Genomic DNA, 72,089 nt, shown 5'->3' with positions numbered 1-72,089 from the left:
AATTCCCCCCAGACTTTACTGAGACATTGCATTCATGAGAATGAGACGGACAGAAAACCTGGAAATATTACAAAATGAATGAATGTAGTTTGCATTCATTGTTAATTTTCAACTTATTCAGTGAACGTTTTTAAATAAAACATGTGAAAATATTGTGTCATGCAGCCCGTTGACGTGTAGTAGCATCTATGTTATTCAGAGTTAACATTAAATATAAAGAAATAATGTTTTTAGAATGATAAAGAAACTTTTAAAGACCCCTAAATCAAAATTGCTCCCCCGAAAGCTATGCGTACCGTGTATGAATGGGTATGAAAAAAAAAAGTAGAATGAATAATGAATCATTCGTTAGAGTCCTGATGGGCAGGTGGCACCTTGTTTTGTGGCCCCTGCCAGCAATGTATTATAATTATTTATATTAACTCATATAGTTATATTTAATTCTTCTTTGGCTTCATCTTTGATTTCACTCCTTTCTTTTCACTATACGTACACAACAGTAATTACCTTTTGCGTGCTGCTGAATTCAGAGGGTGAAGATAATAACATACTTTTACTTTAACTTATTAACTAATTTAGCTGTCAAATTATTTGTATACAATTGTTCATTTCAAAAACTGGACCAAAGTTATGAAATAATTGTACTAAATCTAAAATACAAATGTCTTTTGGGTGATTTGTTGAACTCAATGATGTGAAGTGTTTTACAAATTTGGAGGTCCATGTTTTTTTTTTTTTACCATAATTACATAATTCATAGGCTAATTATGAACATTTTACACAAATGTCTAAATGGATAAAATGTTGAAGTGATGACTTTTTGGGCCGTGAGGTGGTACATCTAGTTCTTAATCAGAATCAGAATCAGAAACTGTTTATTGCCAGGAATGTTTACACAAACGAGGAATTTTGTGAGGCGGAAGGTGCGTACATTAGACGAGACAAACAACAGTCAACAGCCAACGACAGCAACAGTGCAATGATATTTAAATCAATTATAGATGAAGATAAAGTGCTCAGAAAACAGATAACATATAAAAATATAAAGAGAGCGAATAGATGACATCATTAGCCTTTTCATTGCCATTAACAAATACATAAACAATAAATGTATACATGGAGAACAGCTGTTTTGTAAATGTATTACCACGTTACATTTCGGGGTACATTATTGAAGACAAATAAATAGCTGCAGGATTTTGATAAAACATACCTGCAGTTTTAACATAGTCCCAAACTCTCAGGTCACAGTTTAAAAAGCTCTGATTCACAGCCACAGAGATTCTGTTCTTCAAGAGATATCAAGTGTAATAATCCTTATTGCTACCTCATTTTATTTGGGCGGAGGCAGCAATGTCAGAAACCTCTCGAAACCTCAAAAATTACATACAAAAAGGTTTTTGTTTCGCCGAAACAATATATTTGGTCTACGCATCACCATTGACAGGTTTAAACGCTGCAATGTTTGAGGCCTGTGTTTGAGAGATTTATGACTGTCACATGACCACGTAGCGCTGTCAACACTACTCACTGTGCAGGTCCACACAAGCTATATTTAATGGAGCCATTTTTACCAAATTAAGTTATTTGCAGTGTAAATCCTTAAAAAAAAAGTGGAGAAAGATTTTTTATGATTTAGATCCACAACCCTTTTGAGGGGTTGCAGCCCCCGGAAACCAAACGTCGACGTTACCCCGTTGAAGCGGAGGTGGTGCAATGTAGAAACAAAACCAGAAATCCACATCCACATAATGTGTTTCTGCAGCTGATGCTTTCATGTATCACTGTACAAATAAACAGCCGCTTCACGGCCACCGTGCCTCATTAGCCGGTTGCTGTTTACATAATGCGCTGCTTAATGTATTGGCTGGCCACCCAGATGGAACAGACACACATCCCTGCTTGCTCAGCAGACTGGAACTACACTGCAGAGCAGAGATCGCATCTGAGAGCGCGGCCCTGATTTGGCGCGCTGATGCGGCTACCAGCTCTGTGTATGTGTGCCACGAGTAAGGATCTAGAAATACTCTGACATTTAATGCGAATAAATCAACAATAGCATGGGGCCTTGCTCCAGAAACCGGGTAAAATAAACGGTGACCCAACGCTAACCTCTGAGGTGACCGACCCCGACAACAGAAACTCAAGGTTTCGGTTCCATTGCCGCGCATCAGAGTCGGTTCAATCGCCTCGGACTGTGAGGTGCGTGCTCGGTGACTCAAAATGAAATGCCGTCATCGAGGATGAGCCGTGACTCATCGTGGCAACGGATAAATAAAAGGCAGAGCCTCCGTTTTTACGAGGGCCGTTTGAATATTACTGTAATTATCTCTGTGTATATATCCATAAACTAGACTGAGAGTCTCCGCTGGAAGCGTGACGTGTCATGACGTCAGTCGCCCAATCAGCACCGGCTTTGCCTTCCATGCCTGTTAGTCAGCAACAGCTCCATGGGGGCCGCTGAGTGAACAGCGGCCGGTTGACCCGCCTTCACCTGGCTGACCCACCTTCACCTGGCTGACCCACCTTCACCTGGTTGACCCACCTTCACCTGGTTGACCCGCCTTCACCTGGCTGACCCGCCTTCACCTGGTTGACCTGCCTTCACCTGGCTGACCCACCTTCACCTGGCTGACCCGCCTTCACCTGGTTGACCTGCCTTCACCTGGCTGACCCACCTTCACCTGGCTGACCCGCCTTCACCTGGTTGACCTGCCTTCACCTGGCTGACCCGCCTTCACCTGGCTGACCCACCTTCACCTGGCTGACCCGCCTTCACCTGGCTGACCCGCCTGGCTGAAGGTTGAGGACGGCTGGTCTAAAGACATGCTAGAAGCTGAAGCTACATTTTAACGTAGCCAACATTTAACTCACATGGCGTCGGCTCTGATATAAGATTGCCTTTGTCTCAGCACTGGCTGGCATGAAAAGAACAATGAAAACATACACAATGGAAACAAATTACTGACCTCGCCTTGACAAGATATCTAGTAGATTATTTGCTGGCATGGCTAGACAACCCAGAGCCGGCATCAAAAGAACCTGAGAGTACTTTTTTTTTTCAAACCAAATATATATAATATTGCTTGAGGCCAAAGTTGATATCTCAATGAGCTGTATGATTATGGCCTAAAAGTCAGCTCATTCACATCTTTCATTGGTTACGTTGCCTACGAGCCGATGAAGTGGGAGAACCACTTGGTTGGGTTGAGCAAAATATTGTGCTTTGAGAAACATGCTTTGCATAACTTAAAATAAGTTGACGTGGACTTTTGGGACAGAAACATTTGTCTCCTGGGTTAAAGTCGTGTTTGCTTCACCTCTTGACAGTCCAGTGCGTTTCAAACAGACGCTAAAATGTGCCTTGTGCGACAGAAATTAAAACATTTTAATAACACAAATAACGTCAGAGCTGCCCTTGGTGTTGCCAACACAGATGTTTTAATCTGCAGCGTTAGAAAATATGTCAAACATCTCTCATTTTGCTTAAGTCTTGCATCAGTTTCCTTTCTTTCTGGGTGATCGGAACATCCTCAGGGTGCCGTCACGGGCCAGAGGAGAGAGGAAGTCAGGGAGCTTAAGTTTTTTTTCTGGTTCTGGAACAGGCCCCGGGACTTCAGACTTTGCCTAACTTGTCATCTTCGAGGGCCCCGATGAGCGGCGTAAACCAAGGAATGAAGAAATAAAAGTAGACGGACAAAAAAGCCAATGGGTTCGTATTCGCTCAGCGGTATAGCAAACAAAGCGGAGCTGTTAAGTATATTTGCGTGACGCAAAGTTTCATACCGACTACCCTCACACACACACACACACACACACACATACACACACACACACACACACACGCTGGCACACTTGCGTGCAGCAGCAGACACATTGGCTGCTCCGACCTCCATCCCCTCCTCACCGCCTTCGCAAACAACTGTTTGACTTGACTTTTTGTTTTCCAGTGTCTGAATATTGTTCTCCAGCAGCTCTTAACAGGCCTGGTGTGTGTGTGTGTGTGTGTGTGTGTGTGTCTGTGCTGGTTCTTAACGCAGCGTGTCAGCAGTGGAAAGAGCTGGGGGGAGATTTTGACACCTCTTCTGACCATAAAAAGAGGCCGTGAAACCTGGAAGCCTGTGCCTCCCTCCCGAGGTTACGAGGAGTGTGTCTGTCGTCCCCTGAAGGGGTCGCTTCGCCCAATTGACCAAAAAACACATTCTCACCTACCTCTGGTGGAGTGGAGCCAATGCAGACGGTCACATCAGGTCTCCGAGACTCAAGAGTGGAGCTCGCTTTTTTTTCTTTTCTCCCTTCGCCAGCCACCATCATGTCTGAGCTTGAATGTGTTTTTATTCTTCTCCGCTCGTGTTACCTTTGATTCAGGAACTGTTCTCCTCGCACGGCGAACACAGAATCCCCAAAAGCTGTTCACTCTACCGTAGTTATCTTTCAGCCGGGTGGATGAGACTTTGATGATGATGATGTTGTGTGAGAGTCTGTCAACAGATGTTTGGATACAGCGCCCCTTTATATAATATTATATTTGGCGAGACTTTTTCAACTTTTTCAACTTTGGCGGGGTTTCTCCGTTGGCCGCATGTGAGAAGAAAAAAATACAGCTTTGTTCAAGAATTCAAAGCGCCACGGGGCGAGTAACTGATCATTTTGGTGGGTCCTTTTTAAAAAGAACACTTGATTTGATCCACCACTGCACCGTGCCCTTCATCATCCTCATCACCGTGGAGGAAGAGTACTCTAAAACAGAAACTCCAAACTCTAGATACTGAACCTTGAACCCCCCCCCCACACACACACACACACACTCAAAATTGTATTAATTTATTTAACACTTTCTCCCATACTCCCTTACAGACAGACGTATAATGCATTATAATCTGCTTGTAGCCCTGTAATGTCTATTAATGTAATAATGTATTACAAAGTGAACTACCGTCATTTATTTATTACGATAGTCATTCTAAGAAAAGCTTTCTAATGTGTTCCGATTATTGTGATAGAGCATGGATATTTATGAGTGTCCATAACTTTAATTACACAGCGCTATGAGCAGATTTTACTGCATTATAATTATTTTTTATTATGTATTATAGATAGTGTGTGTGTGTGTGTGGGTGTGTGTGTGTGTGGGTGTGTGTGTATGTGTGTGTGTGTGTGTTATTTCTCCTGCTGCTCTCCGGTCTCGCTCACAACAAAGTAGATGTGGATCTAAATAAAATTATTTCAATAAAGGTTTTGAAACTCAACAAAATAATAAAAAATGGATATAACATCACAACTTATTTTTCAAATTTTTACACAAAACCTGAAAAGAAAAGTAAAAATATGCTGCAGTGATTTTTCAATTAGTTTTTTGTCATAAAAAACACAGATTGTTTTTTATAAATACATCTGAATAGAGTTAAACCAGCCCTTACTGAAATAAAGGCTGCGTACATTTTCCTCCTTTTCCCGGAAGAGGACAGAATCAGCGTGATCTGTATTTGTAATGCAGCGCCACCTGTCGGAAGTAATTAAAAAAACTGCCGGTCGCTTTGTTTTCATCGCACATCTAGAAACGTTCTGCTGCTCTCCGTATGTTGCAGACCAGGATCCTGCCGAGGCTGAGAATAGTTTGCATGTGTGACGTTCGCCTGAGAAATCCCACGTTTTGAGTGTGACAAAATAATTTCTCATCGACGCATCAGAGCCAACTTAAAGTTGTCCCGCAGATTCATTATCGCCGACGGAGTCAATAGTTCAACAGCTGGCGCGGCCGTTAGCCGGAGCGTCCGCGCCGTGCAGCTGCACGTCTGTTAGCAGAAGCAGAACCTAAAACTCTATCGCTCCCCCAGAGAACCGCCATTAAGGCCGCGCTCGACACAGTGATTAGTCTGGGACAGGAAGGATAATCTGCAACTATTTTAATCATAGACGAAGCATTCGAGTCATGTTGTCCAGCAAAAAACGCCAAATATGTTGTTTTTTGTTGTTGCAGCTTTTCAATTACATGGATTTACTGTTCATTTTTTATCGATAGATTTCATAGTCAATTGAATATTTCTAGGTTTTAAAATCAAATCAGGCGAGTTGATGACGTCATCTGGGGGATTTGGAAATGTATTAATTAATCATGAAAATACCCGTCATTTACAGCCGTAAAAAAAAGAAGCACGACGAGCTCATAAAATACGATTCATTTAAAGTTAAAACTAAAGGTTTACAACTTGTTCTTTGCAGCGCTAACATCTAAAACTTGAATTCAAATAACTATCATTCCCCTACACGTATTGCGCGAATAGAAAATGATTAGAAATTGTGTGTGTAGAAATGATTGCAAAATTGTAACTTAGTTTTTGACGTTTTAGAGTGCACGGTTTTGACTTCTGTGATGTAGCGGCCCTGCGTTGGCGTAACGGAACTGTTGGTTCATCCGAGCGTATCAGCCGCCGCGAGACGAGTCGAGCGTCGACTCCCATCCTCCGCTTCGTGCCCCAAGGTTGCATCTTTCTGCTCCGCTACCTTCGACAACACTCCTCTCCAGCCAGAACCTTTGTTTATCACCGTGGAGCCTCTGAAGCGTAACGAGCGCTCACCGCACAGCCCAATAATAATTCCTCGCTCGCTGCCTCATCGCAGCTAAACAATTAGCCGACTACTTATGTCATGGAAAGAAACAGCGGTCGTTACCTCCGAGGCGCGGCTGCGTGATCTAACAGGCACGTTGCGTTTGGAAAGGGTAAGGTATATGTTAAAGGGCAGGCTCCCACAGTTTGATGCGACTTGGCAACGCCGTGCAAATAAAAGTTCCTGAGCTGTAGCCTGTACTTACGCACTGTTTCATTTATCTAATGAGTTGGGGGGGAGGGGCCGAGGTTTAGAAAAATGTGGGTTCTTATTCCTATTCTGATATTGAAATTTAATTTAATTTAGTTTTTTTGCTCAGTGAGTTCATGTTTGATTTATCGTTGCAAACTTAGTTTTAATTTAATTAATTATTGCATTATTTATTTCCTTTATTGTTTAGATTTTATACTTTTTTTTTTATACTGTCCAAAACAATTCTGTATTTTTAAAAATATTTATTTATATATTTTTTTCATATATGTGAATGCACATGGACGTGGTTGGTTTGTATAAATGCAAATGAGCATCGACACGGCTGTGCATTACATGTAAATCTTTGGAGCAATGAAAACATGTAATTGAAACACTTATTTACATGCTATAAATAAATCAATATATATAAAACAAGAGTTGTTTTTCTCCACCTCTACTTCAAACCAAATGAATATAATTTTACTTGAGGCTGAAGTTGATAGCTCAATTATGTAAATTAGCTAAAGTCAAACTACGGCTGTATGATTATGGCCTAAAAGATCAATATTGACGTCACGATTATGCGTACATTTTCGGGAACAAAATTGCGTTTCATTGCACTTCCACATTTTGATCAACGCAGCACTGCTTTCACTTCCGTGTTGTGAAACCTTCCTGCTTCTGCACACACCAAAATAAGACTGGTCCGTATTCACAGTGTACATAAGCAGCATATACAGAAATATAGTACCAAAATGTTTTACCCACAATTAAATCCACGGCGCACTCCGCTCATCTTCACGTTGAGCTAACTGCAACTCTTTGCTCAATGAAAAGGACGGTGCCTTATTGAGTCCAGTGTGTGTTCTGCTGGGTTGGAGGGAAGCTTCTCCCGCGCTGCAGCCAGCTCCTTAAAAAAGAAACCCAAACATCTGGTGGCCGGCGCTAGTTGGTGGCTAGTTGGCCGCCCCCTGGTGGCCGGCCACTAGTTCAGGAAGCGCTTGATTTGATATTCGGCAGTTTATTTTTGTATGTTATGAGCGTAGCATTTTAAAAGTCATACATCACATCATGTTCGCTTAGTTGTGGGAACCCTTCAAACCATGATTACAGTTTGAATATTCAATTAATTGTGCAGCCCTAAGCCAAACATACATACAAACAACCAAAACAAAAAAGGTTCATCCTGGGTGAACACAATTCTCGACTGAATTCTTCTCCTTTTGCTCCTGATAGTTGTGTTTTTGTTTTGTCCTCAGGAGTAGCAGCCGTCTGGGCCGCCGGCAGCCAGCTGCAGCGGCTCATGGGAGAGCGCTGTGGGGAAGAAGAGGAAGGGCACCCGAAACGGTTTCTTCACATTTGTTCTGCGATTTGTTCACCTGCTAATACATTTGTTGGATTGCAATTATAGAATTCTTTATAGTACACTTTCTGTAATGGAGAATAGCCTCGTGCGTCATCCCTTTCAGGACTGTTGAGACAAACAGGAAATGCATTTATGTTTACTTACACTCTTTATATTTATATAAAATGTAATTGCGGACAAAGAACGAGAAAAAACGTGACAAATAAAAAACTGCTCCGGAAATATTTCCTTTCTTTGGGATATTCTACTGAAAACTGTAGCCTTCCTAATATCTTATAATGAGTAATAAAACATGGAATTGGTCTTCAGTCTCGCAGTCTTTCCTGTCTTGCATCAACAGAGCAGCTTCCTTGCAATATTATGTTTTGCATTTAGAAAGAAAGGATTTTTTGTGTGTAAATGTCCTAAATTGTCTAGTTAGAATGAACTTGTTTTTCACACTCCATGAATGTAACTGTGGACAGAGTTCAAAACAAATGCCATTATTGTTTTTGAATTACAAGGTATTGCATCAGAAAAAAAATTGTCTTTAAAAAGTGTGTCAGCATGTTCGACAAAAAAATAAAATAAAGACATTCTCAGATAAATGATGGCTAAATTAAATATTATTTAAACAACGTACTTTGGTTAAAATTCTGCATACTGCAATACACCCTTATTTCATATGATTTAAATACAAGTGACTTACAAATGTATTAGAATGAAAATATAATGAAATATTCACCTTTTCCTCAAGCATTTGCCTCGGGTTCTGAGCTTTTCAAATACAGTATTATCACTAAAAGACCCGACGAAGACGAAGACAGCAAATGTGTTCACAGTTTGATCCGCTCCTCCACCGAGTGCAGGTGGTGAGAGGCGGCGGGAGGACCGGAGTATGTGCTAATGGGCCGCTCTCAGCACAGACAATAATAATAACAACAACAAAGTGCAGCGCTGACCGGGCCCCTTCAACCGTTTCCAAATGTCATTCCAGGCCTGGATGTAATGAGCCTCGGTGCAGAGTTGAATGCTGGGTAATTGCTGAACAGGGGAAATGGTTTGTCACCATAGCTTCCTTTAGTTTCTCAGCTTCCTCTGTCTGTGTGTGTGTGTGTGTGTGTGTGTGTGTGTGTGTGTGTGTGTGTGTGTGTGTGTGTGTGTGTGTGTGTGTGTAGACGTCTCGGCTTTAGTGCGTCAGAGTCGTGTCCCCAAACTCCAGGCCCCCATGACCTGGTAGTCTGCACGCTGCAGGGAATTGAACCCCCGAGGTGAACCCCCCCCCCCCCCCAAAAAAAAGAAATCTACTGATCGCTCAGGAGATCAGTCCCTTAGATGTCTGAGTCTGGCTGAAGGTGGCACTCAGATATCGTCTTGGATAAGAGGAAGAGGAAGTATGGGAGCTGTGTTTGTGTGCTTATTATATTTGTCAGTGTAATAACTTACAAGTGGGAAACCAAACATATGCCTAATCTCTATTGGGTCGGCTTGACTTAGATGACTTTTGGTTCCACTGCTTTTCTCTGCTTCGTTTTCGCTGCAGATGGTACCCCTTCAGTGTAGGCGGGATTTTAAGCAGATTCTCATAGCGACCAACATTCACGGAACCCTTTTCGTCTGGAACCAAACCGAGGAACGTCTTCGCTTCGCCAATCACGCGTCGTCGTCCAGCAGTGTACGTTGTAGTTTTTGCGAGATGAAAGTTTTTAGAATCTGGGTCGAGTGAATGGAAGAAATCAGGATGTAACTGCTGTTGACGATAGTTTGTGCAGATTTCTCTCTGACCAATCAGTGGTGAGCAGCGTATTTAACTCCAACTCCACCTTTAGTTTCGGCTAGGCTCGCTTGGAACCTTGGGGTGGTACCAAAAAACTAAAGTACTCGTTAACAGGTTCTATCCAAAGCTTTTGCGAACGGAAAACCCCAAAAAGAACCTCCAGGTAAGTGCTAGCGTCAGCATGCTAACATTTGCACTAAACACAAAGCATACACCAAAATTTTGGGCACATTTTGCATGTGACTTAAGAAAACTTAAGGAACACCAAATTTGTAAAAATGTATCTCAAGGGGAACATGTTTCATTCATACAACAATTGTCGATACATTTTGCTCAAAATGAGAGGCAAAGTCGGTATGAACATCATCTGGGAACCATGAATACACGTACTACATTTGGTGCTAATGCTCTGAATAGATGTTGAGATTTCCCAGGACCTGCAGGTGGAGCTACATGATACGTAAGGGGATCACCAAAGTCTGTAGGATTCATCCTCTGGGAACATGAATGTCTCCATAGATTTTATTCGGAAGTTGTAGAGATTTTAGTCCGAAACAAAGGGGGGGACCAACCGACAGACAAACATTGCCCTTGTTAGAGCGACACACTACACACATAAAACTCGTCATGCATTGTGTCTCCATAAAAAAACACCTTCTGATGCTTCAATAGTGCTGCATGAATTATACACACACACACACACACACACACACACACACACACACACACACACACACACACACACACACTGAGGCTGTAAAAGCAGACCAGTTGGCAGGATGACATTTATTTCGCCGGAGAACACGTGTCGTCTCGACAAGCCACTTGTTAGCAAACTAACAAGTCTTTTTGAAGACAAGTAAAAAGCTTCAAAATTCACGAGAAGGTAACATAAAACGTTAAAATCTCTCAAACCCGCGTTAACCACAAACCATATTTCAACCAAAAACCCATTTACTTTGAGACTACAGAGCTGAAAGGGCAGAAATGCTGACTCAGCCCCGGATTTTAGGCCCCTTCCTGCAGCACTCTCTAATGTTGCAGATTAAACTGCACCTACCTTCTTCCCTGTCCTGAGCATCGCAGTCGGTGCCTTATGCAAAGATTAGAAGCTTTAGCAAAAATGCCAACGATATGGTCGAAAGCTCCGGTACAAGCTAGTAAGTGAACCTTGACCTCGAAAACAGAAATCTTCAATTTTCTTGCTTATGTAAACCAAAAAAAGTTATTACAAGTTAATCATAAGGTATTACGCTGCAATATGTTATTACGTTAATGGTTTCATATTCTCTGGAGAAGTTATTTCGTAGAATCTACAGCACAGATGTAAACGTACGTGTGTGTGTGTGTGTGTGTGTGTGTGTGTGGTTATGTGAAATAAGAGATGGGTTTGCAAAGACGAGCAAAGAAGGAAAGAAGAGAAATATTTAACCTCAGAACAGAGTTGCGGTATTGTAATGGACCCCTTGCCCAGGCGGCGATTTTGTAAAGAGCAATTTCCACGTCATATCTGATCAAATGTGACATTGTTGAAAGAGCACATTACCCCACACTCCCTTCTCCGGTGTCCGGGCTGCTTTACATTCAGGGTAACGGTTTCCCCAAAGAAACTCAAACCGATTAGGCACATGCCAAACATATCAATGCAAAGAACGTATTTGTAAAAAAAAAAGAAGAAGTGTTTGGTTTACTGCCCAGGGGATATGCCGGTCGAAGCTCCCCCCGTATACCCACACAGAAAGGACCTCCACATCTCTGCAGCACTGCTACACATATCATGTTGCTCTTACCTATCGGACATTTAAAAAATAAATAGCGTCTGATCATTTTCCTGCTGTCGCTGCTCTGGTCGATCGAGTGCTGCAGCGGTGACGTTCTTTTGTAGGCCAACCTGGAATCGAGCGCTGCATGTCCATCTTCATTTGGGCCAGTTGAAAAGGACCAGTTTCAGTACATGAAAGGAGCACACAGTATGTACATTACATCTGTGTACTGCAGGCATTGTACCAGACCGCCGGGGTGAAGAAGGAGTGGACCAGAAGGTTCTTTGGATCATATACGGTCACGGGTGTTTTGGGTAGTGACCCAAAGAATGAGATGATGGTGGATACAGTCGGCCGAACTGAGTTTGCCCCCGTAGGGGTGTGTTGGGGGTATGGGGGTATGGCGGCTACGGCTAACAGTGGTGGCCCCTGAAGAGGTTCGGGTCGATGCTGCAATAGCAATAATCAGTCCAATCAGAACCGGAGAGTGCTTTATCATTGAAAGAAGAAGAATTTCACAATCGACAGAAGAGATGTTTACGCTCGTCTCCTGGCCAGTACGAGTAAGAGTTTGATTGACAGGTGGTAGCGATTCACCTGCCAAGTATTTTTGGATGGAGGAGCCTGCAGCGGTGCTGTGTAACCTGCTCACCAGGTTAGCTTAGAGATAAGATCCCTTGCGTTTGAAAGGGAGCCAGTTGAAGAAGTATACCCACAACATTATATGGATGGATTGCAAGGATGAAGAGGAAAGGAGCAAGCTTGAAGTGAAGCACAACTAACTGGTTTGCCAGCACTGTTTAAATGATTATAGCCTCACTAATCATTATCTTTATTGTATAGCAATCAATCAAACAACGACGTTTAACGTCTTTCTCGTGGTGACAAACCCACAGAGGATCATCAACCAGCCCTGCAGCGGGGTCTCGCTCGAAAAAACATATGATTAGATCTTTATGACGTTTTCTTTCTTTTTTTCCCACAACCTGCACTCTCATCAGCCTCGTTTCCACGCAGCTGTTCGGAGTTGAATCCACTGTACACTTCTTGACCAGCCCCACACGGCAGGCGGACAAAGTTGGCAACCAGCTGGCGAAAGTAGTGGAGCGTTATAGCGGCTAAAGAGCTTTCAGAGAAGGCAAAGAGGAACAAAACGCACCTCCATCTTGGCAGGGAACAGGAAGAAGACTCCCGAGTACATGCTAATGTAGTTTCAGTGTTTAAGCACTGCTGGTCACAAAAGAATGAGGAAAGAGGATTAGACCGTCCAGTTCAGAACGAAATGCGACAACTTGACAACCCCTCTGGCGTAAAATGAGCTGTGGATCTCCGTGCTTTCATTCGTGAATCTGTCAGATTTCCTGTCATCAACTGCCTGAGTCAGTGCATTTAAATGAGCTTAAGTGCTTTCAAGCTTCACTGGAGGGTTTTATCCGAACCAATCCAAATACAGGCTGTAAACACATTCTGAGATTAAGTCTAGATGAAAGATCAGGGCCTTGAATGCAGCGGTGCCGCGGTCGGAGTGCCTGACAAGCTGTCCTCATGCCAAACGGTTTGAATCCGTCATTTACCGCCAGCTGTGGTTAACGCCCAAAACGGGCAACGTGGCTCTGCTGTTCACGCATGCGGCCATTTCACCAGCAAGTCTCCATTGCATCAGATAGTTACGCTTTTTTAAAGCTCACTGATTCTGCCCTGTTGACAACAAGGATATGTTTTTACAGAGCAAACATTTCCAGAATAATGACATGTAAAAAAATACAATATATATTTAACTAGAAATAATAAAGTTCCAAAAAATCTGTGAAATTGCATAATTACATTTTTCTTGGGGGAGGATCCCCAAACCCAAGCGAGACTACACCAACACCAGATTCATTACGAATCCCTTGCACAAAGAATTGAATAAAAACAGAGGTATGAGCTTGACGGGCTTGGGGTTGACGCCTGTTGATTGGCCGAAAGACTGCCCGCATCACATTAACTTATTTCTGATTAATGTCTGAATGACACACACATCCTCCACCTAATACATGTGAGAGAGAGAGAGTTGTGCCACCACATCTGGCCTGGTGTGTTATTGCACAGGTCAGGGGTCAGCGGGGTCTCTGCAGCCGCTGCTTGTGTGTGTGAGTGTGTGTGTGTGTGTGTGTGTGTGTGTGTGTGTGTGTGTGTGTGTGTGTGTGTGTGTGTGTGTGGAGCTGCAGGTGAACGCCATAGGCATCATAATCACAGGTCAGGGTCATTAACTCTTTTCTGCGTGTGTGGGTGAGACTCGGAGAGGGAGGGCGTTCTGAGGGCGAGCAGGTGGTGATTTAGGGGGAAGGAGGAGGGGGGTGGGGTGGCTTCAGTGCGATGGGGAGGCACTTCATCTTTTCAAACTTTTACTCTTTTAGAAAGTGAATTTTAAATGTTTCCATCATGGAAAGTAGCGCCCTAAAGCCTCCTAAAGCTTTCTAAACAAATGCAATTCTACATAAATCGTTTCACGCTTGTCTGCCAAATACAAAAGTTGTGGATTAGCTTTGGTAGCCAACTGCACGTGGGATCTGTTCTGCACTAATAACAAACATTTACACATTGTTGTGTATAAAGCGTGACTCTACTTCATCACAACAGGACGGTCCTCGCGCTGCCTTGTCTTTCCATTCAGCTCACCGCATGTCTACTCAGTTTCACATCTCAAATAAAGGAAGCCGAGCTATGCATTTAGCCTCACCAGCTAATACAGTGGGCACAGCTCTGTCTTTACTTTTCCGTTGGATTCAGCAACAAGTGTTTGAAATGATTTGCGTGAAGTCAAAGTAAAGCTCCAAACGCCGCTTAATATAGCGATGACAGCCCGCCTCTTCAGGCCACCCACCCCAAATGATCATTCTGTACGTAAACAACAAACATGGCTGTGGTCGGTACTCACAGCTGTCAAGCTAGCAGTTGGTGGAAGACTCCGGTGTCGCGCAATGAATGCACGGGCATCAGAGAGTTTGATTTTATGATTCCTGTCTGGATGTAAAATAGTATTTCAACAAATAAATACATACAGACCAAAGCTGGAAGAGAATGTGTTGCAAAATGACCAACATGTTCCTCTACTTCAAGCGCTGACAGAGTTTTTGTTCTTGTATTGTGTTTTTAGTTCATCTGTAAGAGGAGGTGACACTGAAATGACTGATTGCTCCTTTTTGGGATAAAAAGCAAAAGCGAGAGAACTTTTCTTTTCTTTTTTCCCCCTCAGGTTCAAGGGTGAAGTGAGGTCCGCCCGCTATTTTTAGCGCCAAGTCCATGACGGTCGACCTTTGTCCTTTACGGCTCCGGGGTTTGGGTGTCAGGGGTCAAATGTCAGCGGGCTGAAATGACAGTTTATTTTTAGTGCAAATAAGACTGCTATTTAAAGCTACATAAAGAGGCTGGTCAGATAATTATACCACCGGTTGGTCGGCTGCCATTTATCCACCTACCCTGCCGGTCAATTGCAGCCATATGTGGACAGACTAGGGGGTCTGCCCTGCTGCCACCATCTGCGTGTGTGTGTCTGCATTAATTTTCTCCTGCGTAAATGTCAGCATCTTTCCTTTCCTGTGTTGTAAATGTACACCACTTCATATCTTCCCGTGGACGTGCGTATCTGGCTTGTCTGTGTAAATGTAACCGTTTCTCCAACGCAACCGCGTAACCCAGTATCTGTGTGTGTGTGTGTGTGTGTGTTTGTGTTTGTGTGTGTGTGTGGTTTCTCTACATAAATGTTAGTGTCTCTCAGTTGCACTGTTGTTGGCGCGGCTTCTGCTAACCCGCTCTTCAATTTGGCTTTCGGAACCCGACACACGCTGTCCACCCATGTGCAGACGTCCTCCCAAATGTGGAGGGGATCGGATCCAACAGGAGCATTGTTTACGCCGCACCCCTCCTGAAGCCACCCAGACGGAGGACGACAGTTTACAGCATGTTGCACCACGGTAGCGTGGACGAAAAGATTAAAGTCTCAACAGGCACGTGACGGAGAAGAACCACTTTTTGTCATTTCACTGGTCGAACAAAACAGGACGGCAGTGAAACAGTGTGTAGGATATGTGTAGAGTTATTATTTAATTGCGGAATTAACTGAAATATATATGTTATAGTAAAACTGTTGTTGAGGGTTACAGGCGTGAACTTCATAGACATAGAAAATATGGTCAATAAAGTCAAAAGAAATTGCAGAGGCGAAGACTTATTCAAAGTAGTATTTCAAAGAAGATGTATTTCTATTGTAGGAGTTCAGTTATGGAACAACGCTAAAATGGTCAATTCATTTTTGGTTTTCAAAAGGATTATTTATAAAACAATTGTTGAAGGTTAAAAGTGTGAATGAAATTTATGTATATGGACGTTTTTTCTTCTTTATTTCGAATAAATGATCTGATTATCTTTTCAGTCTTTCTGTTTTGTATATTATATAGAATATTGTATTGTATTGGAATGATTGACTGAAAACACACCAACAAATAAAGTCACTGATTCCCTGCAGAGAAGTAGAAGCGCTCGATACAAAAGAGATTAATTCGGTCCTTCGTGCACGCTCCTCAGCAAATAATATTTTGTATATATTTTTTTCACTTTCATTTGTGCACGGTGTTAAGAGACATCTGTATCAGTGTTTCTTTGCTAGTACGAGCGTCAATGGTTATCTTTGTCTCTTTATGCCGTGTTCACATCAAAAGAGTTGCGAAATATTCGCGCAAGTAGATTACATGTTAAATCAATTCACAGACGCGAATGGTTGCGAAAAATTCACTTTTTCACCGGGCGGCGCGATAGAGGCCAAAAAGCGTTGCGAATATTTGCTTTTCCGCTTTTTTGCCGTAGTTGAAATATTTCAACTCTAGTGAAGAATTTGTCCAACGCTGCTGCTGGTCCGCTGAAGGAGCGCTGGAAGCGGCTTCATTCAGACACTCGTCCTGGAGGAGTCGGAGCTGTGTGCGACTACGGATAATATTATGAACCAAGACACGGGGGACGTTTGATGTTCCGACGTTTGTGGGACTTCCTCAACAAGTATAAAGCAGAACTAGTGGTTATTTACATGCTGAATGTTGGAAATGGTAAATGTGTTCACGGAGTTAAGCCACGGAGATAAGCCCCGCCCCCTTTCCGGAGCGAATGGTTACAAAAAAGCAAATTAACCACATAAAGTTGAGCGAGTAAACTCAGGCGAAAAAGCGTTGCGAAAATTCACAACTCTTTTGGTGTGAACACGGCATTAGAAACCCGCCTACTGGGTTCTAAAGTTGGGTTTGTTTGGTGCACAGCGCAGCAGGACGAGTGTTTTCGGAAAGTCCAGTTCATTTGATAAGTTTGAGCAATACTTTGGCGCAGTTCGTCATTCCATGCACATGAAAAGATGGTCTCAAGTACAGTTCATGTGTACTCGGGTAGGGTTTCCAATCAGGAAATCGATTGTACCAAAGCACAAAAGTGGACTGCTAATTAACTCGTGTTGCAGTCGGGCTCCTCCGAACTCTGCATATGCGTTCTGATTTGGTAGCCCGATTCTTCACTTTAGCGGCACCATAAACAAATGTGACATAGATGATGGTGGAAGTGCACCACGAAAAACATTAGTCGAATCAGTCGTAGCTATGTATGAAAATGCACTTCGTCTTGGGAGGTGTTGGAACTTTGAACAAGCCTCTGCGACTTAAACTGTCCGACACTGGGGAGTACCTCGAATACCGCCGATTGGTCTTCATTGGAAGTCAATGGGGGGGAAAAAAGTAAATCTTCCTTTCAAAATGTACATTTATATATAAAAAGAAACATTGGGAAATACCTAAGGAACACACACACTCACAAAAAACTCCCTAGAATACCAGAATGCGATGCATAGAGCTGAGTCACTACTAGTTTCACTTCAGCATCAACAGTTTGCTCACGATTTAGCTCCTTTCTTCTTCTCTCTGTCCTCTCTCTCAGACTTTCTTCTGGTCGTCTCTCCTCCCTCTGGTTTCTTGTTTCTCTCTTTCACTCCCTGCCTTCTTCACTCTCTTCGCTCTAACGAGAGTTTAACGAGCCTCAGAGCTAAAACTCTCGTTTGGCTCTAGATATGAATCATCAGCCAGTTGTATTTTAACTTGTGTATGTGTTACACCAACATGTACGGTGGTGCAACATATAAACACGCAGGTTGCAAATACAGGGGATTCCTACTTTTTTCAATTTCTAAAACAATCTTTGTCACATCCCATCTCTGGCGTTTAATTAATCAACCGGAGAACGGTCCAAGGCAAATTAATTTAATCGAATTAAGTCACACTGTATCTCACTAACTGACTGTAACTATGTGAGGAGGCGGCTGAAGACGGAGCATTTGCCAACACATCCAGTGATCACTGTTTCAGCTTGAAGGAGCTGGCAGTCCTAGTGGCATGAAGTCATCACTGTGTGGTGCAGTGGATGTAATGTTGGGGTTTGTTATTAATATAATTTTCATGCATTTGGAGTAATCCCATTAAAATAGAAAAATAAATATTGTGGTAATTGCACCGTTGATATATATCAGATCTAAAGGTTATGGGGGTCCGAACTTTGTACTTTAAAGCACGTCGTTGTGCGTACACCCTGACTGTGTCCTACGAGGAGCACGGGATCTAGATCCCCCGCGCAGGCCACTGAAGAAGATCTGAACAGATGGCTGATGGGTGGAGGCAGGGAAACTTTGTTTCAGTAAGTTGCACACCGGAAGAAAATCAGTGTAGTTTGCATAGTCAGCACTACTGTGGACCAGAGTGCAACCCTTGAAAGAGAGGAAAAAAAATAATGCCTCCTCTCATCAATAGCTAAATCGACTCGCTCGATGTTCATCAGCACAGTGCTGCTGGGAGCCAGGTGCTAGCATCGACGGGCTAACACGCTCACAGTTACAATGCTAAAGTGCTGGTGTTAGGCAGGTTCATTGTGTTAGTTTAGCCTGTTAGCATGCTAGCTAATTTGGTGTGGCTGGTGCTGATGGGAAAGTCATTGGCTTGGCAGTGCAGTTGCGTGGGTGCCAAACAATCAGAGGAAAGGGAAGTGATACCAAGGAAATGAAAGAGAGAGAGAGAGAGAGAGAGATGTCTGTTGCTAGCTAGCTTGCGGCGCGCGACTGGCCAGCAGCCAATTTCTCGCTCACGATCCGATGTGGAACATTTGCCTCTCTTTCCGTCTGAACACACCTTTAACAAGCAGACTGTCAAGCCTCTGTAACCAGTAGGCAAGGGGAGATCTTCCAGACACAGGTAATGGAAGTTCCAGAGAAATGAACGGTGGAAAACTATGTTGTGCTTTTAAGTTTTGAGAAGAGTTCTGCTTTGGACTCTGTAGACTCCTCACTTCTTTGGCCACTGATCTCTATCAACCAAACAGACGGCTGGCGCTCAGTAGCTCGGCTTCCGCAGCAATTACCCAGTCCCTCGAGACAGCGGGAGAGACTGAGAGCACAGGCAGCTTCTCTGTGTGTGTGTGTGTGTGTGTGTGTGTGTGTGGATGAGATGTGTGCGCATGCTTTACAGCAGCGTTCCCCAACCTTATTTGAGCCACGGACCCGTTTTGTGACAGACAATATTTTCACGGACCGGCCTTCACGGTGTGGGCGAAAAATATGACGTAATAAATATGACGTAATAAATATGACGTAAATGATACAACCGGCATGAAGACAATAATAAAGTGCATAAAGATACAACTCACCATTATGCCGAATTAGTGGAGCCCTGAGCTTGTTTCTCTGCTACGAGTCGGTCACACCGATGTGTGTTTATGACTATTGTTTCCAAAAAAATGCACTTCATGTAGATATTTTTCTGTTAAAAACCGTTGAGTTTTTATGCAGACCTGAAACTATTCTATCACTGACTCTGCTCTGTAACTTAAACCTTTATGTGCACTCTGTAACTTCAGTAAAACCTGCTTCACAAAGACAGGATGTTAAAATGGAGGCAGGGTTTCAGAGCTTTTTTGGCGATCTCAGCAACTCTGCCTTGATTTTAATCCAGAAACTGAATTGTAACGGACTTTTAAGTTTCATTTTTGGGGTAACGTATCACGTAACATCTTGACATGTGTCAAGATGTTACGTTTGAGGCTACGCACAGATGGATGTATCTTGTCTTTTTTAGAAATAAAACATTATTTTTTCTCTATAAAGTCTTACTCAGCGGTCCCCAATTCTTTCTCAACGGCTTTATAGTATGCATTTGTGAGTGTGTTTGTGTATATAAAACGCCTTCCTGCCCTGAATCAAAACCCCAAAGCTATACCATACCCATATAATACCCATACAATACCCATAATCCCTCTGTGTGCCTACATGAGGTTTCTGGTCCCCTGTTTAACAACGGTCCCCAGATCCCCGCTATTTGAGGACTGAAAGCTGATGCACTCCGAGGTTAAGCCAGGGAGACAGCGACCGATGTCAGGAAATTTTGATTTGTCATAATCAGACTTTTCTCCCGTCAGTCTTGCACAGTGAGCCGAGCAAACCCTGCGATTGGTGGATTATGGCTCAAGTTGCCCGTAGAGTGGATCTGTCATTGGCTCGGCTCTTTTTCATAACCCTGGCGGTTCAAATTCAAAGTGTTTTAGCATGGGATGCACACACACCTGTATGTATGCACATGTCTGTAAAAGTAGCACGTTTTAGTTCAATACATTTTAGTCCTTTGGATATAAAAGTAAGAGAGTAAAAGAAGAGTAACGTAATATGTATTTGATTTGCCCTCTCGATGTCTTGCAAGACAGATATGATTGATACTGCTCTCATGTTCGTACATCAAATTAAATTAAATTCAGTTCATTTTGTATAGCCCAGAATCACAAATTACAAATGTGCATGGGCTTCACAATCTGTCCACATACGACGTCCCTGTCCCGGGACAGAAAACAAACCTTTATGTCACAAATGTGAAGCTACAACCAGTAGCAGGTTAGCTTAGCTTACCTGCTGCTTCCCAATTAGGATTGGGAAGGGAAGGCCGGAAAACTATTTCTTGGCGACTCCGAGACGTTATTGCTTAAATAAGATAAAACATGATGCACTATTGAGTCCCAAAAAAAAATCCCTTTAATCTCGTCGTTTTAGTTTCTTTTTTAAGCTACTTTTTAAGAACTTTGATTTTGTGTCGCTTTTGGTGCTTCCTGTGGACAAAAGCAGTGTAGAAGACCTCTTATTTTACTGCCAGAGGTTTCAGTGAACCTGCATGACTTCGTCTGGCTTTGTGTGGAATCAAACCCGGTGGCACCGCTGACGGTCTCGTTCACTCACGTGGGTCACATAGAGGCATCAGTTATTAATTAAGACTTTTTCATAACCAGTTAAAAGTCCCTTGTAGTAACTTTAAGTGAAAAAACCCCACCATATTATTAAAAGAATTCTCAATCGTGTTTTCATTACACATCAACTACATTTTTATAATTATAGTTCCACAACCAGTCTTATTCATTCTTGCTTAGAAGTCTAAATACACCTCTTGTTAATAAACAGGTTGAATTATTTCACTGCACAGTACGGCCTTTAGAACTCACTTTTAAAAATGTCTTTAAACGACTGAGGTTTTTGCAGATTAGACTCTACTTTATTGAATTTTATATATATATATATATATATATATATATATATATATATATATATATATATATATATATATACAAACATACATTTAACTCTATATATTTGTATAAATAAATCAGCTCCAACTTGCATCACTGTTAACAATCCTATAATATTCATATTCTCTCTGAATGTGGCCATTTTGCATTATGAATACTTTTACTTTGATATTTTAAGGACAAATCTTGCTTAAATAAATAAAATAATGTTTACTCTCAGTATTGTTTTAGCCGTGGACTAATGACACAGTAAATTGTGAGCGATTAACTTGTATTGTGTGAGTGAAAAATGGTCTTTTCTGCATGTGTGTGTGTGCACTTCATAAAAAGTACAAATAAATGCACCACTTGTCCAGACATGAATGTGCGTATATATGTGCGTCCATTCACATGCAGAACTGTGTGTGAAGAGCATGTGTGTGTGTGTGTGTGTGTGTGTGTGTGTGTGTGTGTGTGTGTGTGTGTGTGTGTGTGTGCGTGCAAGTGTGTTTTTCTTAAACTAATTGGAGAGAGCTCAGAGTCAAGGCTCAAGGATGAGATAAGATTGCAGAAACCAAACGCTGCTGTCTGGAAATAACCGTGCAACTGCGATTTTTTTTATGTGTGTGTGTTTTTCTTCCACACAATGTTTCGCTGCTGTTTGTTGAGCAGAATGAGCCTCATCAACCCCGAGGTATTTTGCGAAAAATCCATTGTGAGAATTTCAAAACTGCATTGCCATGAAAAAAAAAAAAAAAAAAGCATTTCCGTTTTCCCCGATCCTGAAAGACAAGACTGACTTTGTGCAGATACGTGGTTTTTTTCGGTCCGACAATGGCGAGAGGCATCTGGTAACACTTCTGTGTAATTGCTGCTGAGAAACCCTGAAGATCTGAGAGGAGGAAAAAAAAAATTCCAACATGTTTTTCCTTCGTCCTTCTCCTGCCCTGTTCGCCTCGTGTTGGAATTTCACCAGAGTTTAGGCAAAAACAAAAGAGACGGGTGTTCTGAGTGTAAGAAGAAAAAAAGAAACACTTGGATGAAATACAAGGAGGGCGTTTTTCAGTGACTGCATGTGTGTGTGTGTGTGTGTGTGTGTGTGTGTGTGTGTGTGTGTGTGTGTGTGTGTGTGTGTCTAAAAGGTGTTTTCTAGTAGCTGTGCTGGGATCCAAAGTTAAGTCGTGAGGGGAATTAAATGGGTACCAATTTCTTCTGGAGCAATCACTGCTCCTACTAAAAGACGTAGAGCGCTAACCGAAAACAAATGATTTTTAATCAATAATTGCCGCAGCTCGTAGCGGTGTTCCACGAGCGCCATGTCTTTTTACTATTTTGGCAACTATTTTGTCGATAAGCGGACATGGCTGCGGAGTTTCTGCACTTCAATTCCCAGAGATCACCTGTCATTCAAAATAAGGGGGGTGGAAGTCTGATGGTTTTTTTGTGGAGATAATTACGACACTGATATTAAAGTTACCGTGAGGAACTTTTAACTGGTTATTTAATACCGATGCCTCTTCATGACCTACATAAAGCAACGCAAAGACCATCAGCGGGAAGACTGGTTATTTCTACATGGTTATTCTTAACGCCTGTCGAAACCGCGTTAATAAGGCCGGGTGGTGGAGCTCCGAGCCACGCCGCTGGAGGCCCAGGGCGTATCTCTGGGCCCGCTGGAAGAGGACCAGAACCAGGACTGTGAGAGGGAGTCTGGTGCTCTGAAACTCTGCCACTGTTACCTACAGGGACTGCCAACGTCAAAACAAAATAGGAGTTTATCATAGTAACTTTAAATCAGATATTTGTCATGTAAAAAAATATATATGATCATTGCACGTTAATGAACATTTTAAGTCATCGTTGCAAAAAGTAGATTTTACAATTTTAAACTTTCTATATTGACACCTGAAGGAAAGTCAACAGATGTTTATCCCGCACACCCCCATGACAATGTGGAGTGCTCACAGACCAGCCATGTCCATCTTTGCCGTTGGATTTTGGCAGAATAAAGAGAAAACCTTTTCTGAATTATTATTTTATATATTTTTTTTATAACAGGTCACAGGGACGTACACATGACTCACCTTTCGGACTATTTTTTCACCCCTAGGACTATTTTTTTCATTCTTTTCTTTCCTCTTCGTTTCTTTCTTCTTACCGGTCACTCCCCTGCACACTTCATATTTAATCACTCATGCCACTTAACACATGTCACTTTAACATACACTTACGTTAAAATTATCTGTTTGTCTGAGCACTTTATCTTACACTTGATTTAATATCACTGCCCTGTTGTTGTCGTTGATTGTCGATTGTTGTTTGTCTCGTGTCTGTATGCATCTTCCGCCTAGAAAAATTCCTCGTTTGTGTAAACATTCCTGGCAAATAAACGGTTTCTGATTCTGATTTCTTATAGAATGTCTTCATTCTGAAGATGAGGCACAACAAAATGTGCCTCATCTTGTTTGTTCCCCACAAAGTGATCAATTAGGTTTCACACTTACTTCAATTGGAAATGATATATCCGGATGCATCAACTGAAAAATAATAAAATAATGTCCAGCTGGAATGCTGGAAGCTCCTCCCAGATGTGGGAACCAAGTAGTCAGCACATAGTTTGGTGTCCTCACTGTAAATCAAGAACAAGAGAAGTCAAGTTAGAGCACCGGCCTTGCAGCTCTAGTACGGATACTAGGATAGGATCCCAATTTTGGGTTGGGAAGGGAAACATTATTCAATTGATAAGGTTGTTTAAAAGGCAAAATTAGAATTGGGATATCATGTTTTTGTGATACTGTGTTGACTCACAAAAGCAATTTTGATTTCATTGAACGCTTTTACGTGCAAAGATTCGTAGCACAGATTTCCCAAAATAAGTAGTGCTTTGATGTTGGATGTTACAGCGCAAATTTCAATCCCACTGTTGTGATTGATTTCATGCACATGGCGATTTATGGCGATTAATGGCGATTTACAGTTTTTCTAAAAACAAGATAAGAAAAATCGCTATAAATCGCCCCGCTTACGTATCGCGATATATTGAGTTGTAACCCCCCGCATCGCGTGGCCTGCCCTCCATCTCACCCGGCTGCCACACGTCAAACAGAGTGGGGCGACACGGGGGTTTGTTTACCCCGGAGAAAAATATACTGCGACTGGATCTGAAGCTCTGTTTAGTTCACAATCTGCTGTGTTGTGACATTTTAATCAGGAGATCACATGGTTGGACAGACTAGACCTGGTTTCAACACAGACACTGACCACACACACACACACTCACACACACACACACACACACACACACACACACACACACACTCACACACACGCGCGCACAGCATGCTATCACCAAAATGAATACTTTGTACCCACACAGAACCACAATTCGCCAACACATCCAACCACACCAATGAGCCCACCCGGACTCTGCATCCAAATCCACCGTCCCGACTGACTCTTAATTTGCCGTTTCAAGTCTCTGTGTGGCACCAGGGTGGCAGGGTGGCACCGCTGGGGATTTGTGGGTGTCTACCCTGCCGGGGCGGGGGCACGCGCCCACAAGCTGTCTGCCAGGCTTCAAAGCAGCTTCTCGTACTGTTTGCTGAAAAATGAGCATTTTATATACTGTCACTTCTACTGAACACTTTGTTAAATTACTGTGTGTGTGTGTGTGTGTGTGTGTGTGTGTGTGTGTGTGTGTGTGTGTGTGTTTAATCCTTTAACTGTTCAGCGTGAACGGGAGGTGTGCAGGTGTGCCGGTATGGATGTTGATCCATGGAAGGTGCAGTTTGAGGAAATCCGCTGAGATCTGAGATCTGGTTTTAAATCGTCAGTTCTACGACAAAAACACACCAAATGTCCTGTGGTGTCTCCACTGTGAGAGATTTAATTACATTTTCTAACCGTTTGTCATTAACGAGAATTCATGTTTTGTTAAATTCAAGTCAAATAAACAAAAAATAAAGGCCACTTCATAGCTTCCAAACATGAATTATTTTGAACTAAAATGATGAGTTGAATGCGGTGAGTTCCCTCAGCTCATTATTACATTATTACAATCCTGATTCTGGAGAATCAGGATTGTACGGAGCTGCTTGAGTCCCAAAAGGTCTTATATATATATCATTTGTTTTAATCTTGTTAATTAGTTTATTAACTTGTGTGCACAGGATAACAAATAAATCAGCTTACAGGACCTGGTGACTCATGTAGTTGCACTCTTCCCAGCATGCATTGCTTAAAATGCATGCTATTTTCTTTTTTGGGGGGTTTCAAGAAAGAAAATATACATTATACAATATACAAATACACATTATGGTGTGTGTCTTTAATGTGTCATGGTTGTTCTTTTCCATCATAATGAAAATAAATCTAAAGTGAGTCCACTTGACTGAACAGCTGTTGATTCAACCTCATATCTTAAGTTGATATGTTGTAATCTTTTATCTTTATGTTATAACGCTTAGGAAACATTACATTTTTTATAATAATACATCCCCGCGACCTTGAACAGGATAAGCGGTTTGGATAATAATACATATTTCTGGTATAGAGCTTTAAAAGATACTCAAGGCACTTTAAATAAGGACAAACAAACATACAACTTTGAGCTAATTATTCAACTTCAGTTCGGTTAACACTTTTAAGGCAGCGGCTGGAACAAAACCTCCATCCATCCAGTTCCTGCTTCATGAAAAGTGCTGGACTATCCAGAGTAACAGGGACCTGTTGAGATTGTTCAAGGATGATGCTGGAGTTACTGTATTCAATATAAATACCCTCTCAGGCCTGTACTGAGTCCCCACATGCTTATTAAAGGATGAGGCTGGTAATATTCTATACTTTTCTCAACGTTAACAAATCCCATGAACAGAACTCTCAGTCATTTCTGACTTCTCCACCCATGTCTGTGGCCTGTGTCAGCCCCAAGCCCTTTTACTGAGCGCTGGTCACTAATGCAATTTTTGGGATCTATTTTTAGCTGTGGATTAATACTGTGTGTTCATGATAATTAGGGAACATGTCCGCTGGTGGCGCTCATTGATGTGTGTGTATACATATACATTTATACACACACACACACACACACACACACACACACACACACACACATATATATATATATATATATATATATATATATATATATATATATATATATATATATATATATATAGTTTTTGGACAAAATGGAGCTGTACTTGTTAGTAGGACACATTCATTGTTGGTTTTGGTCTTTTTGTGGGATTTGTAGACAGAAAAGTATACGATGTCACAGGCAACTTCATTGAAACGTCAATTTTACAACGATGTGAGAACCGCAAATGAAATTCCATACGTGTATGTCGGTAGAATACTTTAACAAATAAAACCAAATCTGTTTCACAACAATACCACCAGCGGTAAGAGAGAAAATATGGTTTCGACATGTAATTCAGGCAAATTGTCCGTTTACTATACAATCGAATTATAAAGCCTCACAACTCGTAGTTGTTTGCACCGTGTATTACAGTAATCTTACAATAAGGCTGAAAAATATAGACTTTTGCCTCCCTCTTCTCACTTATTCATCTCACAGCAATACGGTCATATTACTAAAATATTACTTAATAGATTTGTGCCGATTGCCTGAGTAAAAACATTTGAAATATCTTGTTGTGTTTGTGTTGCGGGTGCACTCCTGGCAGGCTTATACAAACATGTTTTGCCCTGTGTTGAACTAAAACGTGATAAACACATCTGTATTGAAACCATATGTCATGCACCAACACATCTCACATGTTTACCGCCCAGTTCAGTCATATCATGCATTTGTAAAAAGAAAAAAAGATGAAACTGTTGTACCGGAGAGAAATAACACTTTAGAACCCCGTGTTGATGGATTTGTACACACGCAAGAGGCTGCCTGTGTAATCAGAGATGCTTTAAAGCTTTAATTCAATCTGCCCTCTCGCCCTCCGAGGGATGGCGGACCACATACACTCTGTGATTAAATGCCCACCCACACAGAGAGGCAGGCAGACAGACAGGCAGGCAGACAGACAGGTAGGAAACAAGGAGTGTTAGCAGGCAGGTGGGCAGAGAGAACGGGCAGATTTGCAAGATTGAATAGAAAGAATTATTGGTAGCACAGCGAAAATATCATTGGTTGAATTTATATATGTAAATATATATATATATATATATATATATATATATATATATATATATATATATATATATATATATATATATATATATATATATCCTTCCTCTTGTGCTAGCTTTCTGTTAGCACCTCTTATGTTAACGGGTCGGTTTTGACCCATGTCTTAAATCAGCTGTAAAATACACTAAAACAATTATCTATCATCCAATCTGTTTCTCATCTCTTGGTTCCCTTGTTAGGCTTCCTTATCCATGAACATATTGTTGTATGTTTTACTACTTTGGTGTGGGCTTCTGGGCCTTTTCTTTGTCAGGATACCTCGATTTCAATTAAAGAAATGGTAAAATGAACCTAAAGAGAATCATATAAATAAATAAAAGGTTGTCGTGTTACCTGACTTTTACTGAGGGGTATTAGAACACATCTCTTAAATACATTAGTTTATTTTTTCATTTGAATATTATTAACTATAATAACATCTATGGTCAATTTCGACCCATATACTGTATATTTACTTCAAGAAAAACTAAAAAGTCATTTTTTCAGCAATAGAACTTTAATACAAACACAAAATGAAAAGCAGAACAAGTCATCATTTGCAAGGTCAAACAAACAACAACCAATCAAGCTAATCTTATTTTTAGAACTTGACCCTAACAACACAAAGGTCATAATTTCAACCAGAGCATTTTATAATTTAGTGAAAAAAAATGCTTTTGTTTTATTTTGTTGAAATAGAGGTTCCTGACAAAGTCAAAACACGATGCAATAAACTAATTTATGTGGTTCTTTTATGCATTTAAAACCCTAAAACGGGTCGGTGCTGACTCTAACACAAGAGCAAGGATATATATTGAGTCCATTTACATGTGGTCAAAAAATATATTTTTAAAAGTAAAAGCAGGGAATAGTTGTTTACACTCATGCTCTTGTGCCCGTGTTGTAGCTTGTTTATAGCCTTAATGATTCCTACATCAAACATGTAAATATCAAGACTTACTTTGTCGAGACTTAAAAACATATGTATTTGTATCGGGGCCACATCTCGCTTGTCATTCTAGTAAAACAAATTCATGTTTTACTAGAATGACAAGTCCATATTTATAAAAAAAAAAGAAAAAGAATTGAAAATGATTTCAAGATTGCCAGTGACATGAATCACTGTATAATAACTGTCTCGTCTCATAGGGAGAGTTGAAACTACATCTGAAGCTCCTGTGCCGAGAGCTGTTTTTACTTGAATGTCCACTGAGCCGTATTGTCATACATTTCAGTTTGCTCGTCTTGACAGTTAATCTGCTGCATGTTGTCTTCAGTCAAGTGGTGGTTTGTGCAGATTCTAGAGGGAGTTAGAAACAAACACACACGCACACGCACACACACACACACACACACACACACACACACACACACGCTCAGCCCTAGGTGTCTACTGCCCTCTACTGTTTATTAAGTGAACGAAGAGGAGTGTAAAAACTGTATACTGAATGTGCATGGACCTGCACTGTATGCTGCGTTGAGAAATACAAATCTCCTAAATAACTCACTCCAAATATTCTAACGTAATCCCATAATACAATTGGTATGTACTAAGAAAGATTGAGGGTTCAAAATATAGTTCAATGGCCCATATCGATTAATAGTTGAAAAAGGCCACATTTTTGGTCTCACTGTAGAAAATGACCTCAGCCAACCAGCTGATGTGTGTGGTTATGTTTCGACGTTACAACAACGCTCATTCCCTCGTAAAGTTATTTCAGCATACGTGCTTTGACCACGGATGGTAGAGCTGGTCTACCGGTGGATTGAATTTGCCAGAGTAGCTATGTAGGCGGTCGACTCATCTGACAGTAACGTTGGCCAGCTTTTTACTTCTGCCGATTACATTCACTTTAAAAGTCACGAAAGTTGGTGTTCATTTGTGAAGAGTTTGTGAAGAGAACAAATTAACAAGTTAACGTTACGTTAGTGAACATTACTCACTCCAATATATTAAGGTTGGAATGATGTAGTATTAATTAATGCTACATAGTCACGTTTAATTAAGACTATATAGCATGAATGAAATGTGACTAAATAGCATTCATTAAACGTGAATATATAGTATGAATTAAACGTGACTATATATCATGAATTAAATGTGACTATATATCATGAATTTATCGTGACTATCTAGCCTGAATTAAATGTGACTATGTAGCATGAATTAATGGAGGAGATGGGGGTGAATCAGCCGGTGGCTGAAGGAGCAGTGCAGAGCTGCAGAGTGTCCTGCATGGGGTGGGAGGTGTTGTTCATCAGGGATGAGAGCTTTGCCATCACGCTCCTGTCTCCCACCACCTCCACCGCATCCAGTGGACGCCCCAGCACACTGCTGGCCTTCTTTACCAGTTTATCCAGTCTCTTCCTGTCAGCTGCCGTGATGCTGCTGCTCCAGAAGACCACTCTGATATAACGTGACTTTATAGCATGAATTAACCGTGGCTATATATATTTAATTAAAAGTGACAATGTAGCATGAATTAAACGTGACTATGTAGCATAAATTAAACGTGAATTAAACATGACTATATATCATTAATTAAACGTGACTATGTAGCATGAATTAAACGTGACTATGCATCATTAATTAAACGTGACTATGTAGCATGAATTAAACGTGACTATGTAGCATAAATTAAACGTGAATTAAACATGACTATATATCATTAATTAAACGTGACTATGTAGCATGAATTAAACGTGAATTAAACATGGCTATATATCATTAATTAAACGTAACAATATATCATTAATTAAACGTGACTATGTAGCATGAAATAAACGTGACTATGTAGCATTCATTAAACGTGACTATGTAGCATGAAATAAACGTGACTATGTAGCATTCATTAAACGTGACTATGTAGCATGAAATAAACGTGACTATGTAGCATTCATTAAACGTGACTATGTAGCATTCATTAAACGTGACTATGTAGCATGAATTAAACGTGACTATGTAGCATGAAATAAACGTGACTATGTAGCATTCATTAAACGTGACTATGTAGCATGAATTAAACGTGACTATGTAGCATGAATTAAATGTGACTATGTAGCATGAAATAAACGGGACTATGTAGCATTAATTAAACGTGACTATATAGCATTCATTAAACGTGACTATGTAGCATGAATTAAACGTGACTATATAGCATGAATTAAACGTGACTATATAGCATGAATTAAACGTGACTATGTAGCATGAATTAAACGTGACTATATAGCATGAATTAAACGTGACTATGTAGCATGAATTAAACGTGACTATGTAGCATGAATTAAACGTGACTATATAGCATGAAATAAACGTGACTGTGTATCATGAAATAAACGGGACTATGTAGCATTAATTAACCGTAACATGAATATAAACTCGCCTGTGAACGTTATCGGCCATAGGGATGATGTATTTTTGTTAGCATCGCATTGGTACGCTCTGCAAAAAGCCAGTGGGATATTTCCATTGGGCTTTCAATGCAGAAAAGAAATGTAAAATAATAGACTTGCTGGCAAACAAAATGTTACAGTACTTACTCATTTTGTTCAGCAAGATAATCGAAACAAATAAACACCACTTCTATGTTTTTTGAAGCATGACTAGTGACCGTGACTAGTCAGTGTGATGATGTTTAGTCGTCTCATTTAGCAACATTTTAGATTTAAGAATTAGATTTAGAGTTTGTTTTGTGTATATTTATTAATAAACTTTTCAAAATTTGTTCTACTTGTATTCTGTATTTTACAGAGCATTTTCCGTTCCATATATATGAAGTTGGACTTCATCACAGGGTACATTTCTCATCTGCCCGCCATTTTAACGTTATTGATCCCACATTAAATCTCGTCTTCCCCACGCTTCCAATCCTTCTTGGTGGAGGGAGAGCTGGCATTTGTTTAAAAATCAAATAAACACTTAAAAGCGCTGATCGTGGAACATTTTTGAATGATTTTTTTGCCGTAGCAGTTTTTGATGGGTGCTTTTCGGTGCCATGAAAGCTGCGTGAGTTAAACACGAGGAAGCTGTCGGCCCTTCCAGCCCCGAGGGGGAACGGAGGGAGGAATGTTTTTCCGTCGCACTCTTTGATCGCACACCCCCTAATCACTTCCTCAAGATTATACAGTACGTGCACCTCCGCACTGCCCTCACTAAGTGTGTGTGTGTGTGTGTGTGTGTGTGTGTGTGTGTGTGTGTATGCTTGCCTGAGGGCAGCCAGGGCAGATGTAGTCCTCCATGTCCTGCCTGATGACAGACAGAGATAGGGAAGCAGCAGAGACAGAAGCATGATGTCATCAAACAGTGACAACCAAGCAGAGTTATAAATACACTGAAGTGCACGAAGGCGTGTAAACTGACCAAAAGAGTCAGCACTTTTTTTTTTACACTACAGAAATAAACAGATGAAAGTGCTGGTAAGGTCACTGAGCTTTCTGTCAGGATGGTTTTGCCAGGTCTCTGACTTATTCTGTTTTTTTTGGTGGCAAAAAAAAGCCGAGGCATTTGGCTTAGAGGACGAGCACGGAGCTGATACTTTTACCACGAAGGGGTCGAGTTGGGAGGCCTGCAACAAGAGCATGACTTAAAAGTCTGGGCGCTTGTAAAGATTTATTTTTCGCTTGATATCTTTACAATGTCGTATTTTTAACTGCCAAATGGAGAAGGTTCAAATTGGCCCCGGAGTACTGAAGAAACTTGGTCGCACAAATTTAAATTACCGTCGTTGCGGCAACTTGATAATTTTGGGGAGAGCCAAAATGCACCCAAGAGCGACGCTGACAAGCACAAGACGTCATTGTTTGCTTGTGCCTTTCAAAATACGCTGCACATCACTCTGCCCGTGTTTAAGGTCCGCTTGGGTTTAGGGAAAGATGATGGTTTGGGTTCAAATGATGTCATCACGAGGGAACCTTTCTCGTTGCGATGGCCGCCGCACCTGTTGCAACAGCTTATCTCAATGTTGGTAACCCTCCTTAGTTTTCTTTATCGGTCACACATGCACAAATGCATGCGATGCTTGCTGAATGTGGGCGGTGCCAAGTGAGGTCTACCACACACTTTGCCATTGGTTGATGCCTTTGCTGTATGAAGAGAACTGGATGCAGCTGGGAATTTAATTCACACTCTGAAGAAAAGTATCTGCTAGTCTAAGGCTGCGGTCGAATAGTCCATTTTGGTTAGGAACCTTCCTTACTGAGTGAAATGACCCGGAAGTACCTAAGTGGCCACCATGATAAGTGCCGGTCGAATTGTGCAAACGCAAAGGAAAGGAGCTTCAATGCTTCCTAACTTAGCTCCTTTAGCATATGAACCACTGGACCTGCCTTTGTGAAAGGAAAGGAGATAATGCCGACCCACAATTCCTTGCGGCGGCAACATTTAAAGTGACGTATAATTTGGTCGTTCACGAGAACAGACGATCATGACCGACAAACGCAGATCATGTAAATAACTAAATAATTGTAAATGTAAATAATTGCTGTAGCTTGAAAATACTTTCAATAATCTGTTAAACCGGCTGACAAACTACAAACGTTACGTTGCTGAAAACTGCTGTAAAGTGATCAAACTGCTGTATTGATATTCTCTCTCTGGTGTTGTTGTAGCTTCAGCCCTCATTCTTTTATTTTATTTGACTTCAGCGACAGAAGCTCTTCAGTCTGAGTCATGTTTCTGATTATTATCTTTGTAATCAACTATTTTGTCACATTACAATAAAACATATCAAGTCAACACGAGTTGTGTGGTGTTTCAAAAACTGTTGTCTGCATATTTTTATGATTTGATTATAATCTGCATGTAAACCATAACAACAAAAATGGAGATGAGACACACATATATGACACACATTGTTTGTGGGATAATGTATTTAATTCAGTGTTTAAAACTGAACATAGAGACAGTTCAGTAGCTGTGAAAAATACGTTGGTTTCACTTTCATATTCCTTCGCTCATTTCTATTCCAGCCGCGTTATAAAAGTAATACTATGAACCGGTTATGACACAACACTATAAGAAGACGGACGAAGTATCTAAGCTGCGCTTTTTGTAGTCCATCTTCGGAACATTGTAGTTTCACCGCTGGCTGCAGACCGACGTCACTAACATGCGCCTGCCTGTGAAAGTGGAGTCGGATTTGCTAAACACCGCGGTTGTCTTCTCCTGACTCCTCATGAATTCTCCTTCCCATCTTTCCTTAATCCCGTGACGTTTTCCACAGAGGTTAAGGAAAAGTGCGGGTTAGATGTTAGAAAGTAATCGTTTGACTATTCGACCGCAGCCCATGGCCCAATCACATGAGGGATCATGTGATGCCATTGGGCCCAAAAAATACTTTCCCCATGTTTTATGTTTTTACATGTTTTATACTTCTTTTTTCTTTCTCTCCTGTTTTTAATTTTTTTGATTTGAACAGAATTTGAATTGTTTCTTGTAAAAATAAGTAACTTAAATGTAAATATAAATGCAATGGTTTAGCTGCGTTGCAATTCCATGGTTTTGCCACTTTGTGAAATTTGCTTCTTCAATGCCCTGCTAGCTAGTTGCTTGGATGAGGCTGTTTAAAAATGGGCAGGCATTATAAATATCCCCCTTTGTGTTTTCAGTTTGTAGGTTGATGCCAGGATAGTTTGGTCTGTTCAGCTCTTTTCACTTTGTGTTTAGTACAGCCTGACTAGTCTTATTAGCCTCCACTTTTATTACATATTGATATTGTTTTGGGTAACTAGTAAAAAAACTATTTTTAAAAATCCACCTGTGACTCCAAATGCAGCCAAACTCTTTATTTTTGGCAATTATCTTTTTTTCCTTCATTATTTCTGTCATACGTCATACGTTTAACTTTTTTTTCTTAATTTTTTTTTTTTACATACTTCATGTTATGTTGTATGTTGTATAAACTTGATGGTTTGGAGTACACCGTAGTCTTTAACTGCAGGCTAGCAGCCTTGATGTGGCACCGAGGTGCCTACAAATACTGAATCCACTATTTCCTGTAAATATCGTTAAGTATCCAGCTTTCTCTTCCAAAATGTCGCACTTATTCTGCAAATTAGTTTGTTTTACGGAAAAACTAAATTCAGAGTCTGAGTTCTGATCAATGTTTTATTGTTGCATTTTTCAATCGCACACATTTGTAGGTGGTCTTGGTGGAAAGTCTAAAAGTACAGAGCTCTGACAGATTCACACCCGGCGTGTGATTAGCTAACACACTTTACATGGTACAGATCCAAATTAAGTCCTAACTTTTATTAGAGCATTTATAACTGATATGTGAAAGTTATGACTATTTATTTTAAACAAAAGCACACCAACTCTGGTAAGTCAGCATTTGCTTAAATGTAGTGCATACTGTCCATCCTATTTTCTATCTATACATATTTTGTTTATTTTCTTAATTAAAAAAGGTACAGTTTACACATCGACATTTCAGAGCACTTAAAAAACAACAACATCATATCATAAATACAAATGAAACATTTTCAGTACAAAAGCACTTTAATTTGTATTTCGGAGTCGTAAACTGTATGCAGGCCCTGGTCGCTGTATTACCCCTGACTCTCCTCTAGGGGTTGACAAAGACCACGAAGCTTTTACACCGAAACCGTTCAGTGTTGTGATACACTTTTAAAGACACACCACTCATACAAATTGCACAAATTGCAAATTAACAGTAGTTATACTAGCTAATGTGAAAAAAACAATAACATCCAAATACTTTTCATAATAGGCTACGATGCAACACACCAATACACACGGGAGTAAAACAATCCTATCCTGAGGTTGATGAAGGCTAAACACCTGCTGTGACATATTAATCAGCTGGTACATTACTTGTGTAATATGGTAGTCCATATTTCTGTAACATGAGCTTTGTAGACACAATTAAACTCCTTTAATTGAAAACTGTGGAGCCCATGGCAGATATTGCTATACAAACTGTATAATCAGGGTTCATACACATTGTGACCAATGGATTTCCATGACTTTTCCATGACTTTAAACCAAATTTCCATGATCAAACATTTAGTGAAAATCCAGTGAACACCCAGTGAAATCTGGGTGTAAACATGAAAAAGTGAGAAAATGTAGTATTTAAACTAACAATGACAATGCAAAGCATACAGTAAACCTTAACTGAAACTCAAATGAATGAGAGACAATAGTTTGATTAAAAGAATAAACATTTATATAGATGCCTGTATGTATGCCTGCTTATATTCTGAGCGTCTTTCTTTTAAAAGCATATTAATTATTTCAAACTCAGCGTACATGAACGTCATGAACACATGAATATAACATATTTACATGACTTTTCCAAAACTTTTGGGATCTTATTTTTTTTCAAGGACTTTTCCAGGCCTGGAAATAACAATTTTAAAATTCCATGACTTTTCCAGGTTTTCCATGACCGTAAGAACCCTGATAATTCACTTCTTCATTTACTCATAACCAGTAACATATAGACTGATATTTACACATAACTCACAGTATACTATTTTATTAGAGGCCAACAAATAGTTGGGTTTTAAAAAGGTGTAACTTGTTAGCACGTGTGCTGTGCTTTTTGAATGGGGTTTTACACACACACACACACACACACACACACGAGTCTGATGTAATATTGAGAACTGCTGACTCAGCAGCGAAACCCTATGCGCGCCCCACTGGGAGCTGCTCGCACTCGGCGAGAGGGGAACACTCATGCGGTCCTCTTAAAACACTCATGCGGTCCTCTTAAAGCACTCATGCGGTCCTCTTAAAACACTCATGCGGTCCTCTTAAACCCCGAGCTCTTCCGCGAGCAACATGGCCAAAGTGACCGGCGGCGCCTCCGGTTGCCGAGCCATGGTGAAGGCCGGGAGGTACCTGTCGAGCCCGGCGCTGGCCCGGTGTAACACCGGCGGAGGAGGCGACGACCAGCGGAAGCGGAAGACGGTCGGTCCGCAGCGGCGAACGATGAGCGCGGACGCGGCCGGCACGGGAGGAAAACCCGCGGCGTTGGCCCAGCCGGAGCAGCTGCCGCCGGGCTGTTTCCCCGCCGCAGACCGACACGCGCCGACCAACCTGAATCTGATTTACCGGGACGTGAAGGCTTTCCTCAACGAGGTCGGAGGAAACCCCCGAGAGGCTCGGTACTGGCTGACCCAGTTCCAGGGAGCGACTTCGGCTCAGTCAACTGCTTTTGCCGTACTGGAGGTATGGAGGGTCCACTCGTTTTCTCGATTTATCTTCCCTTTTTTTTAAGGTAAAATGTGATGCTTTTTCTATGCTTTCTTTTGGTAAATTGAATCTTTATGACAACCATGTTTAAAAAAAGAGAGGAAAGTTTATGGAAGCATGCAGATAGCAGAAGTAAAAAAAATGATATTATACTTTATAATTAATACGATACATAGAAAATGGAACCACACTTTTGCTTTGTTTATAAATCGGAGTTGAGGCGTCACCTTAAACTACCAAAAAAAGACACAAAAAATGAAGACCTATCTTTCGAAAAACTGTGAAAATAAAGCCACACTGGACCACTACCTGTAGCTGTATAAACACACAAATAGTTTATTTGTAGAGCAAGTTTTCAGGAGTAGACATCACAAAGTACTTCACAACAAAAGTACAAAAACAGACATCAAACGCAAAACATAAAAGACACTAAGAATCAAAATAAAGCAAGTCTAACCATGGGTCTTGAACATGTGTCTCTTGTCTCCCCCAGGCGGACAGCTCCGTGTTTGCCAGCAGGGAAATGGTCCAGAGCCTGGCCTTCGGGCTCTCCTTCCTGCAGCGCATGGATATGAAGCCCGTGGTGGTGATGGGCCGGTCTGCGAGCGAGGAGGCGGGGCCCGCCGAGGCCACGGCCGGGTCCCCGTGCGCCCGGGGGCTGGTGGAGCGCAGCCAGCAGCTGACCGAGGCTCTGCAGCAGCACTCGGCCTCCGTCCTGCCGCTCTTTTCCGCCGAGTCCTTCCTCCTTCTCCGCGAGGCCCCGCACGGGAGCAGGTGAGGGCGGTCGAGACGCTGTGGGTGTGCAGTGAAAAACTGTAGAGTAGCAGTAGCTCGTCATTCATGTTCTTTACCAGTATGTGTTTACCAAACCGTAACCTGACGGTCTTCAACTTTAGTCTCTCCAAAGGGTGACTGGTTCCTGCGTGTAGGCGAAACATAGAATCTTCATATCACTCCCAACTCAAGGTCCCCTGACTAGTGCGCTCCAGAAAAAGCGAGCAAGTGGACCTGGATTTTGGCGTAATTGTGAGAGCTATTGCTGTGCGTGAGCTAGGGCTGCAACTAACGATTATTTTAATAATCGATTAATCGGTTGATTATTTTTTCGATTAATCGATGAATCGGATAAAAAAATGTTTTTATCAAAAAAGCGTTCATTTCCAACCCTTTATTCAAAAACAGAAGTGACAGTGCAAAACATCTTCAGAAAGTGCACAAACAGGTTGCTCCTTGAACATCCCTGAGCTGTTAATTAAAACAACAAAATGGACTAACACTAAAAAGATACACATGTATGCTTTAAATCTGCCAAATGTGAGCCCTTTTTACTGTAATTGATCCCTCCAGAGGCTGCATTTACATACCCTGCTTTATCAATATGTATGAAATACTGGGACAGAGGGAAGCTGTACTGCTCCATATAGAGCGTCCTCTTCCTTAAACTCGTTCATTCTGGGTCTCTTATGACCACGACGTCACGTTGTTGGCTAAGCCCTACTTTGAGTAAAAAAAAAAAAACCTGCAGCCAGATCCTCCGGTGTGCCGGTTTAACGTTAACGAGTGACAGCGTGAACTGAACCAGACCGGGGGGGTGACGGCATGTTTCATCACGTTACGGTTTTTTACAAGCAAGACTGAACTGTAACGGAACATAACGGAACTTTAACGACAATACACAACCCAAACACGTTAGCTAACGTGATAGCAAGCTGACTAGCTTCCATTAAAAACAAGTTTGAGGAACATGAAGACGCTGATTGGCCAAGACTCGACAAAGATCTTCTATTTTTGAGAAGATCACAACCTCAGCTTTTCTCGTGTCTCACTCCAATCTCAGAAACGCTGGCCGGCCAGTTGCTCTGCTCCGCTCTTTTTTTTCTTCTCCGCGACTTATTGCCCGGCGTAATAATCGCGCGACACAACGAATCGATAATGAAATTCGTTGCCAACACTTTTGATAATCGATTTTTATCGATTTTACCGATTCGTTGTTGCAGCCCTAGCGTGAGCTTTCGTGTTCGAAGGGGAACTTCAGTACTTTCAACCTGAACCCTGTCTCCCTGTGTTCGCGTATCTGACTAATGGGGCCCACGACTTTTCACAAATGGTACTGAATGAGAGCGCTGCAGTCGGCGGACACTTATGCCGTATTCACACCGGACGCGACGCGAATTTGCGGCGCCGCGTCCACCGCGGAAGTTTACTCGCGCGAGTAGAAAGAGGGTGTTCACACCAAACGCAAATTCGCGGCGCGACCAAAGGGGCGTGGCTTAGCTCTGTTGCTTGCCTCTGTGAGAGACAAGCGACGAAGCTTTCATTTCCGCTATCGACCATGGAATAAATAACCACTAGTTCTGCTTTATACTTGTTGTGGAAGTCCCAAACATGTCGGAACATGAAACGCCCTCGTGTTTGGGTTCATAACATCATCCGTAGCCGCACACAGCTCGGTGAATTTCACCGACTCCTCCAGGAACTGCGTCTCGCGTATCTCTGTAAAACGATACCGATTATGCCATCCACCATGGAAATAACCACCAGTTCTGCTTCATACTTTTTGTGTAAACTCAACATATGTCGGAACATCAAACTCCATGGTGTCTGGGTTCATAATATTATCCGTAGTCCCACAACAGCGTCTCAATGAAGCCGCTACCAGCGCTGGTTCAGGCGGAGCAGCAGCAGTTTCATTCAGAAACGGGGAGACGGCGGTGGTGACGGGCGGAGCTTCTCAACGCTGATTCTCAACGCTGATTCTCAACGCTGATTGGCTGCCGCAACTTTGCGTCACGCGATTTCTCCGCCAGAGTTGGGAGAATTCAACTCACGCGAATTCGCGCCGCGTCCTTCGCTTTGTTCGCCCCAGGTCAAACGTTCTGTTCGCGCCGCCTCCAACGCGTCTATCTCGCCGCAAATTCGCGCCGCAGCGCGTCTGTGGATTGACTTAACATGTAAACTGGTCGCGCCGCAAATTCGCGTCGCGTCCGGTGTGAACACGGCATTATAGAGGCTGCAACGTAATCGCTCGGGGCAACTCCTCACCGTCAATCTACTACTGCTTTTGCCACTGATAGCAATGCAAAAAAAGCAGCTGCAGTCAAATGTTGATTTACAAATCGGATGTCAACATTATGAGTGAAGTTTTAAACTATTCAGTGCAGCCCTAAATTTAAGTCTCAAGCACAAGTCAATATTCAATTCAGTTTATTTTGTATAGCCCAATCTGCTTTACAATCTGTACACATACGACATCCCTATCCCGGGACCTCACATCGGATCAGGAAAAAACTCCCCCCAAAAATGATAGTAAAAACCCTTTCACAGAGGAGAAAAGGGACGAAACCTTCAGGAGAGAAACAGAGGAGGATCCCTCTCCCCGGATGGACAGAAGCAATAGATGTCATGTGACCAGAATGAACAACGAATATGAGATGGGTTCCTTTTTTTCCTAACTTTACAGAGCTCTCTACAACAGTTCTCACTGACTGAACTTAAGTCAACCCAATTTGGTGGAGCGGCATGTCCTCTGCTGTCTGCAATTGAATGGGAATGAATAGGCCCGAGATATTGTTATTTATAATATGAAGTTATTGAAAAACGTCAAATCACAGCGGACGGTCGCATCCATTTTTACCTGCTGTCCTCGACCCTAACATCCATCTTGACCCCGCCTTTGCCATCCTCTTCTTCCCGCAGCGCTCCGCCCTCCGTCGCCGTGGACGCCAGCCTCCTCCAGTGGAGCCTGAACTGCGGGACGATCCCACTGGTTTGCCCGGTGGGGAGGGACGGACGGGGCTGCTCGGTGCCGTTGGACCAGACGGAGGTGACGGCGGCAATCTCCCGGGCCCTGCAACCCCACAAAGTCATGTTCCTGAACAACTCGGGAGGCCTCCGCAGCCGAGAAAACAAGGCACGCTCTGGCTGAGTTTCCACTGACACACTAGATATAAAGCGCGTGTGTGACTGTTTGTGTATACGGTGCACGTACAACCTTCCTACTTTGTGTTTGTGCTACAGGTGATGGACATAGTGTCGTTGCCCAGCGACCTGCCCGGGTTGTCCACGGCGGCGTGGCTGAGCGCCACGGAGCGCCGCAGGGTGACGGCCATCGCCAGACTGCTCAATCAGCTGCTGACTGAGTCCTCCGCCGTGATCACCTCCGCGGACACACTGCTGACCGAGCTGTTCAGCCACAGAGGCGAGACCGCCGGCTCACTCCCTCACTCTCTCTCCCGCGCGTTTACATGCGTGGGAGAGCTGTCTATTTTGAGGTGTCACCAGAACACACATATATGTGTGTGTGGTGGTAATCATCAATGAGTTTAATTCTTCTTCTTTCTGTCTGTATTTGTGGCACAGGTTCGGGGACACTCTTTAAAAACGGAGACCCCATACATCGGCAAGTACTCGCCACACGTACTCGGGTAACCTGACACGTAACCCTAAATGCCCCAAAGTCATGGTTGCTTTCTTCTTCTTCTTCTAAATGTAAAAGGTACAGGAGCACACAGTGCATTTATAGTAAATCAATGTTCCGTGTGTGCAGGTACAGCTCCCTGGACGGCATTGATACAGAGCGTCTTCTGGCCCTCATCAACGCGTCGTTTGACAAAACTCTAAAGCGAGACTACCTCGACTCCCTGAAGGGACGACTGCACTCCATCTATCTCTCCGAAGGGTGCGTGCAAAACAATGGCCACGGATAAATACCAGATCGGCGTCAGCAATGCAATCGGCATCCTGTCCTCTCTCCTGAATGTTTTTCTATCCCTCCGTCCCTGCAGCTACAGCGCGGCGGCCATCATCACCATGGAGCCGGTGAACAGCGGCACCCCCTACCTTGACAAGTTTGTAGTGAGCAGCAGCAAACAGGGTCAGGGCACCAGCCACATCCTGTGGGAATGCATCAAACAGGACCTGGGCAAACTGTTCTGGAGGTCGAAAGCCACCAACAGGATCAACCCCTGGTGAGACACACACACATTTTAAAACTGTCATGTTGGTACTTACATTACATTCATTTGTCCGAAGTGACTTACAGAAGGTGTGTTCACACCACGCAGGGAAAAGGATTGCAGGTGTGTTCCTACACATGTTTTAGCATCAAAGACAGATATTATATATATATTTCCAGAGTCCTTCAAAAAACGTTTTTCCCCTGACGTTGGTGTCTGCATGATGAAGTTTCTAGGAATATATTTAAAAATACTACTTTTTATTTATGAAGCTCTGAATCAAGGCTGGAGACTTTTCTTCGTGAATTTTTCCTACACTGCACAGTTTTGCTCAATTTCATACCGGTCTTATTCGTTTATTTTAGCTTGTTTTTACTTTTATTTTCTCTTTAATTGCCTTGTTGCTGAAATGTGCTCTATAAATAAACTCCCCTTACCTTTCTTTGCTGCATATAAACCCTTTAGCCCGCCTGATGTGGTTGTATGAGGTACTCCTCCATAATCAGTGTATTACCCGTAGTAACTTACATGGCAGTCGGCATGCTCCCATTAGTCAGGATCTGAAAATCACAAACAAACTAACAGATCGAGGTCAAATTCCAGTTTCCTCTGGCTTTGAAAAGAGCAAAGGTAACGGCTTCAGATCCCGTTTGAAGGAGCATTCTGACGACGAGATAAAGTGGTGAAAAAACTCTAATATTTAGAGTTTTTTCACCCTTTTATCTCGTCGTCAGAATGAGAAAAAAAAGACAATCTATTATATATTTCTTTTATTTCAGACTCGTAAGTCCATATAACAACAAACGGAACAACAACAATATATAAAATACAATACACTACAATACAAAGACACAGGTATAATCATTAGTTAAAAAATCACTCGTGGTTAAAAACATACAGACACTTGTTCCAATGCTTCCAGAGACAAGAAAAATACCTTGTATCACTCTGTGTTGGCTTGGTCCAGGCTTTCATAATTACATTTTCGGATTCATCTGTCGACATTTAAATTTGTACATGAAATTCCTCAAAACAGCATGAAGAGTGGGAACATTATGAGTCACAAACATGTGACTTGCACTTGCCCATCTGGGAAGTTTTAGCAAGATTCTAAAAGCATCATTATATGCCACCTGAATCTTTTTAATTTTTGCTCTGCTGTACCTGCACCACAGGTGTGCGGTATAGAGGGGAGTACAGTAGGCTCTGAAGAGAGCAGTTTTAACATCTTCTGTGCACATAAAAAATGTACATGCCAGCATATTGGTTTGTGCATAAAGTTTGCAACACTGCCGCTGCACATCGTCATCATCAATTAAGTCATCCCTAATATTGTGACCCAAATATGTGACTTTGTGCAGCACATTCAGCTGCTGGTCTCCCATAAAAAATGAGGGAAACTGTAGCTTCTGATCTTCTTTTGTTTTAGCAATCATGACAACACTCTTTTTAGAGTTGAATGTGATGTCATAGTGCAGCCCATAACTTGAGCAGACTCTGAGCAGTTGCTGTAACCCAGCGCTATAAGGAGACAGGACCACTAAGTCATCAGCGTATATCAGATGGTTAATAAGAGTTTCCCCCACCATACACCCAGTCTTACACCCTTTTAACTTTTTGGAAAGGTCATCCATGTACAGATTAAAAAGAGCAGGTGACAGTATTCCACCTTGTCGAACGCCATTGGTCACTAGGAAGGGTGCAGATACACTCTTACCCCATCTAGCTCGCATGGTTTGACGTGAATACCAAAAGTGCAAAATCCTGATCAAGTATGGAGGGACCCCTCACTCTTGCAGTTTGACAAATAGTTTAAAATTATTAATTTGATCAAAAGCTTTAGATGCATCTAGGAAACACATAAATATTGTGGTGTTAAGTCTCCTGTACTTACTAACAACTTCCTTCAGTGCATATATACATAAATCTGTGCTATGTTTACTCTTAAAACCAAATTGATTGTCAGTGGTTATTATGTACTCTTGAAGTTTAAGTGTACACTATTAGTGTACACTTAAACTAATATTTATTTTTTTCTTCAAATATCGATTCTTTCTTATGGGAGTTAACATACTTTATGCTGCACAGATTTATCATTTTAAAAACCCAGAAAAGAACGCAAAGACCAGCACACAAGTAGAACCTCAAAAGATTGCACCTTTTTTAAGACTGAAAAGTGAATGCTATTGAAACGGCTTCACTGGGCGTTTCATTATTTAGTTCAACCGTCGTTGCGAAGATGCCAACAGGTTGCGCTGGTGTGTGTTCACATCGTGCCACGTTGCTTGTCGGCATGCCTCCCTGTGATTGGCTCAGCTGTTTGAGTGTCATGAGAGCATCGATGTAACCGGCCTACTAATGCCGTGTTCACACCGGACGCGACGCGAATTTGCGGCGCGACCAGTTTACAGGTTAAGTCAATCCACAGACGCGCTGCGGCGCGAATTTGCGAATTTGCGGCGAGATAGACGCGTTGGAGGCGGCGCGAACAGAACGTTTGACCTGGGGCGAACAAAGCGAAGGACGCGGCGCGAATTCGCGTGAGTTGAATTATCCCAACTCTGGCGGAGAAATCGCGTGACGCAAAGTTGCGGCAGCCAATCAGCGTTGAGAATCAGCGTTGAGAATCAGCGTTGAGAAGCTCCGCCCGTCACCACCGCCGTCTCCCCGTTTCTGAATGAAACTGCTGCTGCTCCGCCTGAACCAGCGCTGACAGCGGCTTCATTGAGACGCTGTTGTGGGACTACGGATAATATTATGAACCCAGACACCATGGAGTTTGATGTTCCGACATATGTTGAGTTTACACAAAAAGTATGAAGCAGAACTGGTGGTTATTTCCATGGTGGATGGCATAATCGGTATCGTTTTACGGAGATACGCGAGACGCAGTTCCTGGAGGAGTCGGTGAAATTCACCGAGCTGTGTGCGGCTACGGATGATGCTATGAACCCAAATACGAGGGCGTTTCATGTTCCGACATGTTTGGGACTTCCACAACAAGTATAAAGCAGAACTAGTGGTTATTTATTCCATGGTCGATAGCGGGAATGAAAGCTTCGTCGCTTGTCTCTCACAGAGGCAAGCAACAGAGCTAAGCCACGCCCCTTTGGTCGCGCCGCGAATTCGCGTCCGGTGTGAACACCCTCTTTCTACTCGCGCGAGTAAACTTCCGCGGTGGACGCGGCGCCGCAAATTCGCGTCGCGTCCGGTGTGAACACGGCATTACACCACACCCTGTGATCTATGGTCCTCGTTCACCTCGGCCCTTTGATCTACTGCTCATACGTAGACCAAGATCGCTGGTGCGTTTGAAGACACCTGCCGTTTTGTAGTTGTTTGGCCATTTAAACAGGCCCTTAGCCTTGTTTACGACATGATTTCAAAATAAACAACGACACCTGCACTCTCTCCGTCTCTCTGTCCAGGTACTTCAAACACTGTGATGGCAGCTTTGTTAAAGGGGCGTGGACCGTCTTCTGGTTCGGTCTGGCAGACATCAGAGATTCCTACGAGCTGGTGGAGTACGCCAAGAACCTCCCCGAGTCTTTCCGCGGATCCTGAACTACCGGCTGCTGGTTGTGTGGCTCTTGAACTCTGCTATGGGTCAATCAATATTGTTTCCTTATCTTTGCTCTGACTTGCCTTTTTTTTATTTCTCTGGATTTCTTTTTCTTCTTTTTTTTCCCTCATCCTTTTAAAAACTTAAACCACAGCTGCAGTGAGAATTTCATTTTTGGAGTATGTTGATGACCTTTTAATCATCATATTTTCAGGGCTGGAGTTAGCTCTAAAGCTCATCGACATTCTTAAACTGCTATTGTGTTTTTCACTACATTTTCCTCTTTGTTTTAAATAATATTTAAAAATAAATAATATTTAAAAAAGAAAATCCAGACAGAACTGGTGTTTTTCACACTTGTGACGCTGTCCACAGTGGAGGAATTTCAAAACTACGGCTTTATGTATTTACCAACGTGTGGCATTACAGAATGGAGACAAATGGGTGTTGTTTAAGGGGAATACGTTTTATGGTCATTTGTTTGCATCTATAACTTGGTAACTTTAATACACACATACAACCTGCTATTTTACAATGTATGTATATTGATAATTGGGGCACATATCTGAAAGGTTATATGTTCAGATAGGATTTTTTCACCCAGCACTTTTTCTTGAAAAATACTGGATGTGTGGGTTCGGATCACACAGGCAGGCAGAGCTGAAGATGGAGGATAAAGGGTGACGTGTCGCGGCCTCTGAGTTCCACTGCAGTTTGGCTTTTGTTCTTACTAAACCGGTTTGAGTCACGTGACCTTTTTTGGGTTTGTCTCTTGGCAAACCTGTCACTGAGTGACTGTAACGGAGATCAATGAAGACAAATGTGTGCAGAGGCTTGCAGTATTTAGTGGGAGGGGCAGTAGCAAAGAAGCAAGTTTATTAGATTTGTATGCTGATTTTTAAATTGTTTACACACACTAGCAGAGTAATCACTCACATCAAGGCATCACGAAGCCTCCACTTCATGTGTTACATCCCTGTCCTCTGTTGGATCACTGCAACAGTTCTAGAGAATGTGTTGAAAACCACAGAAAGAGCTGCCCAAGACCATGACTGAGATGTATATCCTTTTTCTATTAGATCAGTCTAAGTTGGCAAATGCCAAATATCATGAAGGTGGTGAGACAGATCCTCTCTGGAACACCAAGACCAGCAAGATGACCGTGTCTTTTGGAAAACTGGCTTTTGAGCAGCTGCAGAAAGGCAACCTGATCTTCTCTGAAGCAGATCTTCAAGAGTGCAGCATTGATATTAAAGCTGCTTCTGTGTACTCAAGTGTGCTCACACAGATCTTTAAAGAGGACCGTGGGCTGAACCAGGACAAACGATTCTGCTTTGTCCACTTGAGCTTTCAAGAGTTTCTGTCTGCCCTTCATGTCATCGTGTCCTTCATCAACTCTGGTGTCAACCTCTTGTCAGAAGAACAATCAACCTCCCACCAGTCTGTTCTCATCACTGGGCAATTTTCAGTGAAACACCTCTTCCAGAGTGCAGTCAACAAGGCTTTACAGAGTCCAAATGGACACCTGGACTTGTTCCTCCGCTTCCTCGTTGGTCTCTCACTGCAGTCAAATCAAGCACTTCTTCAAGACCTCTTGAATCAAGCAGGAAGTAGTTTACAGAGCAATCAGGACACAGTCCAGTACATCAAGGAGATGATCAGGAAGAATCCCTCTCCAGAGAGAAGCATTAACCTGTTTCACTGTCTCAATGAGCTGCGTGATCATTCTCTATTGGAGGAAATCCAACAGTACCTCAGTTCAGAAAGTCTGTCCACACACAAACTGTCTGCTGCTCAGTGGTCAGCTCTGACCTTCATCTTGCTGTCATCAGAGAGCAAGTTGGACGTGTTTGACCTGAAGAAATTCTCTGGTTCAGAGGAAAGTCTTCTGGGGATGCTGCCAGTGCTTCAAGCCTCCAGTCAGTCTTTGTAGGTGCACAACTTACTTTACAAAGTTGACATTGTAAATGTAAAATGTTTACATTTTTCCTCACTGTGACATCTTCAGGTTGAGTGGCTGTAAACTGTCTCGGAAAAGTTGCGATACTCTGGCCTCAACTCTCAGCTGCGTGAACTCTAATCTGAGAAAGCTGGACCTGAGTAACAATGAGATGGAGTCAGAACTTGAGCAGCTCACGAGTGGCTTGAAGGATCCACAATGCAGACTGGAAACTCTGAGGTCTGATTTATTGATTTATTTAAGGCTCTTCATAACATCAGTATTTCATTGTGATTCATTTTTAAATATTTGTTGTTTATGTCCTTGACCTTGCTTCATACTTTGAATGAATGTGCTTGTTAAGGTGACATGCTACTACTCATATCGTTACATAATATACACTCTTTTGCTATAAAGACATGTGATTGCCAGATGATCTACGCTAAAGAGTTAAGCAGTCTAAACTATTGGATGGATTTATGGTAGGACCAGGGCACGTGAGCGGAGTGGAGCATTTAACATTTTAGCTCTTCTTTCACAGAGCTGTTCATTCCCCCTATTTAAAGCCGTTCTACTCAACATCACTCTGCACCAGTGTTCCCTCTAAACTGTGCGCGTGCGTGGCCGCACAGGCCAGTCGAAGTGGCCGCGCAATAGATTTTTCAGACCGGGCACAAATGTTTTTTTTTCAGGGGTTAAAAATCTTTTTTGCGCCAGTGTTTCTGAGATAGGAGTGAGCCATCGCCGCAATAATAAGATCTTTGATGTGACGTGGCGAGTCTTCTTGGCCAATCAGCGTCCCGTTTCTCGACAGCGTCCTGCGCTCTCTGTACCTCTGCTAGCGCTCTACCTTCGTTAGCACCCCGACCCCTGCTGTCCTCCTCCGGGCGCCAGAAGTGAAGCTCGCCCAGAGCGCCACATGAGCTCGGGCCGGCGCTGTTGAGGCTCCTCTTGGCGGGCCCTGCTCCAGCAGCTATAGGCTACCATGGCGAAAAGAAAGGCAGAGCAGGCGCCCCAGAAAAAGGTCTGTCTAACATTCAAACATGAGTGGCTAGATGAAATAGTCCAAACTGACACAGGTAGGATGAAACTTTCAGACATATTTAAATATGAAGAATATGAAGTTATTAAATTGTTTATATAGGCTACCTTTAGAAAAATGACACCATGTCAATTTAATAGGCCTATAATTATTGTTAAGCACTGCATTAGCATTTTTCTTTCAATGAAGTTCCACTTAAATGTTGTACCTGCTGAGAAATGACTAAACACCTTTGATACTTTTATTTTTTATATATATCATTATCAGTCAAAACTAGTGAACCAGTCATAACCTCCCCTTATTGAAGTTCAACAAAGATCCTTTAAGTTCAACTAAACTGACTGGTAAAACACCATCATTAAAATGTTCCCAAAGTCCAGCCATTATAAAGGATATTGAATAAATATCAACCTTGTATATATATTGATGCATTTGCTGTCATCTCTTTGAATCCCCTATGGCTAACGCAGGCTTGTGGTCATTTTCGGCAGGTCGCGTGGTTGCGAATTGCTCAGTGCTGAAATGTGCGGTCAGAAAAAAAAAAAATTGCTCAGTGCTGAAAAATTTTTTTGAGGGAACATTGCTCTGCACTTCACCTCAATCCACTCAAGACACTCAACATCTTCTAAATAACAGAAACAAGCTGTACTTTGATTTAGAAAGTGCTGCTATTTCACTTTTTCAAGCTTTACACTTCTTATAATATGTCAAATCTAATAAAAAGGAACTGTGAATTGGAGTTATGTCTGACTGCATTGCATGAAAACGTATTTCTAAAGTGTTTGTCCATCTTCACAATTTATGCTTCTTCAGGCTGAGTTTCTGTCATCTGACATGGAAGAGTGGTGAAGTTCTGTCTTCAGTTCTCAGTTGCCCGTCCTCCAGTCTTAAAGAGCTGGACCTCAATTACAACAACTTGATAAATAAAGGAGTGAAGCTGCTCTCTGTGGGATTGGAGAGTCCACACTGTCTGGACTGGTAAACAGAGAAAAGAACGACGTGAATAGACGTCACAACAACTCATTTTTGGTTGATAATGGTGTTGATATGAAGGGATGCTGTTGACATCATCGGGAATCAAGCAATATCTCAAAGCTAGCTTCAAAGAGAAATTCCCTGACCGGGAATCGAACCCAGGCCGCGGCGGTGAGAACGCCGAATCCTAGCCACTAGACCATCAAGGACTGGCAAATAGAGAAAAGAACGACGTGAATAAACGTCACAACAACTCATTTTTGGTTGATGATGGTGTTGATATGAAGGGATGCTGTTGACATCATCGGGAATCAAGCAATATCTCAAAGCTAGCTTCAAAGAGAAATTCCCTGACCGGGAATCGAACCCGGGCCGCGGCGGTGAGAACGCCGAATCCTAGCCACTAGACCATCAAGGACTGGTAAATAGAGAAAAGAACGACGTGAATAAACGTCACAACAACTCATTTTTGGTTGATGATGGTGTTGATATGAAGGGATGCTGTTGACATCATCGGGAATCAAGCAATATCTCTAAGGTAGCTTCAAAGAGAAATTCCCTGACCGGGAATCGAACCCGGGCTGCGGCAATGAGAGCGCCGAATCCTAGCCACTAGACCATCAAGGACTGGTAAACAGAGAAAAGAACGACGTGAATAGACGTCACAACAACTCATTTTTGGTTGATAATGGTGTTGATGTGAAGTAATGCTGTTGACATCATCGAGAATCAAGCAATATCTCAAAGCTAGCTTCAAAGAAAAATTCCCTGACCGGGAATCGAAGCCGGGCCGCGGCAGTGAGAGCGCCGAATCATAGACACTAGACCATCAAGGACAGGTAAAGAGAGAAAAGAACGACGTGAATAGACGTCACAACAGCTCATTTTTGGTTGATAATGGTGTTGATATGAAGGGATGCTGTTGACATCATCGGGAATCAAGCAATATCTCAAAGATAGCTTCAAAGAGAAATTCCCTGACCGGGAATCGAACCGGGGCAGCGGCAGAGAGCGCCGAATCCTAGCCACTAGACCATCAAGGACTGCCAAACAGAAAAGAACGACGTGAATAGACGTCACAACAACTCATTTTTGGTTGATAATGGTGTTGATATGAAGAAATGCTGTTGACATCATCGGGAATCAAGCAATTTCTCAAAGCTAGCTTCAAAGAGAAATTCCCTGACCGGGAATCGAACCCGGGCCGCGGCGGCAAAAGCATCGAATCCTAGCCACTAGACCATCAAGGACTGGTAAACAGAGAAAAGAACGACGTGAATAGACGTCACAACAACTCATTTTTGGTTGATAATGGTGTTGATATGAAGGGATGCTGTTGACTTGTGATATCATCGGGAATCAAGCAAACTTCAAAGAAGAATTCCCTGACCGGCCATCGAACCCAGGCCGCGGCGGTGAGAGCGCCAAGTCCTAGCCACTAGACCATCAAGGACTGGTAAATAGAGAAAAGAACGACGTGAATAGACGTCACAACAACTCATTTTTGGTTGATATGAAGGGATGCTGTTGACATCATTGGGAATCAAGCAATATCTCAAAGCTAGCTTCAAAGTGAAATTCCCTGACCGGGAATCGAACCCGGGCCGCGAGAGCGCCGAATCCTAGCCACTAGACCATCAAGGACTGGTAAACAGAGAAAAGAACGACGTGAATAGACGTCACAACAACTCATTTTTGGTTGATGATGGTGTTGGTATGAAGGGATGCTGTTGACATCATCGAGAATCAAGCAATATCTCAAAGCTAGCTTCAAAGAGAAATTCCCTGACCGGGAACCGAACCCGGGCCGCGGCGGTGAGAGCGCCGAATCCTAGCCACTAGACCATCAAGGACTGGTAAACAGAGAAAAGAACGACGTGAATAGACGTCAACAACAACTCATTTTTGGTTGATAATGGTGTTGGTATGAAGGGATGCTGTTGACATCATCGAGAATCAAGCAATATCTCAAAGCTAGCTTCAAAGAGAAATTCCCTGACCGGGAATCGAACCCGGGCCGCGGCGGTGAGAGCGCCGAATCCTAGCCACTAGACCATCAAGGACTGGTAAATAGAGAAAAGAACGACGTGAATAAACGTCACAACAACTCATTTTTGGTTGATGATGGTGTTGATATGAAGGGATGCTGTTGACATCATCGGGAATCAAGCAATATCTCTAAGGTAGCTTCAAAGAGAAATTCCCTGACCGGGAATCGAACCCGGGCTGCGGCAATGAGAGCGCCGAATCCTAGCCACTAGACCATCAAGGACTGGTAAACAGAGAAAAGAACGACGTGAATAGACGTCACAACAACTCATTTTTGGTTGATAATGGTGTTGATATGAAGTAATGCTGTTGACATCATCGAGAATCAAGCAATATCTCAAAGCTAGCTTCAAAGAAAAATTCCCTGACCGGGAATCGAACCCGGGCCGCGGCAGTGAGAGCGCCGAATCATAGACACTAGACCATCAAGGACAGGTAAAGAGAGAAAAGAACGACGTGAATAGACGTCACAACAGCTCATTTTTGGTTGATAATGGTGTTGATATGAAGGGATGCTGTTGACATCATCGGGAATCAAGCAATATCTCAAAGATAGCTTCAAAGAGAAATTCCCTGACCGGGAATCGAACCGGGGCAGCGGCAGAGAGCGCCGAATCCTAGCCACTAGACCATCAAGGACTGCCAAACAGAAAAGAACGACGTGAATAGACGTCACAACAACTCATTTTTGGTTGATAATGGTGTTGATATGAAGAAATGCTGTTGACATCATCGGGAATCAAGCAATTTCTCAAAGCTAGCTTCAAAGAGAAATTCCCTGACCGGGAATCGAACCCGGGCCGCGGCGGCAAAAGCATCGAATCCTAGCCACTAGACCATCAAGGACTGGTAAACAGAGAAAAGAACGACGTGAATAGACGTCACAACAACTCATTTTTGGTTGATAATGGTGTTGATATGAAGGGATGCTGTTGACTTGTGATATCATCGGGAATCAAGCAAACTTCAAAGAAGAATTCCCTGACCGGCCATCGAACCCAGGCCGCGGCAGTGAGAGCGCCGAGTCCTAGCCACTAGACCATCAAGGACTGGTAAATAGAGAAAAGAACGACGTGAATAGACGTCAAAACAACTCATTTTTGGTTGATATGAAGGGATGCTGTTGACATCATTGGGAATCAAGCAATATCTCAAAGCTAGCTTCAAAGTGAAATTCCCTGACCGGGAATCGAACCCGGGCCGCGAGAGCGCCGAATCCTAGCCACTAGACCATCAAGGACTGGTAAACAGAGAAAAGAACGACGTGAATAGACGTCACAACAACTCATTTTTGGTTGATGATGGTGTTGGTATGAAGGGATGCTGTTGACATCATCGAGAATCAAGCAATATCTCAAAGCTAGCTTCAAAGAGAAATTCCCTGACCGGGAACCGAACCCGGGCCGCGGCGGTGAGAGCGCCGAATCCTAGCCACTAGACCATCAAGGACTGGTAAACAGAGAAAAGAACGACGTGAATAGACGTCAACAACAACTCATTTTTGGTTGATAATGGTGTTGGTATGAAGGGATGCTGTTGACATCATCGAGAATCAAGCAATATCTCAAAGCTAGCTTCAAAGAGAAATTCCCTGACCGGGAATCGAACCCGGGCCGCGGCTGTGAGAGCGCCGAATCCTAGCCACTAGACCATCAAGGACAGGTAAACAGAGAAAATAACGACGTGAAGAGACGTCACAACAACTCATTTTTGGTTGATAATGGTGTTGATATGAAGGGATGCTGTTGACATCATCGGGAATCAAGCAATATCTCAAAGCTAGCTTCAAAGAGAAATTCCCTGACCGGGAATCGAACCCGGGCCGCGGCGGTGAGAGCGCCGAATCCTAGCCACTAGACCATCAAGGACAGGTAAATAGAGAAAAGAACGACATGAAGAGACGTCACAACAACTCATTTTTGGTTGATGATGGTGTTGGTATGAAGGGATGCTGTTGACATCATCGAGAATCAAGCAATATCTCAAAGCTAGCTTCAAAGAGAAATTCCCTGACCGGGAATCGAACCCGGGCCGCGGCGGTGAGAGCGCCGAATCCTAGCCACTAGACCATCAAGGACTGGTAAACAGAGAAAAGAACGACGTGAATAGACGTCAACAACAACTCTTTTTTGGTTGATAATGGTGTTGGTATGAAGGGATGCTGTTGACATCATCGAGAATCAAGCAATATCTCAAAGCTAGCTTCAAAGAGAAATTCCCTGACCGGGAATCGAACCCGGGCCGCGGCTGTGAGAGCGCCGAATCCTAGCCACTAGACCATCAAGGACAGGTAAACAGAGAAAATAACGACGTGAAGAGACGTCACAACAACTCATTTTTGGTTGATAATGGTGTTGATATGAAGGGATGCTGTTGACATCATCGAGAATCAAGCAATATCTCAAAGCTAGCTTCAAAGAGAAATTCCCTGACCGGGAATCGAACCCGGGCCGCGGCGGTGAGAGCGCCGAATCCTAGCCACTAGACCATCAAGGACTGGTAAATAGAGAAAAGAACGACATGAAGAGACGTCACAACAACTCATTTTTGGTTGATGATGGTGTTGGTATGAAGGGATGCTGTTGACATCATCGGGAATCAAGCAATATCTCAAAGCTAGCTTCAAAGAGAAATTCCCTGACCGGGAATCGAACCCGGGCCGCAGCGGTGAGAGCGCCGAATCCTAGCCACTAGACCATCAAGGACTGGTAAACAGAGAAAAGAACGACGTGAATAGACGTCAACAACAACTCATTTTTGGTTGATAATGGTGTTGGTATGAAGGGATGCTGTTGACATCATCGAGAATCAAGCAATATCTCAAAGCTAGCTTCAAAGAGAAATTCCCTGACCGGGAATCGAACCCGGGCCGCGGCGGTGAGAGCGCCGAATCCTAGCCACTAGACCATCAAGGACAGGTAAATAGAGAAAAGAACGACATGAAGAGACGTCACAACAACTCATTTTTGGTTGATAATGGTGTTGGTATGAAGGGATGCTGTTGACATCATCGAGAATCAAGCAATATCTCAAAGCTAGCTTCAAAGAGAAATTCCCTGACCGGGAATCGAACCCGGGCCGCGGCGGTGAGAGCGCCGAATCCTAGCCACTAGACCATCAAGGACAGGTAAACAGAGAAAAGAACGACGTGAATAGACGTCAACAACAACTCTTTTTTGGTTGATAATGGTGTTGGTATGAAGGGATGCTGTTGACATCATCGAGAATCAAGCAATATCTCAAAGCTAGCTTCAAAGAGAAATTCCCTGACCGGGAATCGAACCCGGGCCGCGGCTGTGAGAGCGCCGAATCCTAGCCACTAGACCATCAAGGACAGGTAAACAGAGAAAATAACGACGTGAAGAGACGTCACAACAACTCATTTTTGGTTGATAATGGTGTTGATATGAAGGGATGCTGTTGACATCATCGGGAATCAAGCAATATCTCAAAGCTAGCTTCAAAGAGAAATTCCCTGACCGGGAATTGAACCCGGGCCGCGGCGGTGAGAGCGCCGAATCCTAGCCACTAGACCATCAAGGACAGGTAAATAGAGAAAAGAACGACATGAAGAGACGTCACAACAACTCATTTTTGGTTGATGATGGTGTCGGTATGAAGGGATGCTGTTGACATCATCGAGAATCAAGCAATATCTCAAAGCTAGCTTCAAAGAGAAATTCCCTGACCGGGAATCGAACCCGGGCCGCGGCGGTGAGAGCGCCGAATCCTAGCCACTAGACCATCAAGGACTGGTAAACAGAGAAAAGAACGACGTGAATAGACGTCAACAACAACTCATTTTTGGTTGATAATGGTGTTGGTATGAAGGGATGCTGTTGACATCATCGAGAATCAAGCAATATCTCAAAGCTAGCTTCAAAGAGAAATTCCCTGACCGGGAATCGAACCCGGGCCGCGGCGGTGAGAGCGCCGAATCCTAGCCACTAGACCATCAAGGACAGGTAAACAGAGAAAATAACGACGTGAAGAGACGTCACAACAACTCATTTTTGGTTGATAATGGTGTTGATATGAAGGGATGCTGTTGACATCATCGGGAATCAAGCAATATCTCAAAGCTAGCTTCAAAGAGAAATTCCCTGACCGGGAATCGAACCCGGGCCGCGGCGGTGAGAGCGCCGAATCCTAGCCACTAGACCATCAAGGACAGGTAAATAGAGAAAAGAACGACATGAAGAGACGTCACAACAACTCATTTTTGGTTGATGATGGTGTCGGTATGAAGGGATGCTGTTGACATCATCGAGAATCAAGCAATATCTCAAAGCTAGCTTCAAAGAGAAATTCCCTGACCGGGAATCAAACCCGGGCCGCGGCGGTGAGAGCGCCGAATCCTAGCCACTAGACCATCAAGGACAGGTAAACAGAGAAAATAACGACGTGAAGAGACGTCACAACAACTCATTTTTGGTTGATAATGGTGTTGATATGAAGGGATGCTGTTGACATCATCGGGAATCAAGCAATATCTCAAAGCTAGCTTCAAAGAGAAATTCCCTGACCGGGAATCGAACCCGGGCCGCGAGAGCGCCGAATCCTAGCCACTAGACCATCAAGGACTGGTAAATAGAGAAAAGAACGACGTGAAGAGACGTCACAACAACTCATTTTTGGTTGATGATGGTGTTGGTATGAAGGGATGCTGTTGACATCATCGAGAATCAAGCAATATCTCAAAGCTAGCTTCAAAGAGAAATTCCCTGACCGGGAATCGAACCCGGGCCGCGGCGGTGAGAGCGCCGAATCCTAGCCACTAGACCATCAAGGACTGGTAAACAGAGAAAAGAACGACGTGAATAGACGTCAACAACAACTCATTTTTGGTTGATAATGGTGTTGGTATGAAGGGATGCTGTTGACATCATCGAGAATCAAGCAATATCTCAAAGCTAGCTTCAAAGAGAAATTCCCTGACCGGGAATCGAACCCGGGCCGCGGCTGTGAGAGCGCCGAATCCTAGCCACTAGACCATCAAGGACAGGTAAACAGAGAAAATAACGACGTGAAGAGACGTCACAACAACTCATTTTTGGTTGATAATGGTGTTGATATGAAGGGATGCTGTTGACATCATCGGGAATCAAGCAATATCTCAAAGCTAGCTTCAAAGAGAAATTCCCTGACCGGGAATCGAACCCGGGCCGCAGCGGTGAGAGCGCCGAATCCTAGCCACTAGACCATCAAGGACTGGTAAAAAGATAAAAGAACGACGTGAATAGACGTCACAACAACTCATTTTTGGTTGATGATGGTGTTGATATGAAGGGATGCTGTTGACATCATCGGGAATCAAGCAATATCTCAAAGCTAGCTTCAAAGAGAAATTCCCTGACCGGGAATCGAACCCGGGCCGCAGCGGTGAGAGCGCCGAATCCTAGCCACTAGACCATCAAGGACCGGTAAATAGAGAAAAGAACGACGTGAATAGACGTCACAACAACTCATTTTTGGTTGATGATGGTGTTGATATGAAGGGATGCTGTTGACATCATCGGGAATCAAGCAATATCTCAAAGCTAGCTTCAAAGAGAAATTCCCTGACCGGGAATCGAACCCGGGCCGCGGCGGTGAGAGCGCCGAATCCTAGCCACTAGACCATCAAGGACTGGTAAACAGAGAAAAGAACGACGTGAATAGACGTCAACAACAACTCATTTTTGGTTGATAATGGTGTTGGTGTGAAGGGATGCTGTTGACATCATCGAGAATCAAGCAATATCTCAAAGCTAGCTTCAAAGAGAAATTCCCTGACCGGCCATCGAACCCAGGCCGCGGCGGTGAGAGCGCCGAGTCCTAGCCACTAGACCATCAAGGACTGGTAAACAGAGAAAAGAACGACGTGAATAGACGTCACAACAACTCATTTTTGGTTGATATGAAGGGATGCTGTTGACATCATTGGGAATCAAGCAATATCTCAAAGCTAGCTTCAAAGTGAAATTCCCTGACCGGGAATCGAACCCGGGCCGCGAGAGCGCCGAATCCTAGCCACTAGACCATCAAGGACTGGTAAACAGAGAAAAGAACGACGTGAATAGACGTCACAACAACTCATTTTTGGTTGATGATGGTGTTGGTATGAAGGGATGCTGTTGACATCATCGAGAATCAAGCAATATCTCAAAGCTAGCTTCAAAGAGAAATTCCCTGACCGGGAACCGAACCCGGGCCGCGGCGGTGAGAGCGCCGAATCCTAGCCACTAGACCATCAAGGACTGGTAAACAGAGAAAAGAACGACGTGAATAGACGTCAACAACAACTCATTTTTGGTTGATAATGGTGTTGGTATGAAGGGATGCTGTTGACATCATCGAGAATCAAGCAATATCTCAAAGCTAGCTTCAAAGAGAAATTCCCTGACCGGGAATCGAACCCGGGCCGCGGCGGTGAGAACGCCGAATCCTAGCCACTAGACCATCAAGGACTGGTAAATAGAGAAAAGAACGACGTGAATAAACGTCACAACAACTCATTTTTGGTTGATGATGGTGTTGATATGAAGGGATGCTGTTGACATCATCGGGAATCAAGCAATATCTCTAAGGTAGCTTCAAAGAGAAATTCCCTGACCGGGAATCGAACCCGGGCTGCGGCAATGAGAGCGCCGAATCCTAGCCACTAGACCATCAAGGACTGGTAAACAGAGAAAAGAACGACGTGAATAGACGTCACAACAACTCATTTTTGGTTGATAATGGTGTTGATATGAAGTAATGCTGTTGACATCATCGAGAATCAAGCAATATCTCAAAGCTAGCTTCAAAGAAAAATTCCCTGACCGGGAATCGAACCCGGGCCGCGGCAGTGAGAGCGCCGAATCATAGACACTAGACCATCAAGGACAGGTAAAGAGAGAAAAGAACGACGTGAATAGACGTCACAACAGCTCATTTTTGGTTGATAATGGTGTTGATATGAAGGGATGCTGTTGACATCATCGGGAATCAAGCAATATCTCAAAGATAGCTTCAAAGAGAAATTCCCTGACCGGGAATCGAACCGGGGCAGCGGCAGAGAGCGCCGAATCCTAGCCACTAGACCATCAAGGACTGCCAAACAGAAAAGAACGACGTGAATAGACGTCACAACAACTCATTTTTGGTTGATAATGGTGTTGATATGAAGAAATGCTGTTGACATCATCGGGAATCAAGCAATTTCTCAAAGCTAGCTTCAAAGAGAAATTCCCTGACCGGGAATCGAACCCGGGCCGCGGCGGCAAAAGCATCGAATCCTAGCCACTAGACCATCAAGGACTGGTAAACAGAGAAAAGAACGACGTGAATAGACGTCACAACAACTCATTTTTGGTTGATAATGGTGTTGATATGAAGGGATGCTGTTGACTTGTGATATCATCGGGAATCAAGCAAACTTCAAAGAAGAATTCCCTGACCGGCCATCGAACCCAGGCCGCGGCAGTGAGAGCGCCGAGTCCTAGCCACTAGACCATCAAGGACTGGTAAATAGAGAAAAGAACGACGTGAATAGACGTCAAAACAACTCATTTTTGGTTGATATGAAGGGATGCTGTTGACATCATTGGGAATCAAGCAATATCTCAAAGCTAGCTTCAAAGTGAAATTCCCTGACCGGGAATCGAACCCGGGCCGCGAGAGCGCCGAATCCTAGCCACTAGACCATCAAGGACTGGTAAACAGAGAAAAGAACGACGTGAATAGACGTCACAACAACTCATTTTTGGTTGATGATGGTGTTGGTATGAAGGGATGCTGTTGACATCATCGAGAATCAAGCAATATCTCAAAGCTAGCTTCAAAGAGAAATTCCCTGACCGGGAACCGAACCCGGGCCGCGGCGGTGAGAGCGCCGAATCCTAGCCACTAGACCATCAAGGACTGGTAAACAGAGAAAAGAACGACGTGAATAGACGTCAACAACAACTCATTTTTGGTTGATAATGGTGTTGGTATGAAGGGATGCTGTTGACATCATCGAGAATCAAGCAATATCTCAAAGCTAGCTTCAAAGAGAAATTCCCTGACCGGGAATCGAACCCGGGCCGCGGCTGTGAGAGCGCCGAATCCTAGCCACTAGACCATCAAGGACAGGTAAACAGAGAAAATAACGACGTGAAGAGACGTCACAACAACTCATTTTTGGTTGATAATGGTGTTGATATGAAGGGATGCTGTTGACATCATCGGGAATCAAGCAATATCTCAAAGCTAGCTTCAAAGAGAAATTCCCTGACCGGGAATCGAACCCGGGCCGCGGCGGTGAGAGCGCCGAATCCTAGCCACTAGACCATCAAGGACAGGTAAATAGAGAAAAGAACGACATGAAGAGACGTCACAACAACTCATTTTTGGTTGATGATGGTGTTGGTATGAAGGGATGCTGTTGACATCATCGAGAATCAAGCAATATCTCAAAGCTAGCTTCAAAGAGAAATTCCCTGACCGGGAATCGAACCCGGGCCGCGGCGGTGAGAGCGCCGAATCCTAGCCACTAGACCATCAAGGACTGGTAAACAGAGAAAAGAACGACGTGAATAGACGTCAACAACAACTCTTTTTTGGTTGATAATGGTGTTGGTATGAAGGGATGCTGTTGACATCATCGAGAATCAAGCAATATCTCAAAGCTAGCTTCAAAGAGAAATTCCCTGACCGGGAATCGAACCCGGGCCGCGGCTGTGAGAGCGCCGAATCCTAGCCACTAGACCATCAAGGACAGGTAAACAGAGAAAATAACGACGTGAAGAGACGTCACAACAACTCATTTTTGGTTGATAATGGTGTTGATATGAAGGGATGCTGTTGACATCATCGGGAATCAAGCAATATCTCAAAGCTAGCTTCAAAGAGAAATTCCCTGACCGGGAATCGAACCCGGGCCGCGGCGGTGAGAGCGCCGAATCCTAGCCACTAGACCATCAAGGACTGGTAAATAGAGAAAAGAACGACATGAAGAGACGTCACAACAACTCATTTTTGGTTGATGATGGTGTTGGTATGAAGGGATGCTGTTGACATCATCGAGAATCAAGCAATATCTCAAAGCTAGCTTCAAAGAGAAATTCCCTGACCGGGAATCGAACCCAGGCCGCAGCGGTGAGAGCGCCGAATCCTAGCCACTAGACCATCAAGGACTGGTAAACAGAGAAAAGAACGACGTGAATAGACGTCAACAACAACTCATTTTTGGTTGATAATGGTGTTGGTGTGAAGGGATGCTGTTGACATCATCGAGAATCAAGCAATATCTCAAAGCTAGCTTCAAAGAGAAATTCCCTGACCGGGAATCGAACCCGGGCCGCGGCGGTGAGAGCGCCGAATCCTAGCCACTAGACCATCAAGGACAGGTAAATAGAGAAAAGAACGACATGAAGAGACGTCACAACAACTCATTTTTGGTTGATGATGGTGTTGGTATGAAGGGATGCTGTTGACATCATCGAGAATCAAGCAATATCTCAAAGCTAGCTTCAAAGAGAAATTCCCTGACCGGGAATCGAACCCGGGCCGCGGCGGTGAGAGCGCCGAATCCTAGCCACTAGACCATCAAGGACTGGTAAACAGAGAAAAGAACGACGTGAATAGACGTCAACAACAACTCTTTTTTGGTTGATAATGGTGTTGGTATGAAGGGATGCTGTTGACATCATCGAGAATCAAGCAATATCTCAAAGCTAGCTTCAAAGAGAAATTCCCTGACCGGGAATCGAACCCGGGCCGCGGCTGTGAGAGCGCCGAATCCTAGCCACTAGACCATCAAGGACAGGTAAACAGAGAAAATAACGACGTGAAGAGACGTCACAACAACTCATTTTTGGTTGATAATGGTGTTGATATGAAGGGATGCTGTTGACATCATCGGGAATCAAGCAATATCTCAAAGCTAGCTTCAAAGAGAAATTCCCTGACCGGGAATCGAACCCGGGCCGCGGCGGTGAGAGCGCCGAATCCTAGCCACTAGACCATCAAGGACAGGTAAATAGAGAAAAGAACGACATGAAGAGACGTCACAACAACTCATTTTTGGTTGATGATGGTGTTGGTATGAAGGGATGCTGTTGACATCATCGAGAATCAAGCAATATCTCAAAGCTAGCTTCAAAGAGAAATTCCCTGACCGGGAATCGAACCCGGGCCGCGGCGGTGAGAGCGCCGAATCCTAGCCACTAGACCATCAAGGACTGGTAAACAGAGAAAAGAACGACGTGAATAGACGTCAACAACAACTCATTTTTGGTTGATAATGGTGTTGGTATGAAGGGATGCTGTTGACATCATCGAGAATCAAGCAATATCTCAAAGCTAGCTTCAAAGAGAAATTCCCTGACCGGGAATCGAACCCGGGCCGCGGCGGTGAGAGCGCCGAATCCTAGCCACTAGACCATCAAGGACAGGTAAACAGAGAAAATAACGACGTGAAGAGACGTCACAACAACTCATTTTTGGTTGATAATGGTGTTGATATGAAGGGATGCTGTTGACATCATCGGGAATCAAGCAATATCTCAAAGCTAGCTTCAAAGAGAAATTCCCTGACCGGGAATCGAACCCGGGCCGCGGCGGTGAGAGCGCCGAATCCTAGCCACTAGACCATCAAGGACTGGTAAATAGAGAAAAGAACGACATGAAGAGACGTCACAACAACTCATTTTTGGTTGATGATGGTGTCGGTATGAAGGGATGCTGTTGACATCATCGAGAATCAAGCAATATCTCAAAGCTAGCTTCAAAGAGAAATTCCCTGACCGGGAATCAAACCCGGGCCGCGGCGGTGAGAGCGCCGAATCCTAGCCACTAGACCATCAAGGACAGGTAAACAGAGAAAATAACGACGTGAAGAGACGTCACAACAACTCATTTTTGGTTGATAATGGTGTTGATATGAAGGGATGCTGTTGACATCATCGGGAATCAAGCAATATCTCAAAGCTAGCTTCAAAGAGAAATTCCCTGACCGGGAATCGAACCCGGGCCGCGAGAGCGCCGAATCCTAGCCACTAGACCATCAAGGACTGGTAAATAGAGAAAAGAACGACGTGAAGAGACGTCACAACAACTCATTTTTGGTTGATGATGGTGTTGGTATGAAGGGATGCTGTTGACATCATCGAGAATCAAGCAATATCTCAAAGCTAGCTTCAAAGAGAAATTCCCTGACCGGGAATCGAACCCGGGCCGCGGCGGTGAGAGCGCCGAATCCTAGCCACTAGACCATCAAGGACTGGTAAACAGAGAAAAGAACGACGTAAATAGACGTCAACAACAACTCATTTTTGGTTGATAATGGTGTTGGTATGAAGGGATGCTGTTGACATCATCGAGAATCAAGCAATATCTCAAAGCTAGCTTCAAAGAGAAATTCCCTGACCGGGAATCGAACCCGGGCCGCAGCGGTGAGAGCGCCGAATCCTAGCCACTAGACCATCAAGGACCGGTAAATAGAGAAAAGAACGACGTGAATAGACGTCACAACAACTCATTTTTGGTTGATGATGGTGTTGATATGAAGGGATGCTGTTGACATCATCGGGAATCAAGCAATATCTCAAAGCTAGCTTCAAAGAGAAATTCCCTGACCGGGAATCGAACCCGGGCCGCGGCGGTGAGAGCGCCGAATCCTAGCCACTAGACCATCAAGGACTGGTAAACAGAGAAAAGAACGACGTGAATAGACGTCAACAACAACTCATTTTTGGTTGATAATGGTGTTGGTGTGAAGGGATGCTGTTGACATCATCGAGAATCAAGCAATATCTCAAAGCTAGCTTCAAAGAGAAATTCCCTGACCGGGAATCGAACCCGGGCCGCGGCGGTGAGAGCGCCGAATCCTAGCCACTAGACCATCAAGGACCGGTAAATAGAGAAAAGAACGACATGAAGAGACGTCACAACAACTCATTTTTGGTTGATGATGGTGTTGATATGAAGGGATGCTGTTGACATCATCGGGAATCAAGCAATATCTCAAAGCTAGCTTCAAAGAGAAATTCCCTGATCGGGAATCGAACCCAGGCCGCGGCGGTGAGAGCGCCGAATCCTAGCCACTAGACCATCAAGGACAGGTAAACAGAGAAAAAAACGACGTGAAGAGACGTCACAACAACTCATTTTTGGTTGATAATGGTGTTGATATGAAGGGATGCTGTTGACATCATCGGGAATCAAGCAATATCTCAAAGCTAGTTTCAAAGAGAAATTCCCTGACCGGGAATCGAACCCGGGCTGCGGCAGTGAGAGCGCCGAATCCTAGCCACTAGACCATCAAGGACTGGTAAATAGAGAAAAGAACGACGTGAATAAATATCAGAACAACTCATTTTTGGTTGATGATGGTGTTGATATGAAGGGATGCTGTTGACATCATCGGGAATCAAGCAATATCTCAAAGCTAGCTTCAAAGAGAAATTCCCTGACCGGGAATCGAACCCGGGCCGCGAGAGCGCCGAATCCTAGCCACTAGAACATCAAGGACTGGTAAACAGAGAAAAGAACGACGTGAATAGACGTCACAACAACTCATTTTTGGTTGATAATGGTGTCGATATGAAGGGATGCTGTTGACATCATCGGGAATCAAGCAATATCTCAAAGCTAGCTTCAAAGAGAAATTCCCTGACCGGGAATCGAACCCAGGCCGCAGCAGTGAGAGCGCCAAATCCTAGCCACTAGACCATCAAGGACTGGTAAATAGAGAAAAGAACGACGTGTATAGACGTCACAACAACTCATTTTTGGTTGATAATGGTGTTGATATGAAGGGATGCTGTTGACATCATCGGGAATCAAGCAATATCTCAAAGCTAGCTTCAAAGAGAAATTCCCTGACCGGGAATCGAACCCAGGCCGCAGCAGTGAGAGCGCCAAATCCTAGCCACTAGACCATCAAGGACCTGTAAATAGAGAAAAGAACGACGTGTATAGACGTCACAACAACTCATTTTTGGTTGATAATGGTGTTGATATGAAGGGATGCTGTTGACATCATCGGGAATCAAGCAATATCTCAAAGCTAGCTTCAAAGAGAAATTCCCTGACCGGGAATCAAACCCGGGCCGCGGCGGTGAGAGCGCCGAATCCTAGCCACTAGACCATCAAGGACTGGTAAATAGAGAAAAGAACGACGTGAATAAACATCAGAACAACTCATTTTTGGTTGATGATGGTGTTGATATGAAGGGATGCTGTTGACATCATCGGGAATCAAGCAATATCTCAAAGCTAGCTTCAAAGTGAAATTCCCTGACCGGGAATCGAACCCGGGCCGCGGCGGTGAGAGCGCCGAATCCTAGCCACTAGACCATCAAGGACTGGTAAATAGAGAAAAGAACGACGTGAAGAGACGTCACAACAACTCATTTTTGGTTGATGATGGTGTTGATATGAAGGGATGCTGTTGACATCATCGGGAATCAAGCAATATCTCAAAGCTAGCTTCAAAGAGAAATTCCCTGACCGGGAATCGAACCCAGGCCGCAGCGGTGAGAGCGCCGAATCCTAGCCACTAGACCATCAAGGACCGGTAAATAGAGAAAAGAACGACGTGAATAGACGTCACAACAACTCATTTTTGGTTGATGATGGTGTTGATATGAAGGGATGCTGTTGACATCATCGGGAATCAAGCAATATCTCAAAGCTAGCTTCAAAGAGAAATTCCCTGACCGGGAATCGAACCCGGGCCGCGGCGGTGAGAGCGCCGAATCCTAGCCACTAGACCATCAAGGACAGGTAAACAGAGAAAAAAACGACGTGAAGAGACGTCACAACAACTCATTTTTGGTTGATAATGGTGTTGATATGAAGGGATGCTGTTGACATCATCGGGAATCAAGCAATATCTCAAAGCTAGCCTCCCGCTAGGCACCTCCGTGACACTTAGCACACATTAACATTACGCACGGATGGAAAAAGCGGCCCCGCTTCGGGGCTTCCTAACGGACGTGTAGGAACACTTTAAAAATAAGCGGGTTTCGCGGAGGGCCAGTTCGACAGTTGGACTTCGGGAGGGTCAAATGCCGGGCAAATCGGACCGCCGGAGAGCGCGTGGCGATTTTTCAAAGTGCGGTCGGAAAATTGCAATCTCGCTCCCCGCCACCAGTGGGCGAGGGCCAAAAGACAATTGGGAACAAAAATGACACTCGGGCAATGACAGTTGGGAATATTAATGACACTCGGGGTAGCCCGCCTCAATTGTCAGTTTTGTTCCCAATATTCACGTGACAAATGGGAACAAAAATGACACTCGGGCAATGACAGTTGGGAATATTAATGACACTCGGGGTCGCCTGCCCTCAATTGTCAGTTTTGTTCCCAATCGTCATGTGACAAATGGGAACAAAAATGACAAATGAGACTGACAAATGGGCACAAAATTGACAATCGATGGCAATGGCCGGCGGGTCGCGCGCAAACATTTTAAAGCGCGGGATCTCCTCCGCCGTTCCTCGTACAGCGTCGAGACGTAGATATCTCGGACCAGCGTTAAATTGTAAAAAATGGATAAAAAAAATGCAATAGACAATTAGAATAAAATTCGGCCCACATTAATTTAGTCTAAATGTCATTTTGTAAGGAATCGATGCTCCTTATAATTCAAAAAATGACAATTCGACTACATTAACATGGGCAAAATAGTTAGTCTAATTGTCAGTGGCCATTGACAATTAGACTAAGTATTCGGCTCATGTTAATGTAGTCGAATTGTCATTTTGTAAGGAATCAGTAATCTTCATAATTCAAATTAATTACTTTAAAACCACTTAGAGATGTGGATTCTTTTCGTAAATTAAGAGGGGCTTCTCAACATAGATAGCATCCAATCTGGGACCGATAGCTGTAGTTGACATCTGGAAAAGTTACACAATGAGACATACATATCTCGAATCAGCGTTAAATGGCGACCATTTTAGACCCAATACCTCAGGAACTATCTAAAAAACATACACTTTGACTTTGCCACGTGTGGCCGAATTTTCACGGAATCAATGATCCTGATGATTCAAAAAATGACAATTCGACTACATTAACATGGGCAAAATAGTTAGTCTAATTGTCAGTGGCCATTGACAATTAGACTAAGTATTTGGCCCATGTTAATGTTGTCGAATTGTCATTTTGTAAGGAATCGATGATCCTTATAATTCAAAAAATGACAATTCGACTACATTAACATGGGCAAAATAGTTAGTCTAATTGTCAGTGGCCATTGACAATTAGACTAAGTATTCGGCTCATGTTAATGTAGTCGAATTGTCATTTTGTAAGGAATCAGTAATCTTCATAATTCAAATTAATTACTTTAAAACCACTTAGAGATGTGGATTCTTTTCGTAAATTAAGAGGGGCTTCTCAACATAGATAGCATCCAATCTGGGACCGATAGCTGTAGTTGACATCTGGAAAAGTTACACAATGAGACATACATATCTCGAATCAGCGTTAAATGGCGACCATTTTGGACCCAATACCTCAGGAACTATCTAAAAAACATACACTTTGACTTTGCCACGTGTGGCCGAATTTTCACGGAATCAATGATCCTGATGATTCAAAAAATGACAATTCGACTACATTAACATGGGCAAAATAGTTAGTCTAATTGTCAGTGGCCATTGACAATTAGACTAAGTATTTGGCCCATGTTAATGTTGTCGAATTGTCATTTTGTAAGGAATCGATGATCCTTATAATTCAAAAAATGACAATTCGACTACATTAACATGGGCAAAATAGTTAGTCTAATTGTCAGTGGCCATTGACAATTAGACTAAGTATTCGGCTCATGTTAATGTAGTCGAATTGTCATTTTGTAAGGAATCAGTAATCTTCATAATTCAAATTAATTACTTTAAAACCACTTAGAGATGTGGATTCTTTTCGTAAATTAAGAGGGGCTTCTCAACATAGATAGCATCCAATCTGGGACCGATAGCTGTAGTTGACATCTGGAAAAGTTACACAATGAGACATACATATCTCGAATCAGCGTTAAATGGCGACCATTTTGGACCCAATACCTCAGGAACTATCTAAAAAACATACACTTTGACTTTGCCACGTGTGGCCGAATTTTCACGGAATCGATGATCCTGATGATTCAAAAAATGACAATTCGACTACATTAACATGGGCAAAATAGTTAGTCTAATTGTCAGTGGCCATTGACAATTAGACTAAGTATTTGGCCCATGTTAATGTTGTCGAATTGTCATTTTGTAAGGAATCGATGATCCTTATAATTCAAAAAATGACAATTCGACTACATTAACATGGGCAAAATAGTTAGTCTAATTGTCAGTGGCCATTGACAATTAGACTAAGTATTCGGCTCATGTTAATGTAGTCGAATTGTCATTTTGTAAGGAATCAGTAATCTTCATAATTCAAATTAATTACTTTAAAACCACTTAGAGATGTGGATTCTTTTCGTAAATTAAGAGGGGCTTCTCAACATAGATAGCATCCAATCTGGGACCGATAGCTGTAGTTGACATCTGGAAAAGTTACACAATGAGACATACATATCTCGAATCAGCGTTAAATGGCGACCATTTTGGACCCAATACCTCAGGAACTATCTAAAAAACATACACTTTGACTTTGCCACGTGTGGCCGAATTTTCACGGAATCGATGATCCTGATGATTCAAAAAATGACAATTCGACTACATTAACATGGGCAAAATAGTTAGTCTAATTGTCAGTGGCCATTGACAATTAGACTAAGTATTTGGCCCATGTTAATGTTGTCGAATTGTCATTTTGTAAGGAATCGATGCTCCTTATAATTCAAAAAATGACAATTCGACTACATTAACATGGGCAAAATAGTTAGTCTAATTGTCAGTGGCCATTGACAATTAGACTAAGTATTTGGCCCATGTTAATGTTGTCGAATTGTCATTTTTTTAGGAATCGATGATCCTTATAATTCAAAAAATGACAATTCGACTACATTAACATGGGCAAAATAGTTAGTCTAATTGTCAGTGGCCATTGACAATTAGACTAAGTATTTGGCCCATGTTAATGTTGTCGAATTGTCATTTTTTTAGGAATCGATGATCCTTATAATTCAAAAAATGACAATTCGACTACATTAACATGGGCAAAATAGTTAGTCTAATTGTCAGTGGCCATTGACAATTAGACTAAGTATTCGGCTCATGTTAATGTAGTCGAATTGTCATTTTGTAAGGAATCAGTAATCTTCATAATTCAAATTAATTACTTTAAAACCACTTAGAGATGTGGATTCTTTTCCTAAATTAAGAGGGGCTTTTCACCATACATACCCTCAAATCTGGGGCCAAAAGCTGCAAGTTAAAGGGTCCAAACACGGGTCCAAAGTGTAAAAAGTGACGAAAATAACCTAATATTTGTGCTTTTTCTTCCAATGGAAGAATGTCCATAATATCTCAAAGGTAAGTGCTAAAGACTTCAGAAACTTGCCTTGACCAAGATTAGAACCAGCAACTTTGTGATTCAAGGTCCGTGACTGATCACATTGAGCTAAAGCCACTTAAAAGACATAAGGATTTTAAACCATTATACTCCAATTGAGGACAACTTTACCAGTTCTTGTTGGCTCAGAGAGATGCTAAAACAGCTCGTAACGTTTTGAAACTTGGTGGGAACATTGATCCAGAAGCCTTAAATGACATACTGAAAGCACAAGTCTGCAGACCCTCTAGAAAGCTAACTTCCGGTAGCAACATGCTAGCTACTTAAAATCAAGTGGCCCTAGTAGAGCATCCTCTGATGTCCACCATACTCCAGTTTTGTGCAAAAAAGTGATTTTAAAGTGTTTCAAGTGCACCCAGCAAAATGTCACTCGAGTCGAGAAAGGCCTCTGAAAGGCCTTTTTTGAAAAATGCATTTTTGGAAATGACCCAATTGTCTGGAAATGACCCATTTGTCACAGACAGGGACAATTAGAGTAACTATTTTGCCCATGTTAATGCAGTCGAATTGTCATTTTTTGAATTATAGGGATACTTGAGTCCAAATTTAGTCCAATCGTCAGTTGAGAAATCTTGAGACCAGTCTTTTAATTCAGAAAAAATACTTTACATGAACTTAGAGATGTGCATTCTTTTCCTAAATTAAGAGGGGCTTCTCAACATGCATCCCCTGAAATTTGGGGCGAAACGCTACAAGGCAAGACCCCCTAATACAGGCCCAAAGTGTGACATTTGACCCCGATTCCCTTACATTTTGTTAATGTAAAAATTGCAATAATTCCCTAAATATTAGTATTTAAACTCCCATTTTTCTCACAGACACTCAGGACAGTGCCTACAATGAGGCCATGAGGTGAAATCTCCTCTAAAACATTCACAAGAAGGAATTGGCCGGGTGCCAAGCTCCCAAATTTATGCCAATTGTCAGTGGCAAAATCTTGAAAAAGTCTTTTAATTCAAATTAATTACTTTAAAACCACTTAGAGATGTGCATTCTTTTCCTATTCAAAGAGGGGCTTCTCAACATACAGAATCTCAAATCTGGGGCCAAAAGCTGCAAGTTAAGGGCCCGAACCCGACCCTAACGACGTTGCCCTTTGATCTTTTTTGACAAGTGCAAAAATGGCCATAATCCACTAAATATTAATATCTAAGCTCCCATTTTTCTCACAGACACTCAGGAGAGGGCCTACAATGAGATCATGGGGTGAAATCCCCTTAAAAACAAGCAAAAGTCTTAATTGGCAGCATAAAATTCAGGATTTGGAGAGGGTCTTGGACTTAGCGAACCTGAGACCACCTGAAGAGTCTGGGCCGATCGGGGCTTTTTTTGTTCTGAACGTGCTAGAGCTTAGCTTTCTTTTTGAGGTTGTAGCCACTCCCAAATGGAGTCCAACCATGCCGGATGTTGCTCCGTAACCCTTAGCAACGCTGCCTGGGAGTGGCTTAAAGAACCCCGAAAAACACCAATTTCACTCCTTCAAAGGTTCATATCTCCTCAGAGAAAGATTGAAAGTGCTTGAAACTGGATGGGTCCATTGTCCTGGAAGCCCTGAATAGGATTCTAAAAGCACAAGTCTCTAGACCCTCTAGAAAGCTAACTTCCGGTAGCAACATGCTAGCTACTTAAAATCAAGTGGCCCTAGTAGAGCATCCTCTGATGTCCACCATACTCCAGTTTTGTGCAAAAAAGTGATTTTAAAGTGTTTCAAGTGCACCCAGCAAAATGTCACTCGAGTCGAGAAAGGCCTCTGAAAGGCCTTTTTTGAAAAATGCATTTTTGGAAATGACCCAATTGTCTGGAAATGACCCATTTGTCACAGACAGGGACAATTAGACTAACTATTTTGCCCATGTTAATGCAGTCGAATTGTCATTTTTTGAATTATAGGGATACTTGGGTCCAAATTTAGTCCAATCGTCAGTTGAGAAATCTTGAGACCAGTCTTTTAATTCAGAAAAAATACTTTACATGAACTTAGAGATGTGCATTCTTTTCCTAAATTAAGAGGGGCTTCTCAACATGCATCCCCTGAAATTTGGGGCGAAACGCTACAAGGCAAGACCCCCTAATACAGGCCCAAAGTGTGACATTTGACCCCAATTCCCTTACATTTTGTTAATGTAAAAATTGCAATAATTCCCTAAATATTAATATTTAAACTCCCATTTTTCTCACAGACACTCAGGACAGTGCCTACAATGAGGCCATGAGGTGAAATCTCCTCTAAAACATTCACAAGAAGGAATTGGCCGGGTGCCAAGCTCCCAAATTTATGCCAATTGTCAGTGGCAAAATCTTGAAAAAGTCTTTTAATTCAAATTAATTACTTTAAAACCACTTAGAGATGTGCATTCTTTTCCTATTCAAAGAGGGGCTTCTCAACATACAGAATCTCAAATCTGGGGCCAAAAGCTGCAAGTTAAGGGCCCGAACCCGACCCTAACGACGTTGCCCTTTGATCTTTTTTGACAAGTGCAAAAATGGCCATAATCCACTAAATATTAATATCTAAGCTCCCATTTTTCTCACAGACACTCAGGAGAGGGCCTACAATGAGATCATGGGGTGAAATCCCCTTAAAAACAAGCAAAAGTCTTAATTGGCAGCATAAAATTCAGGATTTGGAGAGGGTCTTGGACTTAGCGAACCTGAGACCACCTGAAGAGTCTGGGCCGATCGGGGCTTTTTTTGTTCTGAACGTGCTAGAGCTTAGCTTTCTTTTTGAGGTTGTAGCCACTCCCAAATGGAGTCCAACCATGCCGGATGTTGCTCCGTAACCCTTAGCAACGCTGCCTGGGAGTGGCTTAAAGAACCCCGAAAAACACCAATTTCACTCCTTCAAAGGTTCATATCTCCTCAGAGAAAGATTGAAAGTGCTTGAAACTGGATGGGTCCATTGTCCTGGAAGCCCTGAATAGGATTCTAAAAGCACAAGTCTCTAGACCCTCTAGAAAGCTAACTTCCGGTAGCAACATGCTAGCTACTTAAAATCAAGTGGCCCTAGTAGAGCATCCTCTGATGTCCACCATACTCCAGTTTTGTGCAAAAAAGTGATTTTAAAGTGTTTCAAGTGCACCCAGCAAAATGTCACTCGAGTCGAGAAAGGCCTCTGAAAGGCCTTTTTTGAAAAATGCATTTTTGGAAATGACCCAATTGTCTGGAAATGACCCATTTGTCACAGACAGGGACAATTAGACTAACTATTTTGCCCATGTTAATGCAGTCGAATTGTCATTTTTTGAATTATAGGGATACTTGGGTCCAAATTTAGTCCAATCGTCAGTTGAGAAATCTTGAGACCAGTCTTTTAATTCAGAAAAAATACTTTACATGAACTTAGAGATGTGCATTCTTTTCCTAAATTAAGAGGGGCTTCTCAACATGCATCCCCTGAAATTT

At 42.9% G+C, this 72,089-nt stretch overlaps 1 protein-coding gene across 1 annotated transcript; it reads left to right on the top strand.

Moving 5' to 3' along the window:
• Nucleotides 1-36,282: 36,282 nt before the first annotated feature.
• On the top strand, nt 36,283-45,490 carry nags (N-acetylglutamate synthase; the record flags this gene model as incomplete). The annotated part of the gene is made up of 8 exons (XM_079233337.1): nt 36,283-36,672; nt 37,190-37,470; nt 40,393-40,606; nt 40,714-40,894; nt 41,056-41,095; nt 41,243-41,374; nt 41,481-41,663; nt 45,080-45,490. The coding sequence occupies 8 exons, from the start codon at nt 36,283-36,285 to the stop codon at nt 45,213-45,215; spliced, it is 1,557 nt and encodes a 518-aa protein (XP_079089463.1). The 3' UTR covers nt 45,216-45,490.
• Nucleotides 45,491-72,089: the final 26,599 nt, after the last annotated feature.

This window comes from Taurulus bubalis (genome assembly GCF_910589615.1).
Source record: "Taurulus bubalis genome assembly, chromosome: 17".
Taxonomy (NCBI): Eukaryota; Metazoa; Chordata; class Actinopteri; order Perciformes; family Cottidae; genus Taurulus; species Taurulus bubalis.
Note: the sequence above shows the minus strand (reverse complement) of the source record. Positions and strands in the feature narration are given on the sequence as shown.